The sequence below is a fragment of the Rhinoderma darwinii genome, chromosome 10 (genome assembly GCF_050947455.1).
Source record: "Rhinoderma darwinii isolate aRhiDar2 chromosome 10, aRhiDar2.hap1, whole genome shotgun sequence".
Taxonomy (NCBI): Eukaryota; Metazoa; Chordata; class Amphibia; order Anura; family Rhinodermatidae; genus Rhinoderma; species Rhinoderma darwinii.
The window spans coordinates 13258208-13310264 of record NC_134696.1 but is presented as its reverse complement, the minus strand read 5'-3'; the positions used below and the strand labels follow the sequence as shown (position 1 = coordinate 13310264).

The window sequence follows — 52057 nt, the reverse complement described above, 5'->3', positions numbered from 1 at the left end:
AGGGTCCGAGGAACCTGGGAGCAAACTTGCATGATGGCACCCTTAGTCGGATATTCCTGGAAGACAGCCAGACCTTCGTGCCAGGAGGAAACTGAGGAGGTTCTCTTCTCCTTGTGTCAGCCTTCCGTTTCATGCAGTCGACTGCCATTAGGATGGAGGATCGAGTCTGCTGCCAGATCTGCAGAAAGTCTCTAAATGTGGAGTCAGCCGCTGGTACCTCGGAAGTATCGGGCATCGGGAGAGGAATTTGTGGGTGCTGGCCGTAAACAATGAAGAACGGTGCATTCCTTGTGGACTCGCTGGTGTGATTATTGTAGGAGAATTCTGCCCATGGGAGCAACTGTACCCAATCATCATGTTGCTTGGAAATGAAGTGGCGTAGGTAGTTCTCCAAGATCTGATTAATCCTCTCGACCTGACCATTGGACTGAGGATGGTAGGCTGATGAAAAATCCAATTTCACACCGAGGAGTCCGCAGAGGGCTCTCCAGTACTTTGAGCCCCCCGATCAGACACAATATGCTGTGGCAAGCCGTGCAGGTGAAAGATGTGTTGGATGAATAGCTTGGCCAACTGAGGAGCAGAAGGAAGACCGGTCAGAGGGACGAAGTGGGCCATCTTCGAAAATCGATCCACCACCACCCAGACCGCACTGCATCCAGCAGAAAGAGGCAGGTCCATAATAAAGTCCATAGCTATATGCTTCCAGGGAGCATTGGGCACAGGCAGAGGCTGGAGCAGGCCAGTAGGTCTGGAGTGAGCGGCCTTGTTGGCTGCACATACAGAACAGGCAGAAACTAAGTCCATAATGTCCATGGGCAGCGTGGGCCACCAGAAGTGACGAGCAATCAGATCCTGGGTCTTACGGACTCCCGCGTGACCTGCCAGTCTAGAGGAGTGTCCCCAGCGGAGGATTCTTCCACGATCAGCCAGGCGCACAAAAGTCCTCCCTGGAGGAATGTCCCCAACTTGCAGGGGATTGACAGAGATAATGCAAGACCGATCAATAATATTCTGTGGAGTCTCCAAATCGTCTTCCGTCTTGAAAGACATGGACAAGGCATTGTCCCTCACATTCTTTTCAGCCGGGCGATAATGGAGCCCAAACTGGTACCTTGTAAAGAACAGTGACCACCTGGCCTGACGAGGGTTTAGCCGTTGTGCCGTCTGGAGGTAGGTCAGATTCTTGTGGTCTGTAAAAATCAGGATCGGATGAGATGCGCCCTCTAATAGATGTCTCCATTCTTTCAGGGCCAATTTGATGGCCAGTAACTCCCGATCCCCAATCGAGTAGTTGCGTTCTGCGGAAGAGAAGATCTTAGAGAAATATCCACATACCCTTGACTTGCCCTTGGGACCAGATCAGTGGCAGCGGATATTTATTCTTTACCGTGATCTGGTTGAGACCTCTGTAGTCAATACAATAACGAAGAGAGCCATCTTTCTTTTTGACAAAGAAGAACCCGGCTCCTGCCGGGGAGGAAGACTACCGTATGAAGCCCCTCTCCAAGTTCTCCTTCACATAGGCAGACATGGACATAGTCTCTGGCAAGGAGAGAGGACATACCCTACCATGGGGAAGGGATGCACCAGGAATCAGTTCAATAGGGCAGTCATACGCCCGATGTGGAGGCAATGTCTCCGCCTTCCTCTTGCTGAAGACATCCCAAAATGCAGCATAATGACTGGGCAATCCTGCCAATGACCGAGGCAGCGAAGGCTGAGCCGAACGAATCTGCACCAGGCAACGACCTTGACACTGAGCGCCCCACTGGAGAACCTCTCCAGAATTCCAGTCCAGGACTGGGGAATGCAGTCGGAGCCAAGGCAGGCCCAGCAACACAGGGTTAACAGCTTTGGACAGGACATAGAAAGACAGAAGTTCGGAGTGAAGGGCTCCCACTTGGAGCCTCAGCGGCTTGGTCAAAGCTATAATAGGATCTGGCAGATGTAATCCATTCACTGAGGCAACTGTCAACGGGCTCTCCAGAGGGGTGGTGGGCAATTGCAGAAGGTCCACCAGATCTCTGCGGATGAAATTAGCAGCGGATCCAGAGTCCATATACGCAGAGACCTGATGCGTTTTCTCGCCGGACACGATGGTCACAGGTATGGGCAATTTAGACGGAAGTCCATCTTTACCCGAGGTTGTCACTCCTAGCAACCCTAGGTTTTGGGATCTTTGGGGACACAGGCGCACAAGATGGCCATCTAGACCGCAATAAAGACAGAGTCCAGATGTGCGCCTGCATTGTCTCTCTTGGGTAGATAACTTATACTGGTCCGTTATTACCGACTCCTTAGGAGGGTCGAGATCTGAGGACAGCTGGAGTTGCTGCAAAGTAGGAGCCAGACTAGGAAGGGCTGCCTCCCGCGTTCTCAGATCCGTATAAAATTCCGGGCAGACAGAAAGATGAGGTCATCCAGGGTAGACGGCAGATCTCGGGCGCCAAGTTCGCCCTTAATTCTAGAAGATAGTCCATTCCAGAATGCAGCCACCAGAGCCTCATTGTTCCATAACAGCTCTCCCGCCAGGGTGTGGAAGAGGATGGTGTACTCACTCATGGAGGTGTCTCCTTGGCGCAGGTTAATCAAAGAGGCCGCTGCAGACCCGACCATTCTCCTCAAACACCATGCAAAAAGTCCGGAGGAAGGCTTGGAAGTCACGGGTCTCTGGTCCTTGTCTCTCCCAGATAGGGTTTGCCCATGCAAGAGCCTTGCCGGTGAGGAGAGAAATGATGAAAGCGACCCTGGCGCCATCAGACAAAAATGTCTTAGTATACAGGCAGAAGTGTATCTAGCATTGATTAAGAAATCCACGACAGGTACTTGCTTCTCCATCATAGGGGTCAGGAAGTGGCAAAGAAACACGTGGGTCAATACTGCCAACAGGTGAAGTCTGAGGATCAACATTGCCAGGAGGTGTAGTAGGAGGAACAGCAGCTTGTGCCTCCTGCCGACATGCAAGAATGTTCAATGCCTGGAGGAGTTGGTCCAGTCGAGACCGGAGGTCAAGCATATCTCTCGCATCGCATCTCTTGAGACGCCGTCATAGTCTTGAATCGACCAGTGAGGTCCATGGCCTGAGCGTACTGTCACGAAGGGTCTGTGGACCCACTGGGCCGTACCGCCTAGGCGGTAAGGCAGCTGGCCAACAGGGAGCAGGTGAAAGTCTATAGTTCGTATAGGTACCTGTGGCAGCTCAGACAGCAGCAGGGCAGGATCGACTTGGACTAGGCAGCAGGTAGACGTCAGGCGAGGTGAAGCATGTCAGACATGGATATAGCACGACACGACTTTGGCACAGCACAGTGCTCGACCAGGATGGTATGGAAAAGCAAGGAACAGGAACTGGAACAGGTGCAGGAACAGGAAACAGGAACTGGAACAGGTACATGAACAGGTACACACTAGGAGGCCATCACATGCACAAACTAGGGAACACAACAACGGTCAGGCATAGAACTAGGGGGCTGGTACTCACGGGTCAAAGTTCATCAACAAGTTCCGGTGCGCACGCTGCCTCTTTAAGGTCCGGTGCGCGCACACTACGGGATTCGGCTGAGGTGAGTGAACGCAAGCGCTGGCGTCTCCTGAGGAGGTGGCTGGGGCCAGTGCTTGCCGACTCGTGGCTACGGCTGTCAGGGGGGGAACGGAGCTCACAGCCCGCAGCCACGGACATTACAGTATGTGAACCCTCTAGGCGAGGTATGTCAGGATGATGAAGAATCGAGGCTGAAGTGAAGGCACTGTTGAGAAGGATAAATGCTGACTCTGCCTCCGGGGTCCACACTTTGACGTTTACCCCCTTCTTAGTAAGGGGAAAAATTTGAGCAGAAATTGCTGTATGGCCCGAAGGCTATGAGGACGTGGTCACTCTAAGATGGACTTGAGTTCACGATCGGAGACAGGAAAGGCAGAGAATTCTTCTCAAAAATGCACTTTTGTAGAATAACAGACAAGCAATTCTCCCTTAGCTGCAACAGGACTTGGCGGACATGCTTCCGATGCATTGTCAGATGTGGTGAGTAAATCAGGATGTCATCCAAATACACCACCACGCAGACATAGAGGAGATCCCAGAAGATGTCATTCACAAATTCTTAAAATACCGCTGGAGCAATACACAGGCAAAAGGGCATCACAAGATACTCGTAGTGTCCATCTCGAGTGTTGAATGCGGCCTTCCACTCGTCACCCTGACAGATCCAGATCAAGTTCTAAGCCACACGTAAGTCCAGCTTGGTAAAAATCTTGGCTCCACGAATGTGATCAAAGAGTTCTGAGATTAGCGGCAAGGGGTTCTTGTTCTTAACCGTGACTTGGTTAAGATCACGGTAATCGATACAGGGTCGAAGTGATCCTTCTTTTTTATTCACTAAAAAGAACCTGGCTCCGGCTGGAGAAGAGGACTTCCAAATGAATCCCCTCTAAAGGTTCTCCTGGACATAGGCCAACATAGGCTGGGTCTCTGGCAAGGAGAGAGGATACACCCATCCACAAGGAGGTGAGGCATCTGGGAGAAGTTCAAGAGGGCAATCGTAGGAATAATGAGGAGGAAGAACCTCTGCTTCCTTTTTACTGAAGATGTCCGCAAAGCCGGCATAGGTAGCAACTAAGGCCTCATTATTACAGGCAAGTTCCACTGCCAGGGTGCGGATCTAGATAGCATAATCTCCAACCATGGTTTTGCCTTGACGGAGGATCAGAAGAGATGCAGTTGCAGACGATGACCAACCAGGTTCTTCAAAAACTTCTGTAGGAACAACTGCAAGTTGGAAATATCTGGACCCTCACGTTCCCAGATAGTATTAGCCCATGCCAGGGCCTTGCCAGTAAGGAGGAAGATGACAAAAGCGATCTTGGTCTCATCGGAGGGAAACAACCTTGCGTGGAGCCTGAAGTGGATCTGGCAATGGTTAATGAAACCTCTGCAGGTCTTTGCATCCCCGTCGTAGCTAGGTGGTAGTGCCAGAGAGGTTCTGAAGTCAGAGCTGACAGGAGGAGCAGCAGAAGGAGGAACCATGGTGATTGCAGTAGGAGGATCCAATTGTGCCCGGAGGTAAGGCATGTCTGCCTTAATCGCTTGAAAAGCCGTCGTAGCTTTAGTCTGACCAACGTGATCCATGGCCTGAGCATCCTGTCATGACTGTAGGGTATGTGGACCCACTAGGCCGCTCCTCTGTAACGGAGAAGCAGCTGGCCAAACAACAGATAACAGTCTCTTGGATATGAGCATCTGTGTAGATGATCAGGCAGATACTCGGAGTAGCAGACATGTGGTGAAGCAGGCACAGAAGATGCTTGGCCTAGCAGATGACACCAGACATGCCAGATGACACCAGACGTGGCAGGTGGCACCAGACGTGGCAGATGGCACCAAACGTGGCAGGTGACACCAGACGCGGCAGATGGCAACAGACGTGGCAGATGAGGCACACACGACTCCAACAATAGGCTTAGGCTCAGGAACAAACACAGCAACAGGATTCCTGATACGAGAAGCAGGATACGGGAACACTGAAGTACCTTGAAGTCTGCTAGATCCTGTTACACAGCTCATTCAGGTATGTCCGTTCTTATTCCCCTTCCCCTAAAACCTTCAGAATGTCTTTGTCTTGTCTTTTCTGTATCTTTATTGGAAAGTAATAGTTTTTAAGAGGATATATATAACTAATGGTACTCACAACTGATGATTTAGCCAGAATAGTAGCTGCAGTGTTGTTCTTACTTGTAGTGTTATTCTATCTGTGTTTGAAATGTTGAACCCAGAAATTCAGGTAGCCATCCATAAAGTTAAAAGGTTCCAGGATAAGTGCCAGGATAGAGGAACTTTTGATAAACAAAATTTAGGTTAGATTTTCCAGGATTAGACCTCAAAAATTAGGGCTCGCAACCCTATAGGAGGAGGTTCAGAAAATGGGTTCACTAAATAGCAAATTAGGCTATGACGGCCGGGCGAGGAGAATCAGGGCTATGGATATAGTGAGACCACAGAAGGGATTATGGGCAGCAGAAGGAATAAGGGAGGGTTTAGAGGAAAGGAAAGATGTAGAGAATGATGCTGTAATTGAGAGGAATTAGAATTAAAAATAGGAATTTAAAGAGCAAGTACAAAACTTGGTTAAAAGTATCAGTAAAGAAAATTTTTTGTAGCAGGTCAGAAATCAGAAGATCGGGTTCATTGGGGGTACTTAAGGGAGGTATTGGGGAAGTTTGGGATCCGAAATTCTTTTTTATCTGCCATTATGGCCATGTATACCTCTACCTCGGCTCAGGTTTATAGCACAGGCGCGTTATCAAGTCCCTTTTTTATAACCAATGGTACAAGACAGGGATGCCCTTTATCGCCCATGATATTTATATTGGCGACGGAGCCCTTTGCTGCGGCGGTCAAAATATCATCCCGTATTAGAGGAGTCTCCATAGGACACACTGAACATCGTATAGGTCTCTTTGCGGATGACGTTATATTGTGTTTGTCCTCTCCTGGAGACACTTTGCCTTATATACTCCGACTCATCCAGAAATTTGGGGAGATCAGTTATTATAAAATCAATACATCAAAATCTTTAATTTTAAACATGGGCATTCCAAAATATACACAGTTGCAATTACAAAAGGAATTTCCCTTTAAATGGGCTGAAGGAACAATTACTTATTTAGGGATTTCTCTTACCTACCCATGTGGTAAGTTGATGTCGGTTAACTATAACACTTTACTGCAGGTTTTGAATAAGGACATCATATCCTACTCTAGATTTCCTTTATCCTGGATGGGCCGTATTGCAGCCTCTAAAATGCTACTTCTCCCAAAAGTGTTGTATTACTTTCGAAACCTCCCAATCCCAATTCCCAAATCTATTCTAAGACGTATTCAAATGGTGTTTACAAGATTCATTTGGAATGGGAAGAAGCCAAGGGTTGCAGCAAAAATACTGCATTTGTCTGTAGCTAAAGGAGGTCTGGGATATCCGAATATTGTTGCTTACTATAATGCGGCTATTCTGGACCAATTAAAACATTGGTGGTCATATGATAAAAATAAGCGCTGGGTGGAGTTAGAAGCGCATATATTACACAGTTCAGACTTAAAGGATGTGTTGGGCTCTGTGAGGATGGGGGAACACATATTGGGTAAATCATCCCCTACAATTAAAGCATCTATTCAGATTTGCAAGGGTGTGTCTGATAATGCCTCTATTCTTCCTCTTAGACGTAGTATGGTTTCCTTAGCTATGGTGCAACGTTGCATACCTAATTCAAATTTTTCAGAATGGACTACTAAAGGTATTAGTTCATTGGAATTATTATACGATAACAATTTATTGTTACCCTATTCTATAATTTCTTCTAAATATGATCTAAACCCTAAGGATTTTTATAAATATTTTCAGTTGAGACATTTTCTTTCCACTGTTAAGTTTACAGTCAATGCCCCCACTTCTAATTATGAAAAATATTTTTATAACCCCAAGTTGATAACTAAAGGAATATCTAAAGCCTATGAGGCAATTCGTCAGGATTAATCTTCTTTGCCTACCCTTAAATTTATACAAAAATGGGAATTGGAGTTGGGAGGTACATATAGTATTGAACAGTGGGAAGCGGCATTTAAAATCTGTTCTAAGTCTTCCCACTGTGTAAATCATCTAGAAGCCTCTCGAAAATTGATTTATAGATGGTACATGACTCCATACCGCCTATCCAAAATGTTTCCTATGGTGTCCTATATCTGTTGGCGATGCAACGCTTCTGTTGGCTCATTATTACATATTTGGTGGAGTTGTGATGTCATCGCTCCGTTTTGGGTAGAGATACAACGAATGTTAACCAGCATAATCGGTTTTCCGGTTCCTTGGGGACCAGAAGTAGCACTGCTTTCTTTGAAATTAGAGGATATAGGCATTGAGAATAGTACTGTTATGGTACATGTGCTAACTGTAGCGAGAACAAGTATTGCTCAGAGATGGAAAAGCGCTTCTATTCCGTCTAAGGTAGAAATCTTGCACAAGGTTCAGTACAATTGTATTATGGAACATTTAATTTCCACAAGACTACATAAGACACAGGAATTTGTTTACAAATGGTCTAAATGGCTTGCTTTTAATGGCTCACAGCTTCCTTTATAGAAAGACCTCATAAAAGTGTATTAGGGTCCTTATGTATATTCTAAATCCTAGAGCAGGGACTTTATGTTTGTCTGTATGTTTTTATGTTTTTTGTGTTTTTGTTTTTTTGTTGTTTTTTTTACATTGGAAAGGTGTAAAATAGTAAAAATTAAACTTATGGAAGTTCAACTCTGGTTACATTATTAACTAACGACACTATGATTATCTTATTATGTACCCAGTATGTTTCTAATACATGTATGTGTATACTGACTATTAGATTAACTTTAAATCTTTATGCTTTTTGCGATCTCATAAATTTGGAAAAAAACATTTCAATATTTCCAATGTTAATGTCTTGTTTATTTTTGTTTAACTTTGAAAAACCTTTAATAAAAATTGTGTTAAAGAAATCAGAAGAAAAACACACTGCAGATAGAGACATACAGTGAAGGAAATAAGTATTTGATCCCTTGCTGATTTTGTAAGTTTGCCCACTGTCAAAGACATGAACAGTCTAGAATTTTTAGGCTAGGTTAATTTTACCAGTGAAAGATAGATTATATAAAAAAAATAAAAAGAAAATCACTTTGTTAAAATTATATATATTTATTTGCATTGTGCACAGAGAAATAAGTATTTGATCCCTTTGGCAAACAAGACTTAATACTTGGTGGCAAAACCCTTGTTGGCAAGCACAGCAGTCAGACGTTTTTTGTAGTTGATGATGAGGTTTGCACACATGTTAGATGGAATTTTGGCCCACTCCTCTTTGCAGATCATCTGTAAATCATTACAATTTCGAGGCTGTCGCTTGGCAACTTGGATCTTCAGCTCCCTCCATAAGTTTTCGATGGGATTAAGGTCTGGAGACTGGCTAGGCCACTCCATGACCTTAATGTGCTTCTTTTTGAGCCACTCCTTTGTTGCCTTGGCTGTATGTTTTGTGTCATTGTCGTGCTGGAAGACCCAGCCACGAGCCATTTTTAATGTCCTGGTGGAGGGAAGGAGGTTGTCACTCAGGATTTGACGGTACATGGCTCCATCCATTCTCCCATTGATGCGGTGAAGTAATCCTGTGCCCTTAGCAGAGAAACAACCCCAAAACATAATGTTTCCACCTCCATGCTTGACAGTGTGGACGGTGTTCTTTGGGTCATAGGCAGCATTTCTCTTCCTCCAAACATGGCGAGTTGAGTTAATGCCAAAGAGCTCAATTTTAGTCTCATCTGACCACAGCACCTTCTCCCAATCACTCTCAGAATCATCCAGATGTTCATTTGCAAATTTCAGACGGGCCTGTACATGTGCCTTCTTGAGCAGGGGGACCTTGCGGGCACTGCAGGATTTTAATCCATTACGGCGTAATGTGTTACCAATGGTTTTCTTGGTGACTGTGGTCCCAGCTGCCTTGAGATCATTAACAAGTTCCCCCCGTGTAGTTTTCGGCTGAGCTCTCACCTTCCTCAGGATCAAGGATACCCCACGAGGTGAGATTTTGCATGGAGCCCCAGATCGATGTCGATTGACAGTCATTTTGTATGTCTTCCATTTTCTTACTATTGCACCAACAGTTGTCTCCTTCTCACCCAGCGTCTTACTTATGGTTTTGTAGCCCATTCCAGCCTTGTGCAGGTCTATGATCTTGTCCCTGACATCCTTAGAAAGCTCTTTGGTCTTGCCCATGTTGTAGAGGTTAGAGTCAGACTGATTAATTGAGTCTGAGGACAGGAGTCTTTTATACAGGTGACCATGTAAGAGCTGTCTTTAATGCAGGCACCAAGTTGATTTGGAGCGTGTAACTGGTCTGGAGGAGGCTGAACTCTAAATGGTTGGTAGGGGATCAAATACTTATTTCTCTGTGCACAATGCAAATAAATATATATAATTTTGACTATGTGATTTTCTTTTTTTTTTTAAATATAATCTATCTCTCACTGGTAAAATTAACCTAGCCTAAAAATTCTAGACTGTTCATGTTTTTGACAGTGGGCAAACTTACAAAATCAGCAAGGGATCAAATACTTATTTCCTTCACTGTATCTACCACCCTAATAGTCACCCCCCTCCCCCAATTGATACCTCAGATGCCTGAACCTCGACTTCCCCAGGACAGGTACAGGTTATATCCCCACCCTATCATTATCTTAGATATCAAAATGGAAAAGACTATAAGGGAAGAATCCCAGTTGTATCCAGATATGTACGGAGGGTTGGAGTGCCCCATAGATAGTCAATGTAATCCTGTAAATGCCCTCTTTTATTCTAAATGTAGAAATGCCAAATCACCAGGTGCTAATGAGTGTTGGAGGGCTTGCTCTCATTGACCAACAGCTGCCGCTCAGTCCACTGCAGTTCCACATACTCCTTACACTCATTCCCTGAGAAAAACAAGACATAATACTTGGGTATGTTTTTGCAATGTTTCACACCCATATCTGAATGAAATTAGGGAGAAATGTGGTGACAGTAAATTTGGAAAGGTTCACCACTCACCTATTGTAGAAGAAACTACCTATCCATACCCCATACCCCCCCAGGTGTAGAGACTACTTTGTTGACTGCACCTATTTACCCTATTACCTCAAATAACCCATTTTATGTTGATGTCCCGGTAATTACCCAGACCACTAGAGTTTTGCAACCCGCAGATTCGGATGGTGTAGTTCCAGTAAATGGAGAACAATCCACTACTTGGTATAAGCCATGGACCCAACCTGAACATCTGGCTCTGACAAGTAAATTACCACGTGCTACAGGATTGAGGGCCAAATTGATGGTGTGTATACCGGACTGTATTCTGATACCTTTGGAAGAAACTATTTTGGTCCTAAGGGCATTAGAAGAGTAGGAAGCAAGACAGAAACAGGTAAATAAACTCCAGCCCATCATTATTAATTTAGCCACAGACACCCAAAGCAATGCCAGACAACAGGGAAATAGACCAAGGGGAAACCAAGTAAGAAAGCCAGATCCTGAGGAGGCAAAGAGAAATGGCCTGTGCTTCCATTGTGGACAACAGGGACACATTTAAAGAAATTGTCCCAAACAACCTCAGCGTCCCAAAACCCAAATTCAGGTAGTACCAGACTGAGAATATGATGACTAGGAATAAGGCAGAAAAATTTCAATTGACAGCTGAGGAATTAACAATACTGTATTTTATGCTGCACCAACCTTAGGCATACCAGACTAAACAAAACCCTTTAACCTTTTTTGTCATGAGACAAAAAGACATGCACAAGGTGTCCTTACACAACTATGATTGTAGCCATCTTTATCTTGATTCTGATAACTTGCTGCAGCGTGATATCACACAACAAAAGTCATTGAAAAGTCATTGAAAAAGTCAAGATAAAGGATCCTGCCACTGTGTATTTAATACATTAAGAGTATGTTCACACGAGGTCATTACGTCCGTAATTGACGGACGTATTTCGGCCGCAAGTACCGGACCGAATGACCTCGTGTGAACATACCCTAAGAGTCAAGATAAAGACGGCTACATCTGTACATGGGTCAAAACAAACACCATTGGGGTACCACTCTGTACATCTAGACCCTGTGATCAGTGGTGAACCATCGTGCTTCAGAGCATTAGCAGCAGCAGCACTTTTAAAAGAAAAAAAAAAGCAGATATTGTACTTGAGTGCCCTCTCACCATACAGGTACCACATTCAGTACAGGAAATTTTGTCACAGGCCAGTACAAAATATCTATCAGCTGCAAGACCTATAAAATACGAGGTAGCACTACTCACACTGCCTAACCTAACCATCTAAATATGCACAGTTCTGAACCCAGCTACATTCAGATAGATTGGGAATAAAGAGAATGAAGTCAGCGCTGACAGGAGGAGCAGCAGAAGGAGGAACCATGGTGATTTTTCTCATTTTCTGTTCCAAATAATATGCATGATTGTTTTGAATTAATGAAACAAGAAGAAAATGAATTTGATTATGTGTGGAAAACACCCAATGCTAATGCAGATCTTGAGCTATTTGTAGATGGATCCTGATCATATGACAATGGAGAACCCAAGACAGGATATGGCGTTAACTCCTTGCATGCAATTTTGATTCAGCAAACCACTCCCACCTGGGATTTCGGCCCAGGAGGCGGAGCTGAAGGCACTCACTGCAGCGTGTACACGGGCCGAGGGGTCAAACTGTAAACATTTATACGGACTCAAGGTATGCTTTTGGTGTTACACACGATTATTGTCCAATTTGGAGGAGCAGAGTTTTTGTTGGCTCATCAGTTTAACCTGTGAAAAAAAGTGCAGCTACAGCAGCCCTATTCAGAGCCTTACAGCTACCTAAAAAGGTAGACTTTATAAAAGTTCAGGCACATACAAGGGAACAGTCACCTGAGGTTGTAGGTAACCACTTGGTAGATGAGACGGCCAAAGCAGCCACACTGATGCCTCTCCCTACAATAATGCTATATGAAACCAGGCCAGGGGGTGGTTTATATGACAATCCTCAGATTGCTAAAATAAACCAGACTAAAACTAGAGGAAAAGGGGGCAAAAGAGGACCAAGAGGGGCTATGGCAGACCAAAGGTAAGCTGTGCCTACCCCTGGTTCTATTGATTTAGCGACAACCCCCACCTGGGATTTTGGACCGGGAGGCGGCTCACTGCAGCGTGTACACAGGCCGAGGGGTCAAACTGTTAACATTTTTACGGACTCAAGGTATGGTTTTGGTGTTGCACTTAATTATGGCCCAATTTGGAGGAGCAGAAATTTTGTTGGTTCATCAAGTAAGGCCTCGTGCACACGACCGTATTTTTGTCCACCCGTAAATACTGGCGTAAATACGGGTCCTTGGTCACACGTATTAGACCCGTATTCCACCCGTATTTACGGGCACGTTTTTGGCTGCAAAATTGCACTGCACTAATAGGCAGCCCTTCTCTCTATCAGTGCAGGATAGAGAGAAGGGACAGCCCTTTCTGTAATAAAAGTAAAAGAAATTCATACTTACCCGGCCGTTGTCTTGGTGACGCGTCCCTCTCTTGACATCCAGCCCGACCTCCCTGGATGACGCGGCAGTCCATGTGACCGCTGCAGCCAGTGATTGGCCTGTGATTGGCTGCAGAGGTCACATGGGCTGAAACGTCATCCCGGGAGGCCAGACTGGAGGAAGAAGCAGGGAGTTCTGGGTAAGTATGAACGTCTTTATTTTTTACAGCTTTATCTATATTATGATCGATAGCCACTGTCCAGGGTGCTGAAACAGTTACTGCCGATCGTTTAACTCTTTCAGCACCCTGGACTGTGACTATTTACTGACGTTGCCTAGCAACGCTCCCGTAATAACGGGTGCACACACGTAGTCACCCGTCATTACGGGAGCCCCATAGACTTCTTTGGGCTGCCCGTGCCGTAATTACGGCCTGAAATAGGACATGTTCTATCTTTTTCAACGGCACGGGCACCTTCCTGTAAGCATGCGGAGAGGTACCCGTGACCAATAGAAGTCTATGGGCCGGTAATTACGGGCCGTAATTACGAGCCGTAATTACGGGAGTTTTTACGGTCGGGTGCATGGGGCCTTAACCTGTGAAAAACAGTGAAGCTGTAGCAGCCCTATTCAGAGCCTTACAGGTAGTCATTATAAAAGTTCAGGCACATACAAAGGAACACTCATCTGAGGTCATATGGAACCAAATGGCAGCTGCACTGATGCCTCTCCCCACAATAATGCTATATGAACCTGGAAGCAGGACAGGGGGCGGTTAATATGACAATGTTCAGATTACTCCAAAAACAGGCTAAAATGGAAGGAAAAAGGGGCAAAAGAGGACAAAGAGGGAATATGGCAGACAAAAGGTAAGCTGTGCCTACCCCTGGTTCTATACCCTATGATGACATATTTGACACATGGACCAATACATGCGGTTAAGGAAGAAATGGTAAGTTTAGTTTGCAGGTTCTGGGTAGCCCCTGGGTAAAACAATGCTGCAACCCGATATGTGCACAAATATCTTCTCTGTGCCAGCCATAACACAGGGAGAACAGTAAAAGTCCCCGAGAAGCATACGCCAAGGCCATTGTACCCGTTCCAGCGACTGCAGATTGATTACATACAGCTTCCCAAGATTGGTTGGTATGAATATGTCCTTGACTATGTTGATATCTTTTCAGGATGACCGAAGCATGATCTGTGGCAACAGCCAATGCAAAAACCATGGCTAAGAAGCTGCTCAATATAGTGATATGTAGGTATGGTGTTCCAGAAACCACAGAAAGTGATCATGGCACACATTTCACAGGAGAAATACTTAGAGAAGAAATATCAGCATTAAATATTGAACAGGCAATGGCTGAGACAGGAAAATCATGGAGAGAATGTCTTCCTACAGCATTAGGCCTTATTCACGCGGACGTGTCCGTTTTGCGCTCGCAAAAAACACTGTGTTTTGCGCGCGCAAAAGGTCCGTGTGTCATCAGCATATGGTGCGTGGCTGTGTGATTTTTGCGCAGCCGGCATCATTATGACACCCTGTTTTTATGTTTACAAACAGAAAAGCACGAGGTGCTTTTCTGTTTTCATTCATTTGTTTTACTACTGTTGCGCGAATCACGCGTGGCACCCGGAAGTGCTTCTGTGTGCCGAGCGCGATTTGCACGCACCCATTGACTTCAATGGGTGCGTGCTGCGCGATACATGGCCAAATATAGGACATGTCATGAGTTTCACGCAGCGCACATACGCTGCGTGAAATTCACTGACAGTCTGAACGGCCCCACTCACTAACATAGGTCCGTGCGACACGCGTGAAAATCACGCGCGTAGCACGGACGTATAACACGTTCGTGTGAATAAGGCCTTACATTGCTTAGATGTCCACCCAAAACAGGACTATATTTAACCCCTTCCCGCCGCAGCCCTTTTTCAGATTTTAATTTTCGTTTTTTCCTCCCCACCTTCCAAAAGCCATAATGTTTTTATTTTTCCATCGATATAGTACTATGAGGGCTTGGTTTTTGCGGGACGAGTTGTCGTTTTTCGTAGCACCATTTATTTTGCCATATAATGTGCTAGGAAATGGGCAAAAAAATATTTATGGGGTAGAAAATGAAAAAAACAGCGGTTCCTACATGTTTTTTTGCGCGCCGTTTTTACGGAATTCACTGTGCAATGAAAATAAGATGTTAACTTTATTCTGTGGGTCATACGATTACGGCGATACCAAATATATATCGTTTTTTCTATATTTTACTACTTTTACAAGTAAAAACCTAAGTGTAAAAAAGAAAAATTATTTTGTGTTGCCAAATCCTGAGAGCCATAACTTTTTTACTTTTCCGTCGATTAAGTGGTATGAGGGCTTATTTTTTTGCGGGATAAGCTGTAGTTTTTAATAATACCATTTTTGTGTAAATGCGACGGTTTGATCACCAGCCCACCAGCCACACCCACCAGATAACCACACCCCCATAAGACGCACCCACCAAAGACACCAAACCCTAAGTGTCCCTGGAAAAAAAATTCAAACGTTATCAACTATGCGTCCGCCATTGTGATAGAGTTTTCTGCCTGCCTGATTTTGTTTTATACTTTCTACATTTAGGACAGTAAGAATAAATCTCCCTAATATGTTCTGCAACAAAATGAAATCATTTTATTTCTTGTTTAGCTCCATGAAATAAGTACATCTTTATGTAAGCTTTTCATCAAGATAAGTACAAAGTCACAAGTACTCATGAGCGTCTCATGTGAGTGACGAGTCATAAGATCAAATCCCTGTACGAGCAGATGAATCATCAGTTGAATCCTGCACACACTTCAAAATTGAGGAAAAATAAGTTTTTCTGTCTCAAAATGACTTCCAGCTCTCGTCAGTTCTATCTTGGAGGCTTTGATTCTAGAATTTTTCTTGATACTTATGTTTCCAGTGGAAATTATATGGACTTTGCCGATGAATCAGTGCTGTTCCCCATGGAGAAACTTTTCAACACTTTTGTTTTGGGTATGTATATAATGACTTTTAAATTATTTACATTTCCTGTTAGGGCTTATTCACACTAACGTAGAGTACGTGCATGTGACGGCCGTTAAAACAACGGCCGTCACACGGATGCATGTATTTCAATGGGGGCGTTCACGCAGCCGTTGTTCAAACGGACCATGTTAAGGGTCCATTGAAAAATAAAACATGTCCTATTGTCTTCCGTTTTCAATAGACTCAAGTCTATGAGGATCCGCGAAAACGGGACCTGCACAGGTGCAAGTCGGACGTGAAAAACGTCAGTTTTTCATATCCGAGCTTGCACTCGGTTCATGTGAGTCTAGCCTTAAGGAGGAGGTATGTTTTTTTATTAACATCCTTCAACCCCTTGATGACACAGCAATTTGTTTTATTAATTTAAATTTTTTTCTCCCCGCTTTTCAAAAGCCATAACTTTTTTATTTTTTCCGTCGACATATCCATATGAGGGATTGATATTTGCTGAAAGAGTTGTTGTTTTTAAAAATGGCAGTAGTTATTGTACCATATAATGTACTGGGTAGCTGAAAAAAAAACTTCTTTGTGGGGTGTAATGGGAAAAAACAGTGATTCATCAATTGTTTTATGGATTTTGTTTATACGACGTTCACCGTGCCGTAAAAATGACATATTAACTTTTCTCTCTACAATTAGGGCGATACCAAATTTATACTTTTTTTTTATATTTTCGCACTTTTACAAAGAAAAAAAAATTGCATTCATATTCTGAGACTGGTGTTGTCATGATACCAGAATTTGGACTTTGATACCGATACTTTGTGTAGTATTGTGATTCTCGACACCAAAACAATACTTTGGCAACTAAAAAAAAACATAAAAATATAAAGTTCTTCCATTTTCTGATGTGAGGCATGTGGTGTTATGAATGTTGAGCCTCCATGTGCCTCACAATAATAGTAATTAACCCCATCATGTACCTCACAGTCATAATGGGCAACATTGGGTTAATGTCCGAGATACACGATGGGGTTAATTACTATTAATGCGAGCCACATGGAGGTACTAAATTCATAACACCGCGTCTCACAACAACAAGTGACCCCATCATTTCCCTCACATAATGGCAACATTGGGGTTAACCACTTAAGAACCAGAACAATTTGTTAAAAATTTTTTTTCTTCTTTAAGGCTGGGTTCCCACAGTGCAGATTTGCTGCCGATTTTGCCTGCATTTTGTAAGCCAAAACCAGAATTTGATGTAAGAGAGCAGACCTATAAGGCCTTTTTATATATATTTCTTCTGTTTAGGTTGCATTCCTGGTTTTGGCTAAAAACACGCATGAAAAACCTGCAGAAAATCTGCACTGTGGGAACCCATCCTGAGTCCTGGCATTCATAACTTTTTTCATTTTTGCTGGACTTAGCTGTATGAGACATTGTTTTTGCGGGACAGGTTGTACTTTATGTAGGTGCCATTTTTTGGTGCATTTACATTATCATTTAATTTATATAACATTTTTATTTTGGCAAAAATGCAGAAAAAAAGTTTTTAATATTTTTTTTTACACCAGTCTATAAATGATGCTATAAATTTGTTGTGCAGGTATTAAAGGTCGTTATGATACAAAATATGTGTATATTAGTTTATGTTTTGGAACTTATATTTTTATAATGTTTATTAATTGTAAATGTGCATTTGTGTGAATTTTTTAATTTTTTATTTTTTATTCAACCCCTTTGGGACGAAGCCATTCAATGCTTTTTAGTTTTCGTTTTTCACTCCCCGCCTTCCAAGACCCATAACTTCTTTATTTTTACATCAATGGAGTGGTGTTAGGGCTTATATTTTGTAGTTGTAGTTTCTAATTATAATGTAATGGGAAACTGAAAAAAAAAATCTTTGTTGGGCAGAATTGGAAAAACTGTGTTTCCTCCATATTTTGTTTTGTTTTGTCTTTACTGCTTTCAGCGTGTGGCTGTCTTGTACAGCAGTTGTCGCAGCTCCTTCAGCAGGGACCGACCGCGGTGGTCCCTGCTGATTAACCCCTTAGAAGCCACGTTAAATAGCAACAAAGGCACTATGCTTGCTGCCAGTGAGTAACTGACAGCTCTAATACACTGCACTTTGCATGTAGTGCAGTGTATTAGAATAGCGATCAGGGCCTCCTGCCTTCAAGTCCCCTAGTGGGACAAAGAAAAAGTAAAAAAAAGTATAAAAATTAAAAAATAAAAGTTTAAAAATAAAACTACCCCTTTTTCGCTTATCAGTCCTTTTTTATTAAAATAAATAAACTATACATAATTGGTATTGCCGCGTCCGTAACGGCCTGAACTACAAAAGTATTTAGTTATTTATCCTACGCAGTAAATGAAAGGTGACCAAAAAACTTTCTTAAACTTTTTTTTTTACACCTTTTAATAGTTCCCATAGGGGATTTGACCAGCGATCACGTCACGGGGCTGTCGGAGTGGGTTGCTCTCACTTTCTATCGGCTTAGATGCTGCAGTTGCTATTGACAAAACTGTTCATGGCCCTTAGCGGGGTGAGCCCCCTCCATACTTCACCCCTCGCACCAGGACGTGCAGTTGCGAGAAGGGGTTAATATTACTTTTTTTTATTAATACCATAGGGGGATTTTTTATTTTGTTTTTCATTTTTTAACTTGAATGTACTGGCATATATCTATATGCCAGTATATTAGCCTGTATACTAACAGTACACAGGCAGTTGTTAGGGCATACCTAGGTATGCCCTATCAACAGGAAATATTGTTAGACAGCCCTAGGGTCCTTCAATGGACCCTGGGCTGTCTGTAGATTTAAGATATGTCCCTTGACCGCATCACAGGGATTCCCTTGATTGCGGCATTCATGGGGTTAAAGGTGGAGAGCAGAGCTGTCTCTGATCTCATTCATTAGATTGGGGCTGCGTCTATGTATTACAGCTGGGGAATTAAACATCGTTTCTTGGTCATTCACTTTGCATTACCGAGATAAAAGGTGTGTTTACAATGCCCTCTCCATCACTTATATCAGTCAGCAGCTAACAATTCTTTTCACAGCTGAGGGTTTGTTACAATGGTATCCAGTGTGGACAATACTCTGTGAGCTATATACATAAGCAGCAAAAATCTCTGTCTTCTCCTGGTCTAAACTCTATTAGAAGTTCACTTTCATAATTCGTAACATAGACATGCTAGGGCTATTTGACATATCAGAGCCAATTATTTCTCTTTAGTCCTTAAATGCTAGTTTCCAGGGAGCTCTGTATACTATAGGTCCTTTGCACCACAAGCAATAACAAAACTGCTGCATGTTACTGGGCTGTACAGGATAGACTGCCAAAAGGACAACCGCTTTTCTGACATCACATAGTGATCTGCAGCTATTGGCTGAAGCTGCACGTAACAGACTTCCTGCTCTGCCCACCCCCTGCCTGCACTCTGCATGTAATACTGTGAATTCTCTGCTCAATTTTAGCTACTCCCCCCCACCCCCACACACACTTTCTAGTCCAAATGCAGGAAGAAGCTGCTAAAATTGAGCTGAGAACTTGCAGAGGGTGAACAGAGCAGGAAGTCTGTGTGGTGCAGCTTCGGTCAATAGCCACAGAACAAGAAGTAATATCAGAGAGGGTGCCTCACGCCATTGTGTAGTCGATAAACAGGAAGGACGCGTGAACAACACAAAATTACTAAGGTAAGTCAAATATAAATTGGTTTGATTTCCAGTTTTAGCCATGTTAAAACTTATTTAAAAATTCCAGAAAACTAATTTCATTTTCTTCCTACAGGCCATGTAAAGGGAGAAACAATAACTGATATCAGCTTTGGTCCAATCATTCACCATCTTTTTTCAGCCTGTGAAATTTTTAAAGATATCTTCATACTAAGAGTCAAGGAGACATGTGTTATGGAGCTCAACAATTGGCTGCACGACCAAACTGGAGCTTATGATTGGTCACACACAGCACAAATTATTAAACAGCTTGAAGGAGAAAGGTAAAGAATCTTCCCAAGTAATCATTGCTCATCAATACATTTCACACAACAAAAGCAGAACATAGAGGGGGTCAGGAAAAAGAGGGGGCCTCAAACAATTGGTAAATTAGGTCTTTCGGCCATGCTGGGCAGCCTACAGTCTTAGTTCAGTGACATTGCACAATCTGAACCAACTCACCAACTCCTAACTGCTTGCCAATTCTAAAAGTGATTGACCACCCCTTAACCAAATATTTACACAGACATAGAGATAAGTTATAAAATTCTAGCTGCTGATAGCTACCACAAGGGGGAGCATTACTGCATACAATTTATACATTGATCTCAATAATACATCTGTACGCACCAAGCTTTTGTGCTGCCCTAGTGGCTGCTTCAGGCAGGCAGAATTTTATTATTTAACTATGGCTGTATAAGAGGAGCAGGGAATTTGGAGCTCTGTATTAGAAAAAAACTTTATTTGGGATGAAATTCGTCAGCACAGATGTTGAACCTAAAAACTACATGGTGGTAAAATGTGGATATTTACTTGGTCTACATCCAATGTCTGTCCACAATGTCCTCAGTTTTAAGTCTGCACAAAACAACTAGACCCAAATATTGGACTGTTCACACGTCCTTGCTTAAAAAGGGAATCATATAACACAAGATGCCACCAGATGCTTTTTGCTCTGTCCAATATAATCCATTGTAGAAATAGTTTGTTTCTAAAAAAAAAATGTCTGCTTCTAAAAAAAATGCTTTATTTTCAGTGTTCAATATAAGGAGAAAGAAATGAAGCTGAAGACGGCAATTAAACACATTGTAAAATGTGACATTGAAAAAGAAAATCTCACCGATCCGTTGGTTCTACCACAAGCCGACTGTCTGATCACTGCATGGCTGCTCGAAAGCCTCAGCAAAGATAAAGAAGATTATATAAAAAATCTGAGAAGATTCTTAACATTTTTAAAACCTAAAGGGCAGTTAATACTCTTCGGGACTTTAAATGCAACATATTACACAGTTGGTGAAGAGAAGTTTCATAGCTTCAAAACCAACGAGAGCTTCATAAGAGAGACTCTCACTGGAGAAGGTTTAATTATAGATCAGTGTGAAATTCTGCCGAGAAAGGCAAAAAGTGATCTATCTGATTATGATTCCATTGTGTTCATCACAGCTCACAGAGGACAGCAGATCTGAGAGTGTTCTCTGAGACACGTAGTAGAAGACCCCATCAGTCTGTATATGCTCAACCTCGCAAGGGTCCTCAGCTTCTGGAATCTCGATCTCATGCATACATGCTATGCTTTATTTCTGACATGGGATCTTATATCCCTCCATGTCTCCTATTCGTATAGTGATTTGAAAATATATCCTCATAATATGACATATGTGTGATCATTTCTAATATTTTAACCCAGATTTGGTTAGACATAGGGAGCCTGAGGGATCACATAACACAGATTTTGAAAGTAGCCATTTTTGTTGACGATCTCATTGGTAGGTCTTTGTCCATTGCCTGCTTATTTTAGGTCCCACAAACACATATGTGTTGGGAGTATTTGATAGACTGGTAAATTCAATTGCTGTGATATTGTTTCTCTTCCATTCACATGTAGACTTGCTTTTATATGTTCAATGCTTTTGATTTGGTCTTTTCACAATGGTGATATGGGTGTTAACATGCAGTAAAGACTGTGTAATGTTATTGTTCTGGTTCCTTTTGTACAATACCCTTTCAGTGTATGACTTATTTGCTGTTGCTTCAGAAAACCTTAATATTTATGACCACTCTGAGAGTCAACTGCCATGGGGCCACTGGGATGATCTGTCACAGGGCCAGAACAGGGGGCGGTGTGAACCCACTAGGTCACCAAAGGATATGAAGTAGAGCTAAACCGGGGAATGGAGTCTAAGCAGTCTCCCTTGGTGATGGCCAAAGCAATAGTTGAAGTGCAAGTAAGTGGGGTCAGGTATAGAAAAAAGAACAGCACGTGCGGCAAGGTTTATCACGTGTCACTAGCCAGAGGGCAGGACAGGGAGCAGGCAAGGATGGTCAATAGGTACAGGCAGAGGTCAAACAAGGGAAATCCAAAAAACTATATAGATGATAATTCAGTAGTCACGCTAGGAAGAACCTAATTGCTCTGGCAAGGTACGAAGAGCAAGAATGACCCTTTATAGTCTGAAAAGACTAGCTGGAATAATTTGGCACGGGCTGGCTTTTTAAGACAATGAAAGTCAGCCCACCCACGTACTAGGAACCAGAACAGAGCTTTGTCGGCATGGTAGGTTGTTAGAAGGGGAGCAGCATTGGCCAGGACGACAGAAGCAGGTAAGTAAGAAGTGGTGAGTGGCGGCCATTAAACTAATGATGTAATCAAGTTCAGCTGACTTTCATCTAATGCGTATAGGCACTTTAAATAACGGAGAAGAAAACCGGATTCACATCTGAAGAGCTCGAGAGGCCGGGAGGATAAATGTACCTTTAAAGTTACTATATTATATTTTCATGATGTTTCGTAATCTTTCAGATTTACAGACATAAAGTCTTTAAAGGAAGGGACATATAACAGCTAGGTCCCTGATCAGCAATAGTATGGTGGTATTATTCAGTAACAGTATGGTGGTATTATTTAGACACTATGTGGTGGTAATATGTGTTCATAGTGTGGAGGTATCATTCAGTCACTATGTGGTGGCAATATGTGATCATGGTGCAGAGGTATTATTCAGTAACAGTATGGTGGTATTATTCAGTCACTATGTGGTGGGTAATACATGATCATGGTGCAGAGGTATTATTCAGTAACAGCATGGTGGTATTATTCAGTCACTATGTGGCGGTAATATATGATCATGGTGCAGAGGTATTATTCAGTAACAGTATGGTGGTATTATTCAGTAACAGTATGGAGGTATTATTCAGTAACAGTATGGAGGTATTATTCAGTAACAGTATGGGGGTATTATTCAGTAACAGTATGGAGGTATTATTCAGTAACAGTATGGGGGTATTATTCAGTAACAGTATGGGGGTATTATTCAGTAACAGTATGGTGGTATTATTCAGTAACAGTATGGGGGTATTATTCAGTAACAGTATGGGGGTATTATTCAGTAACAGTATGGGGGTATTATTCAGTAACAGTATGGTGGTATTATTCAGTAACAGTATGGAGGTATTATTCAGTAACAGTATGGTGGTATTATTCAGTCACTATGTGGCGGTAATATATGATCATGGTGCAGAGGTATTATTCAGTAACAGTATGCTGGTATTATTCAGTAACAGTATGGGGTTATTATTCAGTAACAGTATGGGGGTATTATTCAGTAACAGTATGGGGGTATTATTCAGTAACAGTATGGAGGGATTATTCAGTAACTGTATGGGGGTATTATTCAGTAACAGTATGGAGGTATTATTCAGTAACAGTATGGTGGTATTATTCAGTAACAGTATGGTGGTATTATTCAGTAACAGTATGGTGGTATTATTCAGTAACAGTATGGGGGTATTATTCAGTAACAGTATGGTGGTATTATTCAGTAACAGTATGGGGGTATTATTCAGTAACAGTATGTAGGTATTATTCAGTAACAGTATGGGGGTATTATTCAGTAACAGTATGGTGGTATTATTCAGTAACAGTATGGTGGTATTATTCAGTCACTATGTGGCGGTAATATATGACCATGGTGCAGAGGTATTATTCAGTAACAGGATGGTAGTATTATTTAGACACTATGTGGTGGTAATATGTGTTCATAGTATGGAGATATTATTTAGTAAATGTATGATGGTATTATTCTGTCACAATGTGGTGGTAATATGTGGTTAGTGTGTGGTGGTATTATTCAGTAGCAGTATGGTGATATTAGTTAGTAACAGTATGGTGGTATTATTTGATCACTATATGGTGGTAATATGTAATCATGGTGTGGCGTTATTATTCAGTAACCATATAGTGCTATTATTCAGACACTATTTGGTGGTAATGCATGTTCATGATGTGGAAGTATTATTCAGTAGCAGCATAGTAGTATTATACAACCACTATGTAGCAGTAATATGTGTTCATGGTGTGGAGGTAAAACTCATTAACTGTATGGTGGGATTATTCAGTCACTATGTAGTAGTAATATGTGGTCAAAATGTAGCAGTATTACTTAGTAACAGTATGATGGTATTATTCAGTCGATGTGTGATAGTAATATGTGGTTATGGTGTGAAGGTGTTATTCAGTATGAGTATGGTGGTATTATTCAGTCACAATGTAGTGGTAATATGGGGTCATGGAGGTATTATTCAATAACAATATGGTGGTATAAATCAGTAGCAGTATGATAGTATTATACAGTCATTATGTGGTGGTAATATGTGTTTATGGCATGAAGGTATTATTCACTAACAATACGGTGGTATTCAGTCTCTATGTAGTGGTAATATGTGGTCATGGTGTGGCGGCAATATGTGATCATGGTATGGAGGTTTTATTCAGTAACAGTATGGTGGTATTATTTAGTCACTATGTAGTGGTAATATGTGGTCATGGTGTGGACGTATTATTACCTAGTAACATATGTAGTCATTTTTTTTATAGCTATGTTGTCTTTGAGACTATCAACGCAACTGGGGCCTGCGCATTAAAGCAACAAGTGGGGGGAGAGGGACAATATGCTCCCCTAGTTACTCCCCTAAGTATGGATTACAAATCGAAAAAAAGTATAAAAGACGGATACTACGTCTTCTCTTAGCCCCTTTTCACATAACGTTTATGTTTGAGTTTAGTGTGTACGTCAAAAAAGCTCCGGATGTAAGCGTTAAATGTGTCCATGTGGATGCATTGTCAGATGGGGGCCAAAATATTAGTGCACAAAAGAGGTAACCGCACCAGAATAATTTGTGAAAAAAGGAGTGCAAAGCCCAACAGGACTGGATCCAACTGTCCCCAACAACAGCAAAAAAGGGAAATCAAGGCAGCACTTTAAAAAAAGGAACTTTTTTATTCACCAATACAGATTAGGAAGAAAAAGCTGCTCCTCTGAACGGGCGCTCAGGTGTGGATTGTACTGATATCTTCACAAAATCGTCAGGGTGTATTTTCAACGATTTTATTATTAAAAGAACAATATAAAATTCGATTGCTGCAACGCGTTTCAACCACGCACTGTGGTCTTCATCAGGCATATACCTGATGAAAACCAAGGTGAGCTCCATTCATTAAGTTACTCATTGTCCTACAAATACCAGAACGATATCACCTTAGAGGAGCGCCGTTTTCTCTCTTTTTTATCCCCCTTTTTATCTTAAGATTATTCACCAATACGACATTTCAGAGCCTTTCTCAAGCATGCTTGGGTGAATAACTCAAATTTACTTACCTGAAATTTTCCGAAGGCAGCACCCGTGGGTATTCTTCTATAGCACTCTATAAATACACTCTATCCCTAACACTAGATGTGGAATAAACCAGCCACTTTGCAAGTGCCAAGTAAAAATATATTTAAGGGGGGGGGGAATAGGTGCTGCCTTCGGACTCAAGGAAAGGAAAATTTCAGGGAAGCAAATTTCAGGTTTCCTAATCGTCCTTGACAGCACCCAAAGGATTTAAGTAGCTAGAAAGGGTGGGTTATCAGCAGCTGCAAGACTTAAAACTCCAGAGCCAAAGGCAGAACGCTCTGACAACAGAGAGTCTAGCCTGTAATGCTTGTCAAAGGTGTCTCCAGAAGACCAGGAAGCTGCTCTGCTGATAGTGTGAAGAGGAACTTCCGCTGCTTCTACCCACGAGGCCGCTGTACCATGGGTTGAATGTGCCCTATACGGAAAAGGCAGAGGAAGATCCCTGAGACTGTAGCACTTAATAATTCAAGATTGTATTCAACAAGCTAAGGAAGCTTTAAATGCTTGAGCCCATTTTTTGGAGCCAAAGTATTGTAAGAATAGGGAGCTGGATTTTCTAAACTCCTTGGAACGGGAAAGGTACGTTTCAATTGCTCTTTTCACATCCAGGAGATGCAACTTAGCTTATTCATCATTCACTGGATTAGGGTAGAAAACAGGCAAATAAATCTCTTGATTTATATTCTCGTCTGATGGGAAGAAAAGATGGCACAGTCCTCAGGACTAAACAGTCCGAAGAAAATCTTAAATACGGAGGATCAGATGACAAAGCCTGCAACTCAGAAACTCCCTTCGCAGAAGTAATGGCAATTGGGAACAGAGTCTTCCAAGATAGCAGCTGGGGAGAAGACTCAGAAATGGGTTCAAAGGGTGAGTCCATTAGACATTTTAAGATGAGGGATAATGAGTAATCTCAGGTCTATAATTAATATCAAACCTCCGTCTACCTTGGGGAACAGGAAAATGATGGAATATAGTCCCCTTCCTTGTTGAGATACAGGAAATTCCTCTAGTGCAACTTTTAGGAGAAAATCTTGAAGAATCTGAGGGACCACAGGATTGTCTCCTCGGTTGACAACAAATCTTTCGGGAGGTAGGTGATGGAATTCTATCTGGTAACCAATGTGAACCGTTTGAAGAACCCATGCATCTGTGGTTGTGCCTGACCGTACAGGAGAATATCATAGAAGCCTGGCACCTACTCTCTCTGCTAAATTGGCATCATAGCTCGGATTTTGTAGCAAGAAGGATTTCTTCTTGATCGTGGAATAATTTGTCTTACTTTTGTTCTTGTCGTACGGTTTTCCTGAAAATCTAAATCCTCTGTTAAATCTAGATCTTCTACTTCTGTTGCGAAGGGAGCGAAATCTAGCTCCTGTAGTAGAAGCAAAAGTGTGGCCTTTGTCCTCATTAACGCTCTCAAGGGACCTTGTTTAGCTGTTTTTGAAGTAGCTTCTCTGGTTCAAACGGGAGCATACAAAAGTTGTTCTTTGAAGTGGCATCCCCAGACCAGGGCTTTAGCCGGATGGCCCTACAGGCACATTTAGAGAGAGCAAGATTCCTGGACAACAACCTCAAGGTATCTAGAGGAAAATCACATAAGTACTCAGCAGCACTCTTCATGGAAGGCAACATTTGAAGAAGATCTTCTCTAGGGGTTCCTCGTTCAATTTCCCTGGTAATTTGACTGAGTCAGGGTCTGAGTGCTCTGGCTACAGGCACCGAGGCCATAGAAGCCTTACAGATAGCTGCAGAGGTAGAATAACATTGATTCAAAGTGGTATCGGCCTTGCGGTCCATTGGGTCCCTTGAGAGGGATGAGTTGTCTGATGGAAAGACAGATTTCCTAGTGAGTTTAGCTACTGCCAAATTAACTCTGGGGGAGACTCCCAATTCTCTTTGGGATCAATCTTATAGATGCCTCTAAATCGACTCCCCAAGTCCACTCTTTTCTCTGAAGCCGTCCATTCCTTCTCTGGGAGCTTCTTTCAGGACAGAATGTCCTGAAAAAACCATGGTCTTTTTTGTAGGAAAATAGAAGAGATTATTCTTAGTCTCTGGTTGACATCGGTTTTCAGGTATCTCCATAATGTCTTTTACTGCTTGAATGAGTTTGGAAAATTTTTCCTTCTTAAAAAGGAAATTGTCCTCAGACACTCCAATTTCTGTTTCGGAGGAGGATCTTACATGACTTGGACCACAGAACTGGAGCAATCAAAATCACTTTCACTGTGGCATACTGTCTCTTTAAGAAGTGTGGTCTTAACATCCTGGAAGGTCTCAATCACTTGGGATTTGAACCAGGTTAAAAATTCTTTCACTTGTAAATAAATGTCAGGTTATTGGAGGCAACAGTTCACACAAATATTGGAAGCAGCATCATCAGGGAGAGGCTGGATGCAGACAGTACAAAGTCTGTATCTTGATTTGCTCTTCCTTTTCCCTGAACTTGACAGGCTAGACATCTGGAAGAAAATGTAACAATTAGAAAAAAATTCCAGATGTAGACAAATAATACAAGCACTTGCGAGCTATCAAACAGCCACTTAGTAAGACATATGCAAATATAAGGCAAGTACTTGCTGGCTAGAGCAATACCAAACATGACCCCTAGAGGGAGTAAAAGTCACAGAAACTGAGACTCAGGGAGCACAGCAGAACAAGCTGTGCTGCTGCTAGCTTCTGGGCACTAGATGGAGCACAACTCGATCCCAACACGACAGAGTAGAGGAGGTAGAGCCCATACCTTAGGGTATGTGCGCACACAAAATCAAAAACGTCTGAAAATATGGAGCTGTTTTCAAGGGAAAACAGCTCCTGATTTTCAGACTTTATTTAGCAACTCGCATTTTTTACGGACATTTTTGGAGCTGTTTTTCTATAGAGTCAATGAAAAACGGCTCCAAAAACGGCTCAAGAAGTGACATGCACTTCTTTTTTGCGGTCAATTTTTATGCGGCCATTTACAAAACGGCCGTGTAAAGAAACGCCCCGTCGGAAAAGAACGCAGTTTTTCCCAATCAATCAATGGGCAGATGTTTGGAGGTTTTCTGCTTCCGATTTTACGGCCGTTTTTCGGCCATTTATGGCCCGAAAAACAGCCAAAAATAAGCCGTGTGAACATACCCTCAGAGAAGTGTAGCGTTTGGCTGCCAGGCACAAATGAGCTGCTCCTACCTTAAATCCAGGGCCTTACGACATGTCCAGAACACGTGATGTCTCCAGATCCCACACCTGCACAGGGGATACCACTAAGGCAGAGACCAGACTGTAAGCCCGGGAGGAAACGTGCAGCTGCTGCTGTAAACTTCCTCCATACATGCTGCCAGTGATATTATACTCACCCATGGCAACCCACCACTGGGGAACAGAAAAAAGCTCAGGGAAATGGCTACAGGCGAGACCCCTCTCCACTTGGATGTATCCCCACTTTTCCTAACTGACTGGACACCAGTCAGGATGGCGCATCCGCCTAACCTGAACAAAAAAAAAGAAAAAAATGTTAGTATGCTTATTATATGTCATCAGGGCTCAGAAAAGCCAGAACTAACTATGTCCTAAAGGGACCCTATAGAAAAATAACACATCTAGTGTTAGGGATAGAGTGTATTTATAGTCCTCTGCCAGTGGTTAACTCATTAATTGTCTGCTTAACCATTTGTATGCTGTTCAAGTTCTGTCCTAGAAAATGGGGTCAGAAGAAGACCCTCAGGTGCTGCCAAGGACAATTAGAAAAAAAAAGTTCCTTTTTTGGATGTGCTGTCTGGATTTTCCTTCTTTGGAGGCCAAAATACTGTCCTAAGAGATACTATATTAGTATGGGTGACGGATACCACTCTTAGGGGGAGATCGCACAGCATTTTTTGTCATGCAAAACAAATCTTCCTCAAAATTCTTTCAGATATTTTGAGGCAGATTTTTAATTGCCAACGTTTTTTTACACTTTTTTTCATGTTCTTTGCGTTTTTTTTCTGCGCGTGTTTTTTTTAAGCTGTTGAATCCAATGCAGTAAAAAACGGAACAAAAAAATGCTCCAAAGGAGTGCGAAGAGTTGTTTCTGCCTCCCATTGATTTCAACGAGGTCAGAGGCGGACACTGCTCAAAGAAAGAGCATGTGACTTCCGCGAGTGGCGAAAAGTCACATGGGGAAAAAAATGTCTGCCTCCAATTAAAATCAATTGAGGGCGATTTGGCGTGTTCCCTATCGCTGATTTCAACGCGGTTTCTGCTTTAAAATCCACTAAGAACGCTGTGTAAACTGACCCGTAAGCATCCGTCACAACCTAAAGTATACACCGGGAGGTTTTCCTAGCGTAAACATCAAACGTAGGACAAAAAACGTGATCTGAACACTCACTCCTGGTTTTGGCTTCACAAACTACATTACAAAATCCTGACAAATACCTGCACGTGTACCACCCCCGGAGCTACATGAAATAAGTAAGTGATGAGTCAACATAAAATCCATATATAAGTAGATGTATCTTCTCAGCTGAATCCTGAACACGCTTCAAAGTTAAGGACAAGGAGGTTTTTCTGTCTCTTAGAAAATTACGTCCATCGTTCTTCAGTTGTATCACAAATAATGGTTTTGAACCGAAAATATTTGTTGATCATTTTTTTGCCGGTACAAATAGTATTGCCTTTAGCAGAGAATGTTTCGATATTTTTAGGTTTGTTATGTATATAATGACTTACTGATAAGGAAGAGGTATGTTTTTCGTTGACTATATACAGTAAAATTACTTTCATCTGGCATCAGTAGGACCTGATAGGTGCATATACACTATAAAACTATGCCTAAATTATGTTGAAATCTACTAAAATTATTAAAAAACATTATTAAAATGAACAAATCCCACATCCGAATCATATCGTTAGTATTCTTATCTGTATACTCATATTTAATAGCTGGCAATTTTACTGATATCTATCTGTATGTAATCCAAACATAGGATAGGATGTGTTATTTTTAATAATGGTCTTAATCATTTTAGTAGATTTTAACATAATTTTAGCATGGTTTTATAGTGTATATGCACTGTATTATATTAGATAATTTTTTCACTGTTGTTAAAGTCTTTATTGATCACCGGCAGAGGAACGGGAGTACACCACTCCCACTGTGAACTATCACCTGCACCTTTGACCCAGAAGGGGTTCTTGGTCAAGTAAGCATTTAAGGAATGCATCTTTCTGACTTTTTATCAGCCTTATGAAGACCTAAGTCCTAGGTCAAAACGCGTAGCTCCCTGGACCATATATAGAGACTTATGCCGTTAAGCCACCCATATCTTTTTTTAAGAAATAAAGTCTTTCTTATACTTCACTGACCAAGAGGCTTTCTCCATTACTGGGGACTTTGGCTGACTTCCAAACGGAGCACAGGAGCGCCTTCAACAAGGAGTGATAGTTTTTCAAGTGTTTTTGAACCCATTCTCCACATCGGATTCCGCTGATTCTTCAGCCACCGGTGTCCACTCCAAGGGCCAGCAGACTGCCTAAATATGGAGCACAACAGCTCCACTTGCTAGATGATCGAGTTGTGCCGACCTTCTAGCAAAACCACAAAAGGTGTGTGCAGTTCCTCCCTAAAACACCTTTGATAATACAATCCACCCTGAATTGATGGTATCACCCCAGAGGCGTGCTCTGTGACTGTCTTTTTCCCCCATATCTCTCACATAACACAAGATTTAGCTATGGCTGTGTAAAGAGAGCAGGGGATTTGGAGCTCTGTATTAGAGAAAACAGAGCTCCGACCCTTATTCGGGATATAATTCGGCAGCACAGAATGCTCGACCTTAAAACGACATGCTGGTAAAAAGTGGATATTTACTTGGTCTCCATCCAATGTCTGTCCACAATGTCTTTAGTTTTAAGCCTGCACAAAAACACCTAGAGCCAAACATTGGACTGTTCACAATGGGACTCATAACACAAGATGGCACTTGATGCATTTTGCTCAGGACAATAATGGTTTGTCCACAAAAAAATAATAATTCCGTGTTCAATATAAGGATAAAGAAATGAAGCTGAAGATGGCAATTAAATAGATTCTACAATGTGACATTGAAAAAGAAAATCTCATTGATCCGTTGGTTCTACCACAAGCCGACTGTCTGATCACTGCATGGCTGCTCGAAAGCCTCAGCAAAGACAAACTAGATCTACTGAAAGCCATTAGCAGGGCTGTTCTCATTATTGGTCAATCCTTTAATTACATAACAAATATAAGGAGAGTTCGCTGGTTAATATTTGCTGGCTTGTCTGATTTGACCACTAAGAGCCACGAATATCCCAATAATGATTCCTCATATTTATTTGGTCCTGAATTCATTAAGGAGGTGAAGAGATATTATAGAGCTCATAAGTCCTTTGCAGATTTAAAGAGACCTGCGTATTCCTTCAAACGGCCCTTTCAGTCGAAGGGCAGTCCTACAAGCCCCGAGGGCAGGTCCGTGATTATGAACAGGGACATATTAGGAGATCATCCAACAGAGGACAAAGTTCTTCCTCAGTAAGAGACAGTTATTATAGAAACCACAACAAGAAAACCCAGTCAAGTAAGGAAGGCTACGCTAATACCGTCAAGAGCATATTTGTAAGATTGGCAGATGACTACCTCGGACCCCAGGATCTTAAACATAGTAAGGCATGGCTTATGTCTACCTCTGAAAAAAATTAGGTTTCAAAGGTGAATACCCAGATTCAGGACAGACAGGAGCAAAGACGTAGTTCTAGAACAAGCATTAGCGGAAGGGAAGATTTCCTTAGCTCAACCGGAACAGAAAGGATGGCTAGGCCATTTATTTCCGGTTACAAAACAGGATGGATCAGTCAGACCGGTCCTCAACGTAAAACCACTGAACAGGTTTCTAAAGAAGAAGAGTTTTTGGTTTGAAGGTATGACCGACTTAAGACTCCTTTTACAAAGGGATGTTTTCCTTTTAACCCCTTCCCGCATTTTCACGTACAGTTACGTGATGGGAGATGGCCTTTTCCCGCATCTCCACGTAACTGTACGTGATGGAGATGAAGCTGGCTCAGGAGCTGAGCCAGCGACATCACCGCCGGGTGACAGCTGTATGTTACAGCTGGCACCCTGAGGTATCGGCCAGGACCGGAGCTAGCCTCCGATCCGACCGATTAACCCCTCACATGCTGCGTTCAATAGAGATCGCAGCATGTGAGGAGTTTATAGCCACCGGCGACAAAGCAACGTGATCGCTGGGTTGCCGGTGGCTGCAAATGCGATCGGAGGGGTAATACTTACCTCCCGGTCCGCCAGTAACGGAATCCTCCTATGCCCCGTCGTCGGCGGGGCCCAGGAGGCTTCCGGTACCATCGGCAAGATGGCGCCGGCTCAGCTTCCGGTTCAGAAGCTGAGCCGGCGTCATCAGCAGTGGGTGTCCGCTGTATGTTACAGCGGACACCCCGATCTATCGCCAGGAACCGGAGCTAGCTCCGATTCCTAGCATTAACCCCTTCAATGCAGCGATTCAATGCAATCGCTGCATCAAAGTGGTTTGTATGCAATCGGCAGCCTTGCCACGCGATGGCAAGGCTGGCGACTGCTACTATGGCAACAGGATGCCTAACAATGGCTTCCTATCTGCCATTACGTTAGCCGATTAGGCCCCGCCCGGAGGCGGAGCCTGATCGGCTTGCTGTCAGTGAACAACTGACAGTTCTAATACATTGCACTACATAGGTAGTGCAATGTATTAGAACATCAATAAAACAGTTGGACCTTCAAGTCCCCTAGTGGGACTAAAGAAAAGTGTAAAAAAAAGTGTAAAAAAAGTAAAAATAAAAGTTGTAAAAAATACAATAAAAGTTTCAAATAATAACACAAAACACAATCGCCCTTTTACCCTTATCAAGTCATTTATTATTGAAAAAAATAATAAAGCCATACATATTTGGTATCGCTGCGACCGTAACGACCTGAACTATAAAATATTATGTTATTTATCAAGCGCAGTGAACGCCGTAAAAAAAAAAAACTAAAAAATACTGACATAATTGCTATTTTTTGGTCACTTTGTCTTCCAAAAATTGAAATATAAAGTGATCAAAAAGTCGCATGTACCTAAAAATGGTACCAATAAAAACGATAACTCGTCTCGCTAAAAACAAGCCGTCATACAGCTCCGTCGACGAAAAATGTAAAACCGTTCTGGCTCTCACAACTTGGCGACAGAAAAAATCCATTCTCTTTACAAAAGTAATTTTATTGTGCAAAAAGTTGTAAAACATAAGAAGTGCTATAAATTTGGTATCGCCAGAATCGGACTGACACGCAGAATAACGTGAACATGTAATTTATAATGCGTGGTGAACGCTGTATAAAAAGAACTAAAATAATATGCCAGAATTGCTGTTTTTTGGTCACCTTGCCTCCCAAAAAAAAAGGATAACAAGTGATCAAAAAGTCGCATGTGCCCCAAAATAGTACAAATAAAAACTACAGCTCGTCACACAAAAAAAAAACAGCCGTCATACCACTACGTCTATGAAAAAATAAAATTAGTCAAGGCACCAATAAGCCAGGAAATAAAAATATGCAGTTGTGCCGACCCGAGGGGAACGTTTCTTCTGTTTCAAGTGGCGAATTATCAAGGCCCCTAAAATTAGGGAACCAGGAAGGGGAGGGCCCAAACATATCCGCTGGAAGTGAGGGCGCCCGTATTATACCAGGACAACACTTTCCTGCAAAATCCCCCAAACTACAAAGGTCCAGAGTGTGGTCCAAAAGGGGACTAAGTAAAGACCATTTATTAGTGCGACACCGGCCTGTGCAGAAAGTCACAGCATAACACACATCTATGGATTATTTTATTGTTTTTTTTACCCCACTATACCACCTGACTATGCCCCTTATATACTCCGCCCGTCTTACATGTACCCCCACATTATAAACGGAAACACCAGTAAGACTCAAAACAAAACTACTACAAGCAAAATCCACGCTCCAAAAGCCAAATGGCGCTACCTCCCTTCTGAACGATACAGTGTGCCCAAACAGCAGTTTACTTCCACATATATGGCATCGCCATACCCGGGAGAACCCTTTTAACAATTTTTGGGGTGTGTGTCTCCAGTGGCACAAGCTGGGCGCCACTTATTGGCATATCTATTGAAAAACCCTTTTCACTCTGCAACATCGCGTGCACGCCAATTTCTGCCAATCACCTGTGGGGTTAATATGCTCACTACACCCCTAGGTGAATACTTTGACGGGTGTTGTTTCCAAAATGGGGTCACTTCTGGGGGGGATCCACTGTTTTAGTCCCACAGGGACTTTGCAAATGCGACATAGCGACCAGAAACCAATCCAGCAAAATCTGTACTCCAAAAGCCAAATGGCGCTCCTTCCCTTTGGAGCCCTACTCTGTGCCCAAACAGCAGTTTATGACCACATATGTGGTATTGCCGTACACAGGAGAAGTTGCTTTACCAGTGTTGGGGTGCTTTTTTTCATTTATTTGTTGAGAATATGAAACATTTTCAGCTAAAACTACGTCTTATTGAAGAAAAAGGATTTTTTTTATTTTCACTGCCCAATTCTAATAAAATCTATGAAACACCTGTAGGGTCAAAATGCTCACTACACCCCTAGATGGATTCCTCAAGGGGTGTCGTTTCGTGAATCGAGTGACTTTTGGGGAGTTTCCACTGTACTGGTAACTTAGGAGCTTTGCAAAAGTGACATGGTGTCAAGAAATCAATCCAGCAAAATCTGTGCTCCAAAAGCCAAACGGCGCTCCTTCCCTTCTGATCCTTGCCATATGCCCAAACAGCAGTTTATGACCACAAATAGGGTGTTGCCATACTCCTGAGAAGTTGCTTTACAAATGTTGGGGTTCTTTTATTCCTTTATTTGTTGAGAAAATGAAAAATGTTGAGCTAAAGCTATGTCTTATTGGAAAAAAAGGATTTTTTTTATCTTCACTGCCCAATTCTAATAAAATATATGAAGCCCCTGTGGGTTCAAAATGCTCACTACACCCCTAGATGGATTCTTCAAGGGGTGTAGTTTCCTAAATGGAGTCACTTTTTTGGTGTTTTCACTGTTTTGGTCCCTTAGGGGCTTTGCAAATGCGACGTAGTCTCCGCAAACCATTCCTGCTAAATTTTAGCTCCAAAAGCCAAATGGCGCTCTTTCCCTTCTAATCTCCGCCGTGTGTCCAAACAGCCGTTTATGACCACATGCAAGGTACTGTTTTACTCGGGAGAAATTGCTTTACAAAAGTAGTGGTGCATTTTCTCCTTTTAGTCCTTGTGGAAATTAGAAAAAATAAGCTAAACCTACATTTTCTTTGAAAGAATTTAGATTTTCATTTTCATGGCCTACTTCCAATAATTTCTGCAAAAAACCTGCGGGGTCAAAATGCTCACTATACCCCTAGATAATTTCCTCAAGGGGTATAGTTTCCAAAATGGGGTCACTTTTGGGGGATTTCCACTGTTTTGGAGCCGCAAGAGCCTTTCAAATCCGACATGGTGCCTATAATATATTCTAATAAAAAGGAGGCCCCACAATCCTCTAGGTGCTCCTTTGCTTCTGAGGCAGGTGCTTCAGTCAATAAGTGCACTAGGGCCACATGTGGGGTATTTCTAAAAACTGCAGAATCTGGGCAATAGATATTGAGTTGCATTTCTCTGGTAAAACTTTCTGTGTTACAAAAAAAATAGATGAAAAATGAATTTCTGCAAAAAAAAAAGAAATTTGAACATTTCACATCTACTTTGCCTTAATTCCTGTGAAACATCTAAAGGGTTAAGAAACTTTCTAAATGCTGTTTTGAATACTTTGAGGGGTGAAGTTTTTAAAATGGGGTGACTTATTGAGGGTTTCTAATATATAAGGCCCTAAAATCCACTTCACAACTGAACTGGCCCCTGTAAAAATAGCCTTTTGAAATTTTCTTGAAAATGTGAGAAATTGCTGCTAAAGTTCTAAGCCTTGTGATGTCATAGAAAAATAAAAGGATGTTCAAAAAACGATGCCAATCTAAAGTAGACATATGGGTGATGTTAATTAGCAACAATTTTGTGTGGTGTAACTGCCTGTCTTACAAGCAGATACATATAAATTTAGAAAAATGCTAATTTTTGAAATTTTTCGCTAAATTTTGGTGTTTTTCACAATTAAATACTTAATGTATCGAGCAAATTTTGCCAGTATCATAAAGTCCAATGTGTCACGAGAAAACAATCTCAGAATCGCTTGGATAGGTAAAAGCATTCCGAAGTTATTACCACATAAAGTGAAACATGTCCGATTTGAAAAAATTGGCTGTGTCCTGAAGGCCAAAACAGGCTGTGTCTTGAAGGGGTTAAAGATAGATTTAAAAGATGCATTCCACTCTATATATGTGGCTCCAATTCAGGTGGAGAAACTATACTTACCAATGAAATGTTATGGTATTCGACCTCTCAAAGGCCCCATAAACGTTCACAAGGGTAATGAAAGCAATCAGAACCTTTCTGAGAAAGAAAGGAGCTCTCTGTTTCATATACCTAGACGACATACTTTTATTTCATCAGGACATGGAGATCTCGATTACACACAGAGACATGTTAATGTATACTCTGTCAGACACAGGTTTCCACATAAATGTAGAAAAGCCAGTTCTTCAGCCCACAACGAGTTTAATTTTCTTAGGTTTTCACCTAAATACAGAGGCGTTTCTAATACAGGCTCCAATAGAAAAGTGGTTAGACTTCAAAGAAAGAGTACAAATTCTTACCGCAGATCTTCTCTCTCTATAAGAGATCTTGCACGACTCATTGGAAGATTTGTATCATTACAACCGGGATTTAAAACGGCTCCCTCTCTCAGTCGGGAGATGCCGTTCTGGTTGAGAAAGCTTCTCAGAGAGGGGAATCTTTGGAACAGAGTGTTCAAAATCCCTCCACATGTCAAGAGAGAATCAGATCCTTGAAAGACCCTATTCCAAATTGTATTTGCGCCCCAGCTGAAAATTGAAAGATAAAATCAGATGTTTCTCTCATGGGGTGGGGAGCCCATTCACTAAACTCTGCAATAAGAGGCACTTGGTCAGGCAAAGAGAAAAAGTTAGAATAAAGGGCAGCGAGACTCACCAGTCAGTCTCTAGTGAAGGAGGAGATGAACTGCCAGTCCATTCTAGTCCCGATGGACAACAAGACAGCAGTGGCCTACCTCAACAAGATAGGAGGTACCAAATCCAGAAGATCTTGTGCAGAAGCCCTAGAGTTCAGGACTTGGGCGATAGACAGGAAGCGAGACTTGACAGCACAATATGTTCCAGGACACACAAACGAGACTGCAGATGCAATCTTCAGACAAAAACTAACCTCGGCAACGGTGGCCCTAAAGAACCAGCTTTTCAAATTAATAATTCAGAAATTCGGGATCTTGGAGATAGTCTATTTACGTCAGAGAGCACAGTTCAGATAGAGATTTGTTGCACACACGTGGCCCCCAAGAGCTTAGATGATAGAAGCCCTATCCTTCCCATGGAAGGACTTAGTACACCTTTATGCTTTCCCTCCCCTCTAAACCTGCTGCCAAAAAATCTTAAAAAGATGGAAGAGGAGTGTATAGCACGATAAATATTAGTGTAGTGTACCATGTATGGCCATCGAAACCGTGGTATCCCAAACTACACTCTCTGACAATAGAGAAGCTCCTGTTGAGGAGGACAGTGGAGTGTTTCCAGGCTCCAATGGAGCTACCACAACTAAGGCTTCGTTCACATCTGCGTCGGGACTCCGTTCCTGGGGTCCGTCTGAGCTTTCCGTCAGGGGAACCTATGAACAGAATTCAAGCTGAAACAAATGGAAACCATAGGTTTCTGTTTGCATCACCATTGATTTCAATGGTAACGGATCCGGTGCAAATGGTTTCCATTTGTCACCGTTGTGCAAGGGTTCCGTCGTTTCGACGGAATGAATAGTGCAGTTGACTACGGTATTGAGTCTGTCATAACGACGGAATCCTTACACAACGGTGATAAACGGAAGCCATTTGCACCGGATCCGTCACCATTGAAATCAATGGGGATGCAAACAGAAACCTATGGTTTCCATTTGTTTCAGCTTGGATTCTGTTCATAGGTTCCCCTGACGGAAAGCTCAGATGGACCCCAGGAACGGAGTCCCGACGCAGATGTGACCGAAGCCTTATGTGGATAGCTGCGAGAGTCAGGTGTTCTCATTTCTGGAGTTATCAGCACAGGCAAACAACCTAATTAATTGAGACCAAGGACATGTAACAGCTATGGAGCCATTATGTTCCAGACTTGGAGATTACAAACATACAGAGAAGTTCTGGATCCTTCAGCTATGTAGGAAGCGCTAGAATTCTTGGATTCAAAATTTTATTCAGGCATAGCCTCCAACACTTTAAAATCGATAAGTTCTGCACTTATTCTCTAGACGTCATTATTCCTAATCTGATGGAGAAAGGTATATACGGTACTTAGAGGCTCTGTCACTAGTTTAGTAATTCCCTATTTCCTAGCTAATCTAATAGTCGCCGTCTCACTAATAATACTAGTGAAAATTGTGTCCCAAAAAGTTTATTATTTTAAAAGTTATGAGCTTTTTTCTAAATATGTAAATGAGGCTATAGTAGACAAGTGGGTGTCACCAGCAGCGATTCTCCGGAGGTGGAGCCTCCTCACAGCCTCTGACGCTGACCTATCAGCATGAAGCTGCTTCACACAGTGTGAGAGACTGAGGCAGGAGAGAAGGGGGGTCAATTAAAACAGCCATATCTCGGGCTGTGGCAATTAGATTAGGATATGTGCACGATAATTGCTGGGCATCGGACGGTTGCCTCGGCGACTGTACCGCCCGGCATGCAGAGGCGTATATCTCCATATCCGATTAAAGACTTGGCGGAAGAGAAAGGCAGTGGACAATACAATGAAAACATTAAAATGAACACTGCCCCATAACAAAGATTACTCAGTAGATAGATAAAAATGGAATCATGCGCAAAACATATTAAAATGTATATGTAAAACAATAAGGATAAGTTCACACGGAGGTTTTTGTCAGGCAGAAAAACATCGGCCTCAAAGTTTTGAGACAGATTTTGAACGTTTTTGACTATTTTTTTGCTCCATTTTTTGGGGCATTGTTTTAGGCGTTCTTCTTAAAGGAGTATTCCGGTTACACGTTACCCCCCTATCCGTAGGGTAAGGGGTAACTTGCTGATCAGTAGTTGTCCGACTGCTCGGACCCCCACCGTTTACGAGAACTGAGAGCCCGAAGTTGCCCGAACCCCAAGTTTGAACCGAGCGACGGGTTGCTCTTAAACACTGCTGCTCCATTCATTCTCTATGGGAGCACTGGAGATAGCCGAGTGCTGTGTTCGGCTTTCCATATTCCGCTGCCATAGAGAATGAATAGAGCGGCAGTGCGCAAGAGCGACCTGTCGCTAGGTTCAAACTTGGGGTTCAGGCAAATTCGGGCTCCCCGTTCACGTAAAGGATGGGGGTCTGAGCTGTCGTACACCCACCGATCGATACGGGGTAACTTGTTGTAATCGGAATACCCCTTAAATGAATCCAATACAAAAAAAAAAGCGGCGATCTCTCTATTAACACCCTGATGGTATCCCTGTCTTTTCCAGTTGTTTCCTATTTAATATCGGTTATATGACTTCTCTGATCTCTTCGCGTTGAATGTGTCTCTCGAGGTAAGAAAGGTTGAGGATCACTGATATAAGGAAGGCACCCGCTGCATCATATAACTAATGTATACACGCGTCAGCAGCAGTCAGGGGCGTAACTAGGAAAGGATGGGCCCCATAGCAAACTTTTGACTGTAGATTCCGCCACACATCGCACCCCTATAGATAACACCATACACAGCCCCCTGTAGATATCGCCATACAGCCCCCTGTAGATAACGCCTTACAGCCCCCCCTGTAGATAACGCCTTACCGCCCCCCCCTGTAGATAACGCCATATAGCCCCCCCAACAAAAAAAACGGCCTATAGTTTGTCCTACAAAAGACATGCATCCCCTATCCACAGTGTAGGGGATACATGAGTGATCGCTGGCAGCGATAAGGAGAACGGGGGACCGAAAGTCCCTCCAAGTTCTCCATGACGAACCTCGGACTACCGGCATCTGCGCAATTCAATAAAAATGAAAGGAGCGCTGGTCACGCATGCGCACAAGCACGACCGGTGCGCAAGTCATTTCTATGGAGCTGCCGACACAGACCCCGGAAGTCCAAGGTCTGTCATGGAGAACTTCGAGGGACTTTCGGTCCCCCGTTCTCCTTATCGCTGGACGTCCCGGCGATCCCACACGTATCCCCTCTCCTGTGGATGGGGGATATATGTCTTATGTAGGAACAACCCATTCAGTGGCGTCGCGCTGTAGGAGCCATAGCGGCTGCTAGCAGAGCCTCCGGCTGTGGGGGGGGGGCGGCACGGGCCCCCTCATGCTGCGGGCCCCGCTACGGCTGCTACAGCGGTAGTTACGCCACTGGCAGTAGTATCTATGATAATGAACTGAATCCTATACGTGACACAAGATGATGGGTCGTGTTTGTCCTCCTGCTTTGATACTAATAAAATTGTTCTAAGGCACGGTCATGTGAATGGGGCCTCACAAAGAAGCCCCAGAAGAGGATCGACTTCCACACCAACTTGTGTACACGCGTCTCCTTTTCCAACGACCGTTGTCATTATTTAATTGGAATCACAGAGTGAACTGAACCATATAGCCTTTATCTATCATCTATAAGCAAGACTACCCCAACAAATGGGACTGAGCTGCAATACCAGACACAACCCATGGACAAGGGTGGCGCTATTTTCAGAAGAGAGCAGTCATGTAATCTCATACAACCCCATTAAGTACAGCCCGTGTCCCCTAGGTAACAGTCTGGGATCTATAAAACTGACAAGACCAGCACATAGCGGCGCTCACAGCGGTTGTCACTGCCTCCGCAAATCAGTCATTAGGACACACTGGGGGAGAGTTATCAAATCAAGTGTAACATTAAAAAGGAACAGTTGCCCATGGCAACCGATCAGATTCGTGCTTTCATTTTCCAAAGAGCCTCTGGTAAATGAGAGCCGAAATCTGATTGGTTTCTGGGGGAAACTGCTATTCCTTTGTATTGTACTAATTTTGGTAAGTCTCCTCCATTCTCCACATTATTTTACAGCGCGCTTCTGCTGTCCCTCTCCTCCCATAGAAACACACTGAACCCGCAGCTTCCTCAATACAGGCCTAGCTATCCTTTGTCTGACTGCACAAAACACCACACGCTCCTGTCCCAGCGCGCATGCGCAGCGATTCGCCGCAGAACTGGACACTACCATCTTTCAAGAAACAGGGGTAAACGGAACACGTTGATTCACACTCGCCTGCCTTCAGAAGTTCGTTTCTAAAATTGTACCCTATTTATCCAGAGAATTGAATTTACTTATTGGCAATAACATTTTATATATTATAAACGTGACATAATCCGCCTGGAATCTCACGTTATTGCTTCGTCACCCCCCTCCCCTTTCGGGCAATGGTAGCTCGCAGCAGTTGATGAGCGCTTGAGCAGGAGGCGCAGGCGCCATTTTGTGACGGAGTCCGGGAGGTGTGAGGAGATCACTGGAGATTTGTGCGCTGGTGGGTTTTGGTCTCTTTCCCTGATTGTAAGGCTTTCGCCGCTGCTCTGTACCTTATTGATATCTTGGAACTGGAGCAAGTGAGTATCCCGCTGCCGGTCGGATGGGGGTTGTGTAACTGCCTCGTGGGAGGGCGCGGCGGCTGGGAGTCGGGCCTCGGTGCAACGACGTTCTCCGACCGTTTCGTTGTCGGGTGTATGTATGTGAGGCGATGATGCGGGGTTACTGTATGTTCGCCGCTGTTTCCTTTCATGGCTTTCTTTAATATTTTCCCTGTCCCCCCGCGCCCCCCTCAATCCTACCGAACAAAAATTATAGGCCCCATGCTCACAACCTTAAAAAATCTCCATAAACCGGTCCGCAATTACGGACCCGTTCAGTTCAATTGGCCCAGGACACCTTTGGCCCCATGAACACGGATGTGGTTTTGTGCCTGCAATTCCCCTGAAAATCCATTCATTTCTATGGGCACATGACCGTGGCTTCTATGATCCGTGCAGAGCCTGGACCACAAAAAGAACGGATGTGTCTTATTACGGCCGTGTTTTGCGGTCCAGGCTCAAAATAAAAAATATTGTGCGCGTCCTGACCAACCTGAAAATCACAGCCGTGTGCATGAGGCCTGTGTTCTCTACGGGAAGGTGTCCGTGCCGTGGAGCTGTACCGCATGCCTTAGGCCTCATGCACACGACCGTAAAAACGCCCGTTATTACGGGTCGTAATCACGACCCGTAATAACGGGCTCATAGACTTCTATTGGCGACGGGTGCCTTCCCGTTTTCTCACGGGAAGGTGCCCGTGCTGTTGAAAAAGATAGAACATGTCCTATTTCAGGCCGTAATAACGGCACGGACAGTCCATAGAAGTCTATGGAGCTCTCGTAATGACGGGTGGCTACATGTGTGCACCCGTCATTACGGCAGCGTTGCTAAGCGACGTCAGTAAATAGTCACTGTCCAGGGAGCTGAAAGAGTTAACTGATCGGCAGTAACTGTTTCTGCACCCTGGACAGTGACTACCGATCAGTATAAACCTGTAAAAAATAAAAGACGTTCATACTTACCGACAACTTCCTGCTTCCTCCAGTCCGGTCTCCCGCCCGATTAGTGCAGTGCTATTTTGCCGCCAAAAACGTGCTCGTAAATACGGGTGGAATACGTGTGACACCGGACCCGTATTTACGCCAGTATTTACAGGTGGGAAAAAATACGGTCGTGTGCATGAGGCCTTATTACGGCTGTGTTTTGCTGTCTGGGCTCATAAAAAAAAAAAAAAAAACGCAGCCATGTGCACGGCCCACGATTTGTGTGCGGCTCGCAGGTGACACGCCGGCCGACCCGAAAATCACGGCTGTGCACATGAGTCCGGTCCTATCCAGTGATTTTTTTCGGCCGGCAAAATGACGGATACCTGATGGACCTCCCAGAGTCTTAAGGGTTTGAGTCAGTAAATGCCTATCAGGATGAACAATCAATGATGGGTCAGACTCCCAGGACTCCACCTATCAGTGATCATACGAGCACGGCTTCCCCTTCATTTCTACTTGCTCACTATTTTCGACACAGATTTCGTGCGGTTCACTTCAATGGGAGAGCAGACGGCAGTACCTGTGACACAGCGAAATGTGTATCGAAAATTCAGAGTGCGCAAAAAATGAAGGGGAAGCAGCACTGGTACGATCCCTGCACCCCCTCAAAACAGCTGATCGGCAGGGCTTCTGGGAGTCCTACCCCGACCCATCCGCTATTGACACCCGATCCTGAGGTTAGCCTATCAATTTTTACTGGCTGGAAAACCCCCTTTCCTGTCGACCTGTAACATGGCGCCCGTTCAGAAGCAGAGCAGACACCATAGCGGCCGGGACTTCTGTGTTGCAGTGCTTACAATCAGAAAAATTTCTGATCACAAGCAATTAACCAGTCATATGCCAGTATCAGATGTGACCGCCAGCATCTGAGGGGTTTTTACTGCCCTGGTCACTGACTCCCGCGTGATGAGATCGTGGAGCCGGTGTAGTCCTCTAGCAGTTGGGAGCCCTGCTGGTGGGAGATTGCTTTACACTGATTTTGCCCTAGACTGCAATACTGTGATATTGCAGTCTATGGCATAATCGATCTAATGCTCGCAGGTTCAAGCCCCCGAGGTGGCCTAAAACAATTTTAACAAATCACGTATAAAAATACATATTCGATATCCCTGTGCCCAAAAATGCCCAAAATTAAGATTTTTATCGAATACGGTGAATGTAAAAATGGCAAATCAGTTTGGTTTTTTTTGTTTTTTTTTCACTACAACCCCTCCAAAAAATTTCTAAAAAGTGATAGAATTGCCCGACATTCCCCAAAATGATATTAATAAAAACGACATCTGAAAATGGTGGAACTGCTGTTTTTATTCAAGTCCACACCATTCTAATTTTTTTGGGGCTTAATGGGCTCTTCTGATAGCTCGTGAGTCATGGTAAAACGGTCTGTCTGTAGCGCGCCTGGTTCTGGACCTCGTTATATAAGTGTGTGTGTATATGTGTATATATATATATATATATATATATATATATATATATATATATATATATATATTAGTCTACGCTTGATGGTGAGGTGATGCATGTATTGTTGGGTCTGACTTGTTACTCTTAGTTTGCAGCTATGGAGATGGAATATATTCGCGTGGCTGAGGACGAGAATGAGGAACCAATGGAAATTCCGTCCGAGGATGATGGCACCGTCCTGCTGTCCACCGTAACGGCTCAGTTCCCTGGTGCTTGCGGCCTCAGATACCGGAATCCGGTGAATCAGTGCATGCGTGGGGTCCGGCTGGTGGAAGGCATTCTCCATGCTCCAGAAAGTGGATGGGGAAATCTCGTTTATGTCGTGAACTACCCAAAAGGTGAGACACTTCCTAGTTCCAGTTTTGTGGAACCACATGCTGGATATTTTTATTGTGAAGTTATTGCTTGGCCATTTCTGATACAATCTCCAGCAGGTTCACACGCTGTGGAGTCTTTGCTGAAGGTACCGCAGTGCATGTAATGCAGAACTTCACAATATTTGTGCTGCGGGTCTGAAGGTGTTTCCAAATGTGCGACGTGCCTGATCCAGACTGTGCAGAGATCAGATCTTCTGGATTTTTCTGCCTCGTCTGAATATGGCCCCTCTGCCTCCTAGTCCATAGCAATTCACACCCATGTTCTAAGTGAATGATCAATGATTAACCCCTAAAAACCGACTAGACTCCGTAATAAAAAAAAAAATGACACTTGATCCGGGATAAAACTTCAGCTGTGGAGTTCACTCTTCACATTGCAATAAATGAATTGCGCTGCATTTTCAGCATGCCCAGAATCTGCTGTTTTTTACATTGTGAATGTGGTGTTTGATAAAGGGGGTTATGTGGGGAGCAAAAAGTATTAGTGGTGCACTCACTGCAGTATGTGAATACACCATAATATACATTCCAGTCCCCCGTCACACTGATTATGAGATTTTAATAGATTTTTATAGGACGTGGTCACAGAAATCTGAAACGATCACATATAAATATGCCCTAAAGCAGGGCCTTACTAGCCAAAAAATCATCCATGCCAAAACCATTGCTCAATTTACCTCCCAGGCCTTGTTCACACCTGCGTTGGAGGCTCCGTAACTGACCGCCAGTTCTGCTATTTATTTATTTTCCTGGTGAAACCCGAGTTTTTTGTCGTTGCTCTGCTTCTGACGGAGCAGAGCAACAAACGTACCGAACGCAGATCTAAACATACACTAAAAATCTTCCTGTCTCAGAAATAGTACAGTGCAGCCCGTGTTCACCGATGTCCAAATCCCCCCCCCCTTGTCTGTCTTGTGGAGCACTACCCCAAGTCAGATCTTCTGGATACTTATGCACTTGGTCAGGATATTGTCGCCGTCCTGCAACCCCTGTAAAACGTGCACATTTTATTTATTTCAGACAACAAAAGGAAGATGGATGAAACCGACGCTTCTTCAGCTGTTAAAATCAAGCGAGCTGTGACAAAAACCTCTGATCTCATTGTGCTTGGCTTACCGTGGAAAACAACTGAGCAGGATCTGAAGGACTACTTCAGCACGTTTGGAGAAGTCATCATGGTCCAGGTACTGCTGTTTCTGAAGTTCCATGTTGGCTGCAGAAAGACTGGTTTGACTTAATGCCATCTAACACTTTTCCACGATTTTGCAGGTCAAAAAAGATGCCAAAACCGGCCATTCTAAGGGTTTTGGCTTTGTACGGTTTACAGAATATGAAACACAAGTGAAAGTGATGTCCCAGCGCCACATGATAGATGGAAGATGGTGCGACTGTAAACTGCCTAATTCCAAGGTAAATTTATGTCCAAACTTATAATCACCTGAAGTGGTCGATAGCGCAGACCCTTCACTGATATAACACTTGTTTGTGGCAAATGATTCTTAATAATGTGTGGAAATCCTCAAGTATGTAAACTACTCCCTGTTCTTTTTGGAATTAGGGCCTGTTCACATCGCCGTTCGCTTTCCGTTCCTGGGTTCCGTCGGGTGAACCCCACAACGGAAAGTGGAACTGAAACTACCGCTTCAGTTTCAGTCACCACTGATATCAATCGTGATGGAAACATTGCTAATGGTTTCCGTTCGTCACGATTCCGGCAGGTTTCCGGTTTTCCGACAATCAATAGCGCAGTGGACTCCGCTATTGATTCCGTCGTTAAAACGGAAACCTGCTGGAATGGTGACAAACGGAAACCATTAGCAATGTTTCCGTCACTATTGATATCAGTGGTGACTGAAACTGAAGCTGTGGTTTCACTTTCCGTTGTGAGGATCACCCGACTGAAACCTCAGACGGAACCCCGGAACGGAAAGTGAACGGTGATGTGAACAGGCCCTTAGTCTGCAGATTAGTAGCTGCTAGTATCAGTCACACCTATGAATGAGATCATGCACGTGGCAGCTTCAATGAGGATTTAGTTTGAGGTTGCTGGAACTATGGATGTGTAACATGGTAGATCTTATGGGGGCAGCAATTTTTCAGGACTTTTTTTTTTTGGTAGCTTTAACAGCTGCATGCAAAATACAATGTTAGTCAGCGCCTACTCAGTGAAGTTAACGTGCAGGTGAAAATCTGCTGTAGCCAATGATTAAAAAGAGAAATGCAGCAGAATACTGCTGATAGCCGCAGCTAGTATGTGAACACTGATGTGGATGGTGATTTGGATCCACAGTGGACTTATTCCAGCACTGAACTGCCAGAAGGCTTGACAGACAGGTTTGTCAGGGGAACCCTGGAGTTGAATAGCTACTTGCAGGTCAGTCAATGATCCCTACATAAGTTTTTAACATCTTCAATATACTATAAATGGAGATTTATTTGATGTTTTTGGTAGTTCTCCTTCCAGAGCTCTGCAGTTTCTAAAAGTGGTGCAAGCATCTCCCATTCACGTAACCCCCACCACTTTATTTTATTTCCATTGATCATGACATTAGGGTGACACATTTTTACACGGCTTACTTGCAATCTTCAGACACTTTACTCATTGTGGCTTCTTTACAGCAAAGCCCAGATGAACCCATGCGCAGCCGTAAAGTATTTGTTGGCCGCTGCACCGAGGACATGACTGCTGACGAGCTTCGCCAGTTCTTCACGCAATACGGAGAGGTGGTGGATGTCTTTATCCCAAAGCCATTTAGAGCATTTTCCTTTGTGACCTTTGCTGATGACCAGGTAAGAAACTGCTAAATGCAGTCAATAAATGTTGCACGTAATCTGGGATTTATCCTTCCTACACTACAATAACTGGCAATAGTTTAAGCTTAATATGTTGCCTATAATCCATATTTATCACCTAGCCACGGGGGGGATAGCTGCCAAAGAAAACTCTGAGCCCCATAGAAATGAATGGAGCGGTGGCAGAGTGTGCAGTACTGCTCCATTCATATATGGGGCTACCACAGATGGCAAAGTAAGCCCGTTGTGATCAGTGGGGTCCCAGCGGTCTGTGACACACACCAATCCGATATCTTATCACCTGCCCTGTGGATAGGTGATAAAGGGGTTTTCTCATAATGAATATTTGTTTTGCCAATAAGTGGATCCACTAGATGTGCTAGAAAACGCTGAAAGTGATGCTGTTCCAGGCAGAGAGGAGGGTCCCTGATTGCCCACACCACCGATAAGATTTCTCATAGCAAGTCTAGTCGATATTACAAACCCTAAGGCTATGTTCACGCGGCTTATTTTCGGCCGTTTTTAAGGCCATGAACGGCTGAAAAATCAGAAGCAGAGCGTCTCCAAACATCTGCCCATTGACTTCAATGGGAAAAACAGCGTTCTGTTCCGACAGGCTGTTTTTTTACGCATCGCTACTTCTTTGGAGCCGTTTTTCATTGACTCCATAGAAAAATGGCCGTAAAAAACACAGCGAAAAGTGCGAGCAGCGAAAGACATCCGAAAATCAGGAGCTGGTTTTCCCTTCAAAACCGCTCTGTATTTTCAGATTTTTTTTGACTGTGCGTGTGAACATACCCTAAAATGAAATGTTCTTGCACAAAGCAACTACTAACTAACATAATCCACTTTGGTGGTACCTTAAAGGGCTCTACCCATCAGGGACATTTATGACCTAGCCACAGGATATGTCATGAATGTCAGATACGTGTACCACCTCTGGGACCCGCACCCATCTCTAAAACAGAGCTCCCTAAACCCCGTTCTACCTTTTTTCTGCTTTGGCTGCCTCCTGGCCACTTCCTGGCTGTGTGATTGGGAGTTACAAAAACAGCGCTGAGCTATTCGGTTTCCACAAGTCCCATAGTAGCGAATGGTAGTTATGGAAGCAACGAAGCATGCAAGCTATATTGTTTCCGTAACTACCATTCGATTCTACGGGACTTGTGGAAACAGGGTAGCTCAGAGTTATGCCATTTCATGGTCTGAGTTCACCTGCTGCAACACAGAGCCGCAGAACAGCGTTCTAGAGAGGTGCCTGGTCCCAGACGTGGGACCCACATCTATTTGACACCTGTGAATGTCCTAAATGTCTCCAATGGGAAAACCCCTTTAAGCCTAAACTAGCTTCCTCACTGATGACAGACCACTAGCTGCACTCGGCTTGCACTCATCAAGTAAAGGGTGGTACAAATAAGCACAGTCTTCATGAGCCAGAAAATACCTGTGGTTTTCTGGCTATTGGTACAATAATTTATTTTGTGTGGTCTCTTATCACTCCACTAAGTGAATGTTTTTGGTTTTTTTTTCAAGGTTGCCCAGTCTTTGTGCGGAGAAGATCTGATTATTAAAGGAGTCAGTGTTCATGTATCTACAGCAGAGCCCAAACACAATAATAGCAATAGGATCCCCTTGGAGAGGGGTGGCAGATTCCCAGGAGCTAACTTCACGACTCAGGGGTACCCCAATAACAGGCCACAGAGCGCTGGACTTGGTAACAACCAGCCAAATAACATGGCGGGGGGTGGAGGCGGCGGTGGCATGAACTTCGGGGCATTTAGCATCAACCCTGCAATGATGGCTGCTGCTCAGGCAGCTTTACAAAGCAGCTGGGGTATGATGGGCATGCTGGCAAGTCAGCAGAATCAACCTGGGAATCCACAGAGTAATAACCAGGGCCCCCAAGGGAATCCTCCTAGAGACCAGGCACAGAGCTTTGGCTCCGCTAGTAACTCCTATGGCTCTAACTCTGGGGCTATAGGCTGGGGTTCTCCTAATGCCGGCTCTGGTACTGGCTTCAATGGTGGGGGCTTCAGCTCGAGCATGGAATCAAAGTCCTCTGGTTGGGGTATGTAGATAGTATGGCTTAGTGGGGGGGGGTTAGATCAACATTTCCTAATTTTATGGTAAGTACAATGTGAAATGCATTTACAGACCTTTTTCCCTAGAGGTTTTCTTCAAGCCTGCAGGCGGTTCAGCTGTATGTCCTCTATGAAGGAATCCGGGTGGTGTGATCCCATGATTAAGTAGTTCATGAACCTTAACTGCATGTTGAAGAAAACTACCGGTCTTTGTTTGGCGTTGCCCATCAACTAACTGAAGCCCATGATATATATATATTTTTGTTTTCTTCTTCCCTTTGATGTAAATGAGCATCCCAGTTTGTTTAGAGCAGTCTTCCTCCCTTTTACTGTGTTCATTGCTTCAACTACTGATCTCTGCTCCGCACATTTGTTTCTCTGGGACCTGGCACTTGTAAGCAGTTCTGTTTTATATCCTGCCCTGGATACCTTCCTTCATAATTCCCATGAAGAAATCTTCTGCTGCACATGGCGATTCTTAAGACGGTGGGTGATCCAATTTTTGTCCACTACTTTTATTTCGTGGAAGTCGTACCAGCGCTTTTGAGAACGCACGGCTGTGAGGTGGAACCAGAAGGCTGTTTGAACTGTGGGATTGTTGATGACCAAGGCATGAGAGGCTTGGGCTATGAGCGAGAACCAGAGAGCGTGCAGAGACCTGGTGGTGCATTATGGGATTCATTGGTTTTTTTTTCTAAACGTTGGAGATGTGTCTCTCGATCCAGTGGCCATGGTGAGCGTGTGCAGAGCGCAGTGGGAGCAAGTAACGTACGAATGTTTCTTGCATTCAAAGGACTTGAACATTTGGAAGACTGGGGCTTATTTTTATTTTTTTTTTCCCTGCCTAAAAGTTGTAACTGTTTGAAATGGGTTTGTGTATAAAAAAAAAAAAAAAAAATTTAATACTTTTTCCCTCTCCTTGAAACGTCTACTGCTGTGAATGCTGTATGAGGTGTGCATTATTTTCTGTTTAATGACAATGTGAGTCCTTGTGAACTGCATATGATGCTGGCGGGGGTGGGTGGTGAACGCTCTAGAGTGAAATGAAAAATGGGACTGTTCTAGAGTGTCGGGACTGTTTCGGTTTGTAAGTAATAACAGGGATGCCGTTTGCTGCAGTCATGTGTTCTGTGTTTGGATGCTTTTTACAAGACTTGTCAATGTAGGATTCTTAAATAAAACCGTTTAACTAAAACGTTTTTGCTTTCTTTTCCTTTCCCGATTTTTAAAGAGTTGTACAGGATTACTTAAATTAAACATGGCTACTTTTGGTTTTTATTTTCCAAGAACCACTCGCTTATCCACAGGTTTCTGTGCGATTGCAGCTCAGCCACATTCAATGGAGCAGAATTGCAAACCCACGCACAACCTGTGGACACAAGTGGCACTGTTTGGGGACAATACTGGAAATGACCTGCATGGTTTGAGTGGAGAAGATTGTCATGGTGTTTCCTGCTGCACACACGACCCAGTTTTGAGTACTATGCAAATCAATTGGAGGTCTGTCCCCACCACCACCACTGCCTGCGGACTTGGTCACCAGTAGCAACACTCGTATCCTGTAGGTTTTTGCAGCGATGCACAAAGTTCAGTGGAACTGCATTAGGTCTGGATATTGCGGATGTTTTACAACAATGTGAAGCAGCCGGAGGCCACTTTCTCGCTGGCATGTTTAGGGCAGGAGTGGAGCCTACAGAGTATAATGGAAAGATTTCCACCCACTTCTATACTAAACACTATAGCAAAATATGAAAGTCCTCATGCACACGACTACTGGTGATGTGAATCTGGGCCACAAACTCAGGACAGGTTATTTTATGGGCTGCACTAAGGTTATCATACTGCCTATTTCTCACTCACCCTTCGTGACGGCACCATGGGAGGTAAGGGCTCCGCCTCTAATTAGGGCAGGAACATCACTAGTTTAAATAGCCCCGCCCTCAGTGTTTTTTCCTGTCCCTATAGGGCATCGAGAGGTGCCGGCCGGGCTGCTGCCAGTCGGTTGGCCTACTTTAAAAATAAATCAGGCAGTGAGGGGGTTGGGTCTACACTTTTAAAGCACTGCTCCCATCTTCTGTGAACTTGGGGCCCCCTTCACCTCTCCCGTGCCTTCGGGTAAAGCGGAGGTGAAGACAACGTGCCGGCCCA

The 52057-nt window shown here is 43.3% G+C and overlaps 2 protein-coding genes across 4 annotated transcripts; both read left to right on the top strand.

Moving 5' to 3' along the window:
• The first annotated feature begins 12551 nt into the window (after positions 1-12551).
• LOC142662363 (nicotinamide N-methyltransferase-like) lies at positions 12552-21736 on the top strand. Its single transcript, XM_075840589.1, has 4 exons — positions 12552-12676; positions 16019-16092; positions 19865-20072; positions 20825-21736. The coding sequence occupies exons 1-4, from the start codon at positions 12552-12554 to the stop codon at positions 21252-21254; spliced, it is 837 nt and encodes a 278-aa protein (XP_075696704.1). The 3' UTR covers positions 21255-21736.
• A 10566-nt stretch (positions 21737-32302) lies between these two features.
• TARDBP (TAR DNA binding protein) lies at positions 32303-51104 on the top strand. 3 transcript variants are annotated; one of them, XM_075839374.1, is made up of 6 exons: positions 32303-32367; positions 44747-44996; positions 46056-46219; positions 46305-46445; positions 47655-47825; positions 49362-51104. In XM_075839374.1, exons 2-6 carry the CDS (start codon positions 44756-44758, stop codon positions 49902-49904), a joined length of 1260 nt encoding a protein of 419 aa, XP_075695489.1. In that variant the 5' UTR covers positions 32303-32367; positions 44747-44755; the 3' UTR covers positions 49905-51104. The 3 variants fall into 3 exon arrangements, with proteins under 3 accessions (XP_075695489.1, XP_075695487.1, XP_075695488.1); XM_075839372.1 differs by lacking the exon at positions 32303-32367 and adding an exon at positions 42014-42187; XM_075839373.1 differs by lacking the exon at positions 32303-32367 and adding an exon at positions 42021-42108.
• Positions 51105-52057: the final 953 nt, after the last annotated feature.

Bases quoted from the DNA above. Each gene is read 5' to 3' on its own strand.
- LOC142662363 (XM_075840589.1), top strand. From the start codon at position 12,552: ATGCTATATGAAACCAGGCCAGGGGGTGGTTTATATGACAATCCTCAG. The intron at 16,093-19,864 runs GTATGTATATAA...TTCTTCCTACAG, and splicing joins TTTCAACACTTTTGTTTTGG to GCCATGTAAAGGGAGAAACA. The intron at 20,073-20,824 runs GTAAAGAATCTT...CTTTATTTTCAG, and splicing joins AAACAGCTTGAAGGAGAAAG to TGTTCAATATAAGGAGAAAG.
- TARDBP (XM_075839374.1), top strand. From the start codon at position 44,756: ATGGAGATGGAATATATTCGCGTGGCTGAGGACGAGAATGAGGAACCA. The intron at 44,997-46,055 runs GTGAGACACTTC...TATTTATTTCAG, and splicing joins TGTCGTGAACTACCCAAAAG to ACAACAAAAGGAAGATGGAT. The intron at 46,446-47,654 runs GTAAATTTATGT...GCTTCTTTACAG, and splicing joins GTAAACTGCCTAATTCCAAG to CAAAGCCCAGATGAACCCAT.